Source organism: Schistocerca nitens, chromosome 1 (assembly GCF_023898315.1).
Source record: "Schistocerca nitens isolate TAMUIC-IGC-003100 chromosome 1, iqSchNite1.1, whole genome shotgun sequence".
Taxonomy (NCBI): domain Eukaryota; kingdom Metazoa; phylum Arthropoda; class Insecta; order Orthoptera; family Acrididae; genus Schistocerca; species Schistocerca nitens.
The window spans coordinates 1095608759-1095680847 of NC_064614.1; the positions used below are offsets into that span (position 1 = coordinate 1095608759).

The 72089-nt window shown below is 43.9% G+C and overlaps 1 protein-coding gene and 1 pseudogene across 1 annotated transcript; both read left to right on the plus strand.

Annotated features, from left to right (window-relative positions):
* The first annotated feature begins 23307 nt into the window (after window positions 1-23307).
* Window positions 23308-23425, plus strand: LOC126204846 (5S ribosomal RNA; annotated as a pseudogene).
* Window positions 23426-44324: 20899 nt separating this feature from the next.
* On the plus strand, window positions 44325-45272 carry LOC126238345 (WD repeat-containing protein 82-like). The gene has a single exon (XM_049947784.1). The coding sequence runs from the start codon at window positions 44325-44327 to the stop codon at window positions 45270-45272; it is 948 nt and encodes a 315-aa protein (XP_049803741.1).
* Window positions 45273-72089: the final 26817 nt, after the last annotated feature.

Here is a 72089-nt window from a genome sequence, read left to right on the forward strand (position 1 = left end):
CGACGTTATCATCTGTTGTTGTTGTGGTGGGCTGTCCAGAGCGAGGTTCTCCATTGGGATCGTCTCACCCATCTTGGAAGAGCTTGTACCACTTGTAAACATATTTTTTACTTAGAGCAGCAGACTCACCGTGTGACACTGTCAACATTTCAAGTGTTTTAGAGCACTTGATTCCATTTTTCACACAAAATTTGATGCAAATTCTTAGCTCCATTTTTATAATAATCAAAAATCGCCGAGCGCACTAAAACACGTCTAACCTTTCTCTCTGTCAAACACAAACGAAGTATGCTGTACACTTGAAATTTTGAACATATGTTCGGGACATGTGTACCACCAGAAAAAAAATATCGGTAATCGAGTGTACGTTGCCTGCGCAATTTGAAAAGTCGCCTTACTTTTTCAACAGCCCTCGTACATAAGGAACAGCAGAGGTACTGTAAGACTACCATGGGGAACGCCAGGAATCACTTATGTCTTACTCGACGACTTTCCATCAATTTTTACGAGCTGTGACCTCTCTGACAGGAAATCACGAATCCAGTCTCATAACTGGACGATATTCCGTAAGCAGGCAATTTCACTACAAGCCGCTTATGTGGTAGTGTCAAAAGCCTTCTCGAAATCTAGAATTTCGGAATCAATTTGAAATCCCTTGTCAATAGCAACCAACACTTAGTGTGAGTAATGAGCTACTTGGGTTTCACAAGAACGATGTTTTCTAAATCCGTGTTGACTGTGTGTCAATAGACCGTTCTCTTCGAGGTAATTCATAATATTGGGACACAGTATGTTCCAGAATCCTCCTGCGTATGGAGGTTAATGATATGGGCCTGTAATTTAGTGAACTACTCCTTTTACCTTTTTTGAATATTGGTGTGACCTGTGCAGCTTTCCAGTCTTTGGGTACGGGTCTTTCGTCGAACGAACGGCTGTATGTGATTGTTAAGTATGGAGCTATTGCATCGGCATACTCTGAGAGGACCCTAACTGGTATACAGCCTGGACCGTAAGTAATATTTTTTTATTAAGTGATTTAAGTTGTTTCACTACGCCGAGGATAGCCACTTCTAAGTTACTCATGTTGGCAGATGTTCTTGATTCGAATTCTGAAATATTTACTTCGTCTAATTTGGTGAAGGAAATTCGGAAGGTTTTGTTTAGTAACCCTGCCTCGACAACAGTGCCGTCGATAGTATTTCTATTGCTATCGCGCAGAGAAGACATTGAGTGTGTCTTGCCGCTAGCATACTTTACATACGACCAGAATCTGTTTGGATTTCGCCGGCCGCGGTGGTCTAGCGGTTCTAGGCGCGCAGTCCGGAGCCGTGCGACTGCTACGGTCGCAGGTTCGAATCCTGCCTCGGGCATGGATGTGTGTGATGTCCTTAGGTTAGTTAGGTTTAAGTAGTTCTAAGTTCTAGGGGACTGATGACCACAGCAGTTGAGTCCCATAGTGCTCAGAGCCATCTGAACCATTTTTTTGTTTGGATTTTCTGCCAGCTTAGAGACAAACTTTCGTCGTGGAAACTATTATAAGCATCTTGCATTTAAGTCCGTGCTAAATTTCTAGCTTCTGTAAACGATCGTCAATCTTAAAGATTTTGCATTCGTTTGAATCTGGCATGGGTTTTTCGTTATTTCTGCAGCAGTGTTCTGACCCGTTTTGTTTACCGAGGGGAAAGAGCTCGGTCGTTTGTTAATTTATTTGGTATAAATCTAGAGGGTTTATACAAGGGCAATGTACTTGAGGACAATATTATGGAAATGGAAGAGGATGTAGATGAAGACGAAATGGGAGATAAGATACTGCGTGAAGAGTTTGACAGAGCACTGAAAGATCTGAGTCGAAACAAAGTCCCGTGAATAGACAACATTCCATAGGCCTACTGATGGCCTTGGGAGAGCCAGTCCTGACAAAACTTTACCATCTGGTGAGCAAGATAGGCGAAATACCCTCAGACTTCAAGAAGAATATAATAATTCCAATCCCAAAGAAAGCAGGTGTTGACAGATGTGAAAATTACCGAACTATCAGTTTAATAAGTCACAGCTGCAAAATACTAACGCGAATTCTTTACAGACGAATGGAAAAACTGGTAGAAGCGGACCTCGGGGAAGATCAGTTTGGATTCCGTAGAAATGTTGGAACACGTGAGGCAATACTAACCTTACGACTTATCTTAGAAGAAAGATTAAGAAAAGGCAAACCTACGTTTCTAGCATTTGTAGACTTAGAGAAAGCTTTTGACAATGTTAACTAGAATACTCTCTTTCAAATTCGGAAGGTGGCAGGGGTAAAATACAGGGAGCGAAAGGCTATTTACAATTTGTACAGAAACCAGATGGCAGTTATTAGAGTCGAGGAGCATGAAAGGGAAGCAGTGGTTGGGAAAGAAGTGAGACAGGGTTGTAGCCTCTCCCCGATGTTATTCAATCTGTATATTGAGCAAGCAGTAAAGGAAACAAAAGAAAAATTCGGAGTAGGTATTAAAATTCTTGGAGAAGAAGTAAAAACTTTGAGGTTCGACGATGACATTGTAATTCTGTCAGAGACAGCAAAGGACTTGGAAGAGCAGTTGAACGGAATGGACAGTGTCTTGAAAGGAGGATATAAGATGAACATCAACAAAAGCAAAACGAGGATAATGGAATGTAGTCAAATTAAATCGGGTGATTCTGAGGGAATTAGATTAGGAAATGAGACACTTAAAGTAGTAAAGGAGTTTTGCTATTTAGGGAGTAAAATAACTGATGATAGTCGAAGTAGAGAGGATATAAAATGTAGACTGGCAATGGCAAGGAAATCGTTTCTGAAGAAGAAAAATTTGTTAACATCGAGTATAGATTTAAGTGTCAGGAAGTCGTTTCTGAAAGTATTTGTATGGAGTGTAGCCATGTACGGAAGTGAAACATGGACGATAAATAGTTCGGACAGGAGGAGAATAGAAGCTTTCGAAATGTGGTGCTACAGAAGAATGCTGAAGATTAGATGGGTAGATCACATAACTAATGAGGAGGTACTGAATGGAATTGGGGAGAAGAGGAGTTTGTGGCACAACTTGACGAGAAGAAGGGACCGGTTGGTAGGACATGTTCTGAGGCATCAAGGGATCACAAATTTAGCATTGGAGGGCAGCGTGGAGGGTAAAAATCGTAGAGGGAGTCCAAGAGATGAATACACTAAGCAGATTCAGAAGGATGTAGGTTGCAGTAGGTACTGGGAGATGAAGAAGCTTGCACAGGATAGAGTAGCATGGAGAGCTGCATCAAACCAGTCTCAGGACTGAAGACCACAACAACAACAACAAATCTATCAATAGCTGTCGGCCACTATTTACAACCCCATTACTACAGCTAAATGTCTGGAAGATACGGGAGGTAATTAAGATACTTTAGTTATCACACTGAAAAAATAAAGTTGGGGAATTATGTATTTATTTACTTCCAAGTACACGTCTGCAATCCTGGTACACACTGAAATCTCTGCAGCACAGTACCGCAGCACGACGCTAGAAAAACCAAAACAAAATAGCGCAATCCCTGATGTAGTCGGGTATCGTGTGGTAATTCGTTTGCTGCGTTTTAAGGAGAACAGCCCTGCAGTAATGCATGCTGATTTGCTGGAAGAATACCGCAACAATGCATACTCAAATGGCACTGTGGTTAGGTGGCACGGAGCTTTCCATTGTGGTCAAACATGTCTGAATAATGAACGAAGTAACGTAAGATCTGTCTGTGAAGAACCTGGAATCACAAGAGCACTGGAAGACTGGCGTACCATAATCGAGGCGGTCGTGTAAACAGCGAATGTCAGATGGTTCAAATGGCTCTGAGCACTATGGGACTTCACATCTGTGGTCAGCAGTCCCCTAGAACTTAGAACTACTTAAACCTAACTAACCTAAGGACATCACACACATCCATGCCCGAGGCAGGATTCTAACCTGCGACCGTAGCGGTCGCGCGGTTCCAGACTGTAGCGCCTAGAACCGCTCGGCCACTCCGGCCGGCGAGCGAATGTCAGTCACGGACCAGTTCTCAACATCTTGCAGGACATTTCAAACATTCGTTGTGATGTGTGGGTGCTAGACGTGGCTAATGGAATCAGACATCTACGAAAAGATAACACATTAATAAGTTTATTTAAAGTATATAAATTAATAATCGATATATACATAACTCTGTATAGTTGTAGGTTCTTCTGTGGTGCTCAGTTATACGCACACTAAGACAAATAACCAAGCACCACGAAAGAATTATCCGAATGGGATGGTAACCGGTAGATGGGATGTACATGACCGACAAACAAATTATTACAATTAAAGAAAAACTGGATGATTTATTCAAGGGAAACAACTTCGCAAATTAAGGAAGTTGCTCCACATCTGGCCCATATGCAAGGAGTTACTCGGCCTATCAATGATTGATTGACTTGTTGTATGCCCTCGTGAGGGATATCGTGCCAAATGCTGCCAACTGGAGCGTTACATCGTCAAAATTCCGAGCTCATTGGAGGGTTCCGTCCTTAATGCTCCAAACGTTCTCAATTAGGGAGAGACCTGGTGATCTTGCTGACGAAGGTAGGGTTTGGCAAGAACGAAGACAAGCAGTAGAAACGAACGTCCTGTGCGGGCGCCATAACCCTGCTGAACGTTAGCCCAGGATGGCCCGCCATGAAAGCAACCAACGGGACGTAGAATGTCGTTGACGTACCCCTGTGCTGTAACAGTGCCGCAAGTGACGACCGATGGGGTGTACTCCTGGTAGTCGGGCCATATGGTGGGCGACAGTCGGGTTGGTGTCACAGCTGCCGGGTCATCTCTAGACGTGTCTTTTGCCTGGAATCTCATTGACGAATCTCGCTTAGAATTGTGCCCCGATGGCCACACTCATTCAGTGGTCCTCCAAAACAACTTCCTCCTCTCGCTCGATCATGTTGTCATACCGACTGGTACGAGGCCGAGATTGTTTTGGCTTGGCCTTCCTTGAACTGTTGCACCCACGAACGCACGTTAGACACATCCAAGACACCGTCACCACATGTCTCATCCAACTGGCGATGAATTTAAATCGGTATCAAACCACCCAAATGGACAAAACGAATAATTTCACGCTGTTCTTGTAATGGAAACGACGCCATTTTAAGTATTGAGAACACTCCTCATTCTAGGCGCTGCCGCTAGAGGTCTGCGTGCTGTACAGTGCTGCCATGTCTGTCAGGCATTCACACCGAGTGCACCCGTATTTTCTCTCAAAAACGCATGTTTCTGTTTCCGGTCCTGAGAAAAAAATCGGAGGTGCTATAATTTGGATACAACTCGTACTGTTTCTGAGGACATCCAGTGCATTGTTTTTCCATGATTCTTAGTAGTTCAAAAAATGGCTCTGAGCACTATGGGACTCAACTGCTGTGGTCATCAGTCCCCTAGAACTTAGAACTACTTAAACCTAACTAACCTAAGGACATCATACACATCCATGCCCGAGGCAGGATTCGAACCTGCGACCGTAGCAGTCGCACGGTTCCGGACTGCGCGCCTAGAACCGCGAGACCACCGCGGCCGGCGATTCTTAGTAGTTGACTTTGTTTAAAATCAGCTGTACATGGAAGCCGCGGACAGTGTGCTTGAAAATGATTAAACCGATTTCACATGAGTGTATCTACTGTATGAATGAAGATAGAAACTTTCGGTAAACTGTAATTTATGCTTCTAAACTAAAGGTTCGCTGTTCACGTAGATGCCAGTAGGGGTATACCTGGTGCAGTTATCTCGCTTGTTTGTGTATTACCCAGTGCGTTGGGTTGTTTCACACTTTGTGTGAAGATACCGAAAATTGTATTTTTTAAAAGTGAAGCACCACAGAACTGGCATGTAAGATCGTTTCTTAACAATGAGCTACCTCAATGATCGATTAGTCATTATGGATATCTCATGCACTATTAGCCTGCAAGGTTGCCAGATCTCACTGTTTGTCAATTTTTCTGGTGTTTGTGAAAGATTCCATCTATGTTGAAAGGAATATGTTATGGTACTCTTTCCCATCCCTCTCAGTTATCATGTCTAGCTATCTTATTAAAATGTCTCTTATATGTTTTTTTGTTATCTGATTAATTACCTGAAGAAAGAATGAGTTTGAGGAACTTTCTGTTTCATCTTGATATCAGCAGCCTCTCTCTTTACCTCACCTTCTCTTGAAAAATTACTGCAAAGAGTGGATGCGTGGCTGAGTGATTTTGAATGTACCGGTAATAGCGAGAGAAGTTTCGCTTGTTCAGAGTAAGATAGTATCAGTTTCACTCGGACTTTCCATAGATGTCCAGCAGTGCGTCTTGCTATCGTTTCAGATTTTTCCCCGTTTTTTACACCGAAGAGCAAAAGAAAGCAGTACACCTACCTAATATCGTGTAGGGCCCCCGCGAGCACGCAGAAATGCCGCAACACGACGTCGCATGGACTCAAATAATGTCTGAAGTAGCACTGGAGGAAATTCATAAATCTTGTAGGGTTGCCCATAAATCCGTAAGAGTACGATGGGGTGGAGATCTCTTCTGAACAGCACGTTGCAAGGCATCCCAGATATGCTCAATAATTGTCATGTCTGGAGTGTCTGGTGGCCAGCGGAAGTGTTTAAACTCAGAAGAGTGGTCTTGGAGCCAGCCTGTAGCAGTTATGAACGTGTGAGGAGTAGCGTTATCCTGCTGGAATTGCCCAACTCAGTCAGAACGTACAATGCACATGAATGGATGCAGGTTCAAATGGTTCAAATGGCTCTGAGCACTATGGGACTTAACATCTGAGGTCATCAGTCCCCTAGAATTTAGAACTACTTAAACCTAACTAACCTAAGGACATCACACACATCCATGCCCGAGGCAGGATTCGAACCTGCGACCGTAGCAGTCGCGCGGTTCCGGACTGCAGCGCCTAGAACCGTGTGGCCACCACGGTAGGCGGATGCAGGTGATCAGACAGAATGCGTGAGTACATGTCACCTGTCAGAATCGTATCCAGACGTATCAGGGGTCCCATATCACTCCAACTGCACACGCATCACACCATTATAGAGCCTCCACCAGTTTGAACAGTCCCCTGCTGCCATGTAGGGTTCATGGTTTCATGAAGTTGTCTCAATACCCGTGCATGTCCATCCGCTCCATACAATTTGAAACGAGACTCGCCCGAGCAGGCAACACGTTTCCACTCATCAACAGTGCAAAGTCCGGCAGGCGTAAAGCTCTGTGTCGTCCAGTCATCAAAGGTACACGAGTGGGCCTTCGGCTCCGAAAGCCCATGTCGATGATGTTACGTTCAATGGTTCGCACGCTGACACTTGTTGATGGCCCAGCATTAAAATCTACAGCAATTTGCGGAAGGGCTGCACTTCTGTCATGTTGAACGATTCTCTTCAGTCGTCGTTGGTCCCGTTCTTGAAGGATCTTTTTCCAGCAGCAGCGATGTCGGAGATTTGATGTTCTACCGGATTCCTGATATTCGCGGTACACTCGTGAAATGGTCGTACGGGAAAATCTTCACTTCATCGCTACCTAGGAGATGCTGTCCCATCGCTCGTGCGTCGACTATAACACCACGTTCAAACTCACTTAAATCTTGGTAACATACCATTGCAGCAGTAATAACCGATCTAAGAACTGTGCCAGACTCTTGTCTTACATAGGTGTTGGCGACCGCAACGCCGTATCTGCCTGTTTACATATCTCTGTATTTGAATGCGCATGCCAATACCAGTTTCTTTGGTGCTTCAGTGCAGTTCGTGCCATTGGCTAGTTCTAGCAACGGAAATCTCCCCCACCATGCTAAAATGGTGATTCCGTCCGCTAACAAGCGAACGTTGGCGGTTTTTTTTAAGACGCAAGTGTATCTTGTTGCTAGCGCTGACTCTCAGGTGTCACATTTCTTCAAAATTTAGTTTCGATGTAACTTCAGGTTCTAAAGGCGCTACAGTCTGGAACCGCGCGGCCGCTACGGTCGCAGGTTCGAATCCTGCCTCGGGCTTGGATGTGTGTGATGTCCTTAGGTTAGTTAGGTTTAAGTAGTTCTAACTTCTAGGGGACTGATGACCTTAGAAGTTAAGTCCCATAGTGCTCAGAGCCATTTGAACCATTTTTTTTTTTTTTTTACTTCAGGTTGCTTTATGAAGATTAAATGTTGATTACAGCTAGGAAACAACTTCCTTGTCGCGACTACGTGCTCGGAAATGTTTTTGGTTTACATCGCAGTATTATTTGATTATTCTCTTCCACTGTATGGGCTTGTAATTGTATTTTGTTTGTAGCCCAGATCTGACTGCAGGCTTTCAGCACTTTTGTTTGTTAGCTGAGTGATTTTCCCTGACCGCAATTATTAATATGCAGCAGGTCGCGAGGCATTAAATTAATTGGAGTGAGTGACTGCAAAGAAATTTTCGTAATATATTCAGATTCGTATGACTTTAGTGACGATCTCTGGTGCTGTGTTCAAACCGTGAAAAGTTCTTAACAGTTCAGTAATTGCTCTCAGCAGTTTATTTAGTAGTATTCGTGTGTGTTATTTTTTTTATTTTGTCGCTGTTTCACAGCCATTTTTCCCGTATTATGAGCTGATCCAAATGTCGATCGATCACCATGTGCAACGAAAACCATGTTTTTTTTCTGTTGGACAGCAATTCCATTCGACAGAGCAAATTGTCCTGAATAAAACGAACTGCTGCATGTATGGAGGTGTTTTCAATACTCAGAACCTATCAAATTTAATAATTTTTTTTCCAGAAGGTCCTGAACTGAACTTCCGCCTAATGTTGCTTCCTCTCTTGCAGGTCATGAAGATTTCCTAGTCTGGGATCGTGGGCAGAAGCTTTCTGTAACTCCTTTCGTACGAGTGATTACGTGAGCTGTGGGACATAATTATTCTTCCGTTAGAGATTCTTGGCGTCCGTACGCTAATCCTCTTGTGGGATGTACCTGCTGATATTTATCCTCGAGTAGTAATTAACGACGCCCAACATGTGTTGAGAGACAATTCAAAATTCAAAAATCCATATCGTGTCAGGAGTGCGTGTATAGTAATCAAAATTTGACAGAAATAAACCTCCACTTACTCATATACATTGTTCTACCCCCCCCTCCCCCCACCCCCACCCCTATCTACCTTCCTTTATGGTTCTCCAAGAGATCATTAGTCAAAGCATTCAAAGTTTTGAAGAGGTTATTTTGTCAGACAGATTTTCAGAAAAAGTAGTACTGTTCCGATGTGCAATACAATAATCCCATTGTGTGAATCTTCACTGTACAGTCGTAGCAAAGCCTTAACGATATCCATTGCTCAGTTCAAAAAGACATATTCTTTCTAAACTTCTGGGCCTGATAACAAATTTTGCTACTGGGCTGCGCGACACTGCACACACAATGAGGGACAACCATACGAAAGAATATGAGTAATTACTCCCTTCCTTTTTGAGATATTAGTTTACTTACATAAATCCATGCAATACGCCAAAAAGAGATAATTTAAAAGATTAAAGTAGCCGTCATAAGGAGGTAGATTTTGCCCCTCTTAATTAATAAAGCTCGTAGGAAGAAAGACGACACAGCTCTTTTAGTGTGCATCCCCTTTCAACGATTTCGGGTGAAGTGCAGCCGCTAATAGGAACAACAGGGAATGCATTACGCCAAGGCACACTCGCAAGAGTATGGGACTAGTTAACTATCGTCTGCATGTTTCTTCTGCGTCCGGTGGAGGCACATTGAACATTTGTGGAAGGTAAACGAAAACTTTGACCCTACGTGTAGCTGTAAAAGGTACCCAAGATATTCGAGTCTGTGTAGGAGAGATACTCCTCTGAAATCGGATGATTTTTTGAAGATAAAAACTTTTTAGTCGAATGCTTAAGTTTAAATTAATCCTTACTTTCTATGTCCATTCATGCAGAAGATTTTGTTTTGTGAAATCTGCTAAATCTTTTCGAAGCGCCCTCCGTAATCGACATCCTGTTAGCATATAGCAGAAACGTAAATGCATAAAATTACGTAATAAAGAGTAGCTTAAGGTTTAATGCTCCAACGACACGAAGTGATTAGAGACAAACCACCTGTGACGAGGCACTTTGTAAAGGAAATGGCCCAGAACCATCGTAAAAGTATTACCCCTTTATTTTTCTTAAACGATTTAGAGAACACTATAGTGAGAAACGTTACCTATCAAATCATAATGACATACAAAGTCTCGATATTGTTTATATATACTTTATTAGTTCCTTTACCACCAGCGAGGTCATTAGTCGCATCGGATTAGTGAAGGATGGGGAAGGAAATCGGGCGCGCGCTTTCACAGGAACCACCCCGGTATTTGCCTAAAGTGAGTTAGGGAAATCGCCGAAAACCTAAATCAGAATGGCCGGACGCGGGTTTGAACCGTCGTCCACCCGAATGCGAGTTCAGTGTGCTAACCACTGCGCTTTCCCGCTCGGTCTGCTTCAGTGTTTAATTGATTTTGCTCTACTCTAGCAAAGATAATATTAAGCATTATTTGCAGCGATGACACCTTGCGTAAAATGCTTCTCGCAGACACCTCTTTGACAAGTAAAGAAACAAAACGAGTCCCTAACATATGCAGCAGCCTGCTTGGTGACAACATACGTTACGTCTTACGTAAACAAGCCAGTGAGAGAAAATAGAGTTCCCAATGGAACAAGATGACCTTTCTCGTTTTCCGGGGACAAGGCCGTCACTGCGAAGAATATCGCAAGCAGTTTGCTCTGATATTCTGTGCGCCGTCGCTGTTTGCAGAGCCCGTTGAAACAACAGTTGCACGCACGTTCCCTTTAAGACTCGCCACGGTGAAGCTGCATCTACAATCTGTGAAGAACTTTGAACGTATTTTTTTCTACAAGGCTAATTGTGGTACCAGACCGACGGAATGAGTATGATCTACAACCGCATTCATATTCTTCAAACCACTGTGAGCAACATGGCGGAGGAATCTCCCATTTTACCACTTCCTGTTCCATCTTGACGAGGGAGAATAATTGCTCAAATACCGCTGTGTACACTGTAGTTTGTTTAAGGTTATGTTAGCAGCCCCACGGGAGCGATACGTAGACGGCTGAGACTAACTGAAAAACCCGACTGTACACGGGTTTCATTTTACCAATTTTCTATTAGGTTCAAAATGGTTCAAATGGCTCTGAGCACTATGGGACTCAACAGCTTAGGTCATAAGTCCCCTAGAACTTAGAACTACTTAAACCTAACTAACCTAAGGACATCACACACACCCATGCCCGAGGCAGGATTCGAACCTGCGACCGTAGCAGTCCCGCGGTTCCGGACTGCAGCGCCAGAACCGCTAGACCACCGCGGCCGGCAATTTTCTATTAGGAACGGAAACAGAAAATGAACTGTTTGTAGTGTAACATCGACAAAATTTCATTTCCAAGTGTTCATGAAAACCTCTTTGAAACTATGAAACAGTTGTACAAATGTATAAGTACAGTATCGAAGTTTTTTGTAAACGTCTCCATGGCAACGCCTTTTCATGGGTCTATAGATGGCTATTGTTCTCGCTTGTAGCCATTTGCGCTTCGCAGTTGAAAGATGTTAAAAGCGCTGCCATATATCAGGGATTTCTTCATCTGGCTTGACTGCAGGAGTATCTTAGTACTAAAGAATAAATGTACTTGTATAAAAACTTACGCATGATGCGACAGTTTTTCATGAATCTCAGTGTTTAAGACGTCGTATCTTTTGAATATGTGTCGTACAATGGTATATTTGCGTAGGTACATTCAGCAGCATATGTGGATATTGTCTGCAAAAGATATTGCGAATATAGTCAGTAGCAAAGAAGTAATAAATTTAAACGTCATATACAATGCGGCAGTTTTCCACGCAGCTCAGTGTTTATGATATCATATCGCCTGATCAATGCGTGATACCATGATATTATTTTGTAGGTGCATTTAGCTGCGTATGTGCTTAGTGTCTGCGAAATTTATTGCGAAGAGAGTTAGCAATAAAGAAGTTATAAATTTAAACGTCATGCGTGATGCGGCAGTTTTTCACGCATGTCATTTTTTATGACGTCATACCTCCTGAATTGTGACAGGTAGGTAGTTCTTAAAGCCACGGCGATTGTTGGCTGACCGTAACAGATATGTGTACCTAGTTTGGTTGAAATCGATCCAATGATTTAGGAGGGAATGTGGAACATACGTAGATATTTACAAAATGAATGAATTCCTCACTTAATAATGTTTCTTAAACCTTTGTAAATATGCTTTCACGGCGTCGCTTGTGTCTATCTTCAAGCGTCTGCCTGTACCATGTGACAATTGCTGCTGTCCTTTTTTGTGTGCACACGTTCAATATTCTCTGTTACGCCTGTTTGGTGTGGGTCCCACACACTTGCGCAATGTTACAGGATAATTATCACACCCGCTTGTTCAGAGAAGCTATAGAACAGATATACATCAACACGAGAATAGCTTCAACAATAAAGAAGAAAGCCTCAAGGTAAAAGGATCGTGGCTTCCCGTGCTGCAGCGAACGACCGTCGCAGGTGGCGAGAGAACCGCAACGGAAATGACCGCGGAGAAGCTCTTGGACGTTGGCGCGCCAGGTACACTACTAGCCATTAAAATTGCTACACCAAGAAGAAATGCAGATGATAAACGGGTATTCATTGGACAAATATATTATACTAGAACTGAGATGTGATTACATTTTCACGCAATTTGGGTGCATAGATCCTGAGAAATCAGTAGGTAGAACAACCGTCTCTGGACGTAATAACGGCCTTGATACGCCTGGACATTGAGACAAACAGAGCTAGGACGGCGTGTACAGGTACAGCTGCCCATGAAGCTTCAACACGATACCACAGCTCATCAAGAGTAGTGACTGGCGTATTGTGACGAGCCAGTTGCTCGGCCACCATTGACCAGACGTTTTCAGTTTGTGAGACATCTGGAGAGTGTGCTGGCCAGGGCAGCAGTCGAACATTTTCTGTATCCAGAAAGGCCCGTACAGGACCTGCAACATGCGGTCGTGCGTTATCCTGCTGAAATGTAGGGATTCGCAGGGATCGAATGAAGGGTAGAGCCACGGGTCGCAACACATCTGAAATGTAACGTCCACTGTTCAAAGTGCCGTCAGTGCGAACAAGAGTTGACCGAGACGTGTAACCAATGGCAGCCCATACCAGCACTCCGGGCGATACGCCAGTATGGCGATGACGAATATACGCTTCCAATGTGCATTCACCGCGATGTCGCCAAACACGCATGCGACCATCATGATGCTGTAAACACAACCTGGATTCATACGAAAAAATGACGTTTTGCCATTCGTGCACCCAGGTTCGTCGTTGAGTACACCATCGCAGGCGATCCTGTCTGTGATGCAGCGTCAAGGGTAACCGCAGCCATAGTCTCCGAGCTGATAGTCCATGCTGCTGCAAACGTCGTCGAACTGTCCGTGCAGATGGTTGTTGTCTTGCAAACGTTCCCATCTGTTGACTCAGGGATCGAGACGCGGCCACGATCCGTTACAGCCATGCGGATAAGATGCCTGTCACTCGACTGCTAGTGGTACGAGGCCGTTGGGATCCAGCACGGCGTTCCGTATTACCCTCCTCAACCCACCGATTCCATATTCTGGTAACAGTCATTGGATCTTGACCAACGCGAGCAGCAGTGTCGCGATACGATAAACCGCAATAGCGATAGGCTACAATCCGACCTTTATCAAAGTCAGAAACGTGATGATAGGCATTTCTCCTCACTACACGAGGCATCACAACAACGTTTCACCAGGCAACGCCGGTCAATTGCTGTTTGTGTATGACAAATCGGTTGGAAACTTTCCTCATGTCAGCACGTTGTAGGTGTCGCCACCGGCGCCAGCCTCGTGTGAATGCTCTGAGAAGCTAATCATTTGCATATCACACCATCTTCTTCCTGTCGGTTAAATTCCGCGTCTGTAGCATATCATCTTCGTGGTGTAGCAATTTTAATGGCCAGTAGTATAGTTTGCGGCCGCGAGCATGGCTCCTGTCCACCACCAGCAATGGAGGGTGAAGATATGACAATGCCTGCCACTCGTGCTGGCGAAACGCTAGAAAAATTATCAGACGAACGTCGGCCGAAGAACCGGAGACTGAAGCCAACAGACAGTTTGCATTACAGGATAGGTCATAAGAGTGTTTTGTAAACAACCTCTTTTGTAGGCTGACTGCATTTTACCATTATCCTTGCAGTGAACCACAACCAGACATTTGCTTTACCTATTACTTGGTCTATGCGACCATTCTATTTCACATCCCTACAAATTCTTACACCAAGCTATTTGTACGAATTGACCAGTTAAATAAAATCGGGTTCAAAACTTGACCAAGTGACCAGACTAAAAATACTTCTAGTCAGAAGCGGATTTGTAAGAGCGATCAAAAAGTTCCCATTTGAGGGCGTTGCTGTAGCGTATATGCAACATGTGCGCGCAGTAAATGCGAAAATGTGACGTATGGCGAAGTTATTTCCAAATGTGTCCAAACAGTACCAACGTGCTGTTATTCTTTTCTTGACTGCCGAATGACAACGCCGAAAGACATCAGTCAGAGAATGAGGAATGGAGCATCATGTCTGTCGACAACCACCGTTGTTTAATGGTGCGCCAAGTTCCGTGCTGATCGCTTTTCGACACAAGACGACAGTCGATCCGGGAGGCCAGTCTCAACTCTAAAACTCAAGTGGGAGACATTCGATCCCCGCCCTATAGCCCTGATCTCTCCCCATGCGAATATCACGCCTTCGGTCCCTTAAAAAAGTCGCGAAGAGTCGACAATTGCTGTCGGACGAGGATGTGCAGCAGGCAGTTAACAGACATTTTCACGCAGCAGGAAACGATGTCTCACCAAATGGGTATCTTCAATCTGGTGCGTTGATGGGATCAGTGCCTCAGTGTTCACGCCGGATTTGCCTCATTGGCATACATATTCTGGACTGTACGGTCTTCAAAAGGAAACATTTTGATCGCCCCTCATAAATCGCTATTCAACCCATCACTGACCATACTGGCACCGAAACGTAATGTGACGGAGAGATGGCCGATATACTGAACTGACTATTCCGCCATTGTTTTATCGCGGAAGAGCGTGGTACTGTCCTTCCTTTCAATCATCACACGAACGCCGAGCTGGCAGGCATTGAGATAAGTGATCGCGGAGTAGAAAATCAACTAATACTGCTCGGTAGTGGGAAGGCATTTGGACTGCATGAGATACCTGTGATGTTCTACAAAGATTATACGAAAGAGCTTGTTACCGCTCTAATAGGAGTATATCGTAAGTCGCTGGAACAACGAAGGGAATCAAAGAAACCAGGTTATTGCCGTTTTGAAGAAGGATCGTCGGACAGACGCGCAAAGTCATAGGACTATATCGTCGAAGTCAATATGTTGTAGAATTATTGGTCACGTTCTGTGCTCATGCAGTATGGCATTTCTGGAGAACGAAAATCGCCTCTATAAAAACAAACATGCGTTCCGTAAACAGAGATTTTGCGGAACACAGCTCACTCTGTTCGTCCATGAAAACCAGTGTGCGGTAGACTATGGAGCCCAGATTGATCCCGTGTCCCTCGTCTTCTAGAAGCCGTCCGATACTGGTCCGCTGTCGTTCAGTGAGAAAAATATTGGATTGCCGATTATTGCACTACATTTGTGACTGAATTTCCTGGCTTTCTAAGAAATAGAATCCAATATGTTGCTCCGATCGGGATAAAATCTATGGATGTAGAGGTGATTATAATGGGCACTCCAATGAAAACGAGACGAGCATGGCGCGAACGTTGGTAACGCAGGTAGGTGCGTGTACAGAAGTGCACCCTACTCGGAATCAAGAAGCAACAGCACGAACATTCACCGCTGTGTCATTTGTCTTCAGAAGCGCTCGGCGTGTGGTCAGCGACTCGCGTGTGCTTCCGATTTCACCATGGGGGCCGGGAAGGAGGAATAACGAGGTGTAGTGCGGTTTTTCGCTGCGGTAGGAGTGTCATATAGTGAAATTCACGTCCGTTTGTCTGCTGCGTATGGCGAACACAGTATTACACGTGCGCATTTATATGGGTGGAATAAAAGATTTCGAGAAGTTTGGGTATGTAAGTAGGCTGTTTAGGTTTTTTTATTGGTAACTCCACGTAGCGTTCTGTATGAAAATCACTGGCTGTGCTGTGTGCAGTCTGTGGCAGGTTTGCATTGTTGTTGGCTATTGTAGTGTTGGGCAGTTACATGTTAACAGCGCGTAGAGTTGCGCAGTTGGAGGTGAGCCGCCAGCAGTGGTGGATGTGGGGAGAGAGATGGCGGAGTTTTGAGAGCGGATGATCTGGACGTGTGTCCATCAGAGACAGTAAATTTGTAAGTACATTGACTTCTACAGAACTTCGCTTATGGACGACGATATTACGACACTTGGCACATTTTTACCGTCAAGTAATGACAGAGATTATCTTACAACAAGACGCACAGTTTAGCGCTGCAGTACACGTATTTAAGTGATTAATTTTGTATTTAAAACATTTATTTTTAAAGATTTTTGAATTACAATGATACAAAGGTTTTCCGTGACACATTTCATTCGATTGCTGTAATCTGTAACACCTGAGGGTATAATTACATTAATCCTCAGGGGGGGTACACACTTACTTTGTGTACCATGTGTTTGGCAAGCACAAGGAGCCCTAGCTAATATGGTATTTGCTTATACAACTTTACACATCGGTACCATAGTTCTCTAATATATAAATTACACAGCTATCCGATCATATAACTGAGAGAGAGAAACACGTTTTATTACTACATCAGTGACAGATGTTAACGCAGTTACACATTTGGATAACTTCACACTTACGAAATTGTATTTTGTCTGTACTTTGTGAACCGTTCATATTTTTTTGGAACCATTGTGATATTATGAGAGCTTTGAATGATGTATTTGGTATGGGATCATGATTTTTAAAGTACGTTTGAGGTAGATGACACTATTGAAATGAGCAGAGAATTTTTTTTAGGTTTTGAAATTATTGGAGCAAGCTACGACGTTTTTGAGATTTGACTGAGGTGTTATGATGTTATTTTTACGACGACAATGTGTATTATGCTGTTGAGGTATGTTTATGATCAATAAGCTGATACTATATGAGGAATTTGATTATGCTACATATTTATTATGATGAAATATTGAAGAAGTGTCTACGAATATGTATATGTGTAATATGGTAAGGAATAATGAGTAGTGGTTGGGGACTCTGATTTGTGAAACAGGATGTTGGAAACCAAGAATCGTACTTTAAGAGTTATGAAATGTGTGTAAATGCTTGAATGTATCACAATGATGGCGAAAATTTTTGAACACTTATATTTATAGGATTTTGTTTCTACACATTTGTAACGCAAATTCTCGACCTGTGAAATTTTTTATATGAGACTGTCACTGTAGTGCAAACTGCTGCCGGCCGCGGTGGTCTAGCGGTTCTGGCGCTGCAGTCCGGAACCGCGGGAATGCTACGGTCGCAGGTTCGAATCCTGCCTCGGGCATGGGTGTGTGTGATGTCGTTAGGTTAGTTAGGTTTAAGTAGTTCTAAGTTCTAGGGGACTTATGACCTAAGATGTTGAGTCCCATAGTGCTCAGAGCCATTTGAACCATTTTGCAAACTGCTGTCATAAATATTTTGGTAAGAAAGCCAAGTGACCTTGACATAATGCATTGTGAGCGGCCAGCTGTGCCAGCCGCCTGCAGAAAAAGCCATTAGGTGGAGAAAAAAGAGGTCATTAACCTCACTATTGACATTCCTTTGTAAAAAGCATCGCAAATATGACACGCTATTACTTGTAAACATATGATTATACTGTGGAGCACGTGCTCTGTGCTACTTACTGAAATGCTTGTGAATTCATGGGAAATATTCTTACATCAGCACACCTGATTATCACAAGTGTCTTTCTATGAGAGTTGAGAGAATTTCTACTGACTTATGAAATGCCACATGGCTATTGAATGATGTTTTTAAGCTTTGGTTTACATAGTTGCTTATTTCATTTGATATCTGGTTTCCAGCTGTGTTGCAGCATTGGTTTTATAAAATAAAATTAAATGCATTTGCTAATTGAACACTTTCTGTCAACAGATCTATTAAATAATAATTTTATGATCCACATTCTTCGAAAAAGGAGCACTTAGAAAGGAAAGAACAATAAGAAGGGATTAATAACAGTAACTGTATACATAATTTTCTTTTCAACTACTTGGTAATTTTTTTGGTAGAATAACTTGTTGTGGTGCACCACTTTAATCACATAGACATTAAGATGTGAATAGACGTTTCCCTTATCTGCATTGTTGTCTTTAGTGTACTATTTTTTCTGCTTATGGGTTTGTCATGTTTAGATATAAGTTATTGCACTTGCTGCTGCTGTTTGCCAGGCGTAGTGTAGAGTATTTTACAATGAGAAATATTTATTTAACAGGGTTAGATAGGACTTTTTGGGAATAATGATGAACAAAGGGAGATCTCCAAGAAGTAAAGAAAGTTTTATTTGCAAAATACTGCAGTAAAACAAACCCTGTCCTTTCCTTTTGTTGTATTCCGCTATGTTTTTGTGTACACTTGTGTATTCGTGTTTTTCCTGTCTTTATGTGTTTATCTGATAAGAGTTATGTTGTAGAATATTTCTAATAATGTGTTATTTACTTTGTAAAGATGTTTAGACATTATTTATTCTGTTTTGTTTTAATGCTCATGTGTGAAGTTGACGTTTCGAAAGTTATTCAGACCTTTTATGTATTTATGTATGTCATAATTCCTGTAACACTGATGTATATGTTTATTTCTATTCTTTTGTAAGGCCCCTATTCCTACAAATGTTATCTGTATTGTTATGTTCTTTAATGATGTAGTACCTTTGTAATTGTATTCTTATGTTGTAAATTTATAATTGTATAGACACCAGTTCTTCAAATTAAGTTACATTTCACTGCACACGTTTCTGTTGGTCATAGTATATGCAAAATAGTTAGTGCTTGCACGTGTGTTAATAATTCAGCAAGAGACTGGAAAAAAGCATTGCTGGTTCTAAGGACAATTCCAAAAACTTTGTGAGTGCACAAGTGGTAGTTTATGGACTTGCTATATTATCCGCAAGACTCTTCGATGGTGATTGTGCACCTGCACAGTCACAACAGATGACTGCTGGCCGTCTCTACAAGGACTGCAGTGGGTCTGCACCTCTGGTGGCCCACCAATACCGTAATCTCTACCAGTACTACAGTGGGTCTGCTCTGTGATGACCTACTTACCAATATTCTTCAAAACTTCGACTGACTCTGCTGTGAGTTTGCTCTGTTGTGGCCCATTACCTGTCCGCATGTCAAGAGTCAGCACTGTCTTTCCGTTGGAAGGACAACACTACTTCTTCAAGACTGCATGGAAATCCACTACTTTCGTGTGCATTTTCTTTTACTGCTCAGACTTTGAAAAAAAAAAAACACTGCAATTTTACTGTGATGAATGATCAGGACTGTCTTTATGGACTGTGAGGAAATTTTAGTTTTTGACCAACATTGTATCAATAAGTGTGTGCATTTGATATCTTTGTTATTGTAATTATGAAAAATTTTATCAAATCATTATTGGGCACTGCCCAAAACAATTTGTAAAATTTTTTGGGGGGAGCATGGGGGCTATGTAAGTAGGCTGTTTAGGTTTTTTTATTGGTAACGCCACGTAGCGCTCTGTATGAAAATCACTGGCTGTGCTGTGTGCAGTCTGTGGCTGGTTTGCATTGTTGTTGGCTATTGTAGTGTTGGGCAGTTACATGTTAACAGCGCGTAGCGTTGCGCAGTTGGAGGTGAGTCGCCAGCAGTGGTGGATGTGGGGAGAGAGATGGCGGAGTTTTGAGAGCGGATGATCTGGATGTGTGTCCATCAGAGACAGTAAATTTGTAAGACTGGATGTCATGAACTTATATATATATATATATATATATATATATATATATATATATATATATATATATATATATATATATAATGACTTTTGAACACTATTAAGGTAAATACATTGTTTGTTCTCTATTAAAATCTTTCATTTGCTAACTATGCCTATCAGTAGTTAGTCACTTCAGTAGTTAGACTCTCTTATTTAGCTGGCAGTATTGGCGCTCGCTGTATTGCAGTAGTTTGAGTAACGAAGATTTTTGTGAGGTAAGTGATTCATGAAAGGTATAGGTTATTGTTAGTCAGGGCCATTCTTTTGTAGGGATTATTAAAAGTCAGATTGCGTTGCGCTAAAAATATTGTGTGTCAGTTTAGTGTTGACCAGAATAGGTAAAGAGCGAAATGTCTGTGTACGTTCAGTTCTGCTCAGCTGTTTGAAAATCAAATAACGTAAGAGGTTTAAACAGCATAGTAATTCATAAATTTTTCCAAGGGGACGTTTCAGGTGTAATTGAAAGACAGTAGTCGGCGGGACAGGCTCATCGTGTCATTAGCATTATTTTCACTGCTCCGGAGGATGGCGGGAGATATTCGGTTCATGTTGGGAATCAATCATGGTACTGCTCACGCCATCATGACAAAGCACCAGATGTTCCTGAAAATCTGTGCACAGGGGGTTCCCCACAGCTTGACGGAGGAGCGGAAGTTGAGCAGAATGTCGACATCAATGCAGCAACTGGAACGGAATCACGATGAAGAATATCGTTTCCTGTCCTGTATTGTCGCGGGAGATGAAACACGGTGTCATATTTTGCGTCAGAGAGCAAGCGTCTTACCCAATAATGAAAGCACATGGATTCACTCCCACCGAAAAGTCGTAAGCCGTGCACGCCAGCTCCGGGAAAGTCATGATGGCCTTTTTCTTTGATTTTAAGGGCCCGCTGCTCATTAACACTCTGCAATATGGTGCCACAATTAACTCACGGCAGTACTGGACAGGATACACCACAAAAACTGAAGCTCTCCATCAACACCAAACACCCAGAAATGTTGACGAACGGCCTCATTCTGTTGCAGTAAATTCCCTCCAACATGTTGCCAAGGTGGTTTCGACTACGCTGCGTAAGTTAACCTGGGGAGCCCTTATACATCCTTCATACAGTACCAATCTCTGTGGCTGTATAGATTTTTTAAGGAAATGTTTACATTTTCGGTAGCATTCCCCTCTTAAGTACAGTCCAGGCGAGATCACCTGCAGTGAGAGCCTAAAATAAATACCGAGTGAGTGCACAATGATTACTTACAATTATGGCCCTGACTAAAAAGTTCTGCATCTGACTACTTTCAATGAAAGTTCGTGCCCACATGCGAAATATAAAAGTGTCAATTGTCTAAGAATCATTATGAGTTCCAAAGAGTAACTGTCTTACAGCCTTCGTAACCATTTTCTAGTAAAATGAACTGTTTCGGACAATATTAACCGATAAATTAAAGTCACAGTTCTGATTCAACAGACAACCACGTCGAGCTACGTACAAGGGCAAGTCAATTATTATCCGCAAAGAAGTTATAAAATTTTATTGTTATTAAATAGGAAACTTAAAAGCACATCATTTTTCGACGTAGTCACCTTGCGTTTCAACGCACTTGGTCCATCGTTGTACAAGATTCTTAATGCTCTCATAAAAGAAGGTTCTCGGTTGAGCTGCGAGCCAGGAATGCACCGCATCTTTCACTACTTCGTCCGAGGCAAATCGACGGCTCCTTAATGCCTGTCTGAGTGGAGCAAACAAGTGATAATCAGAAGGGACAAGATCGGGACTATATGGAGGATCATCCAGTACTTCAAATTTGAGTTTCTGGAGCGTTTCAGCAGTGTGGGCAGCAGTATGCGGACGGGCACTGTCGTGCAACAACACAACACCTTTTGACAGCAGTCCTCGGCGTTTGCTTCGAATCGCAGCCTTTAGCCTGGCAGTATGCATCTCACTGTAAGGTACACTGTTTATTGATGTGTCCCTTTCCCCGCAATGTTCCAATACTGGACCTTGTGCGTCCCAAAAAACGGTAAGCATCAGTTTTCCTGCGGACGGTTGGGTCTTGAACTTTTTCTTGCACGACGAATTTGGATGTTAATGGAAGAGAATCATTTCACGTGAACGCTCAATGGTTTCTTCATTTATGGCGGTAAACGGTCGTCCACATCCTTCGTCGTGCGTAACACTTGTGCAACCATTTCGGAATTTTTCAATCCATTCGTAGACACTCCGTTGTGGCAAAACACTGTTCCCGTACTGTACCGAAAGTCTTCGATGAATTTAGGCCTCTAATACGCCTTCAGACCACAAAAAACGGATCACTGAACGTTGCTCATCTTTGGTGCAAATAGACAACGGAGCAGCCATGATTAACAGCACGGCAGCGATAACGAAACTAACCTAGAAGCTTGAAAATTGCAGAGATATAACAACAAATAAACAAAGCATGCGTCATCAACGTAAAACGACATTACTACCAAAATAAACAAAAATATAACTAAGTTGCGGATAGTAATTGACTTACCCTCGTAGAAAAGTCAATAAACTGATGTAGGTCAGGTTCGATGTACTGTCCATAAAACAGTATAAGCAATGCGCCTCGCATGTTCCTAGCTATCTTTTAAATAATTCAAGTAAGTCAAAACCAACAACAATTTAATCAAAATTGGCCTAGCGCAAAATGAGTGATCCACATAAATCTATCGAGAATACAATACACCGATTGACTGTACGTAATTATATTCTTCTTTATGTTTCTTGTTCAGCAGCAATGGCATCCCGACATTCTTTGGATCCAGTACTGTTGCTCTGCTGCCTTTGGTCGCACAGCTGGGTGGCAGGTAATTTCTTCTTCGTCAGTACTGCGTAGCTCGTTGGAGTAAACAGCTTTCTGAAGCAATTTTTCGCCAACATTAGCACAAATACATTCCCCACTTACAGTTCGCCAGGCCGCTCAGCAACATTGATCGATGAAATATGCTACCTTTACACTGAACACTAGGATTAATACGTATTACGTACTGTCGGTCGTAGCAGGTGAACCGACAATGATCTAGTGGGTAACGCCGGAAGGTCGGTGAGGCGTTTTGCTTACGATGCTGTTGCGTAGATCAACAGTTTTCAATCTAGGGGTAATTACCCCTCCCCCCCCCTCCCGAGGGGTAAAATGTAATGTTCTGAGGGGTAAAAACAAAAGGGCTCCATTGTGTTTCGGTCACGAAACTAAGTTATTTTTAACAAATTATTAATATTATAACTATTTTGTAAGAGTGTAATATTGACTGGCCAACGGACTTGTCGCAGTGGTAACACCGGTTCCCGTCAGATCACCGAAGAGAAGCACTGCCGGGCTAGGCTAGCACTCGGATGGGTGACCATCTGGTCTGCCGAGCGCTGTTGGCAAGCAGCGTGCACTCAGCACTTGTGAGGCAAACTGAGGAGCTACTTGTTGAGAAGTAGCGGCTCCGGTCTCGTAAACTGTCATACGGCGGGAGAGCGGTGTGTTGACCACATGCTCCGTCATATCCGCATCCAGTGACGCCTGTGGGCTGAGGATGACACGGCTCCCTTCATGGCCTGTTCGGGCGGAGTTTAGTAACATTGATTACGTAAGTTAGCGATAATTACTTTTTTTTTCAAAAGCTACCATTAACGTATGACACAATGTTGTGGGGCTACAGCTTGTGAAACAAATGTATGAACATCTTGCTCTCATAGTCCACCCACAAGAAACATACTTTGTACTTTGTTAGTGCTGCATTCTGGGCCGAGCTGCCGGAGTTGGAGGACACGTGTGCTTGAGATGTGCTTGCTTGTGTGATTGAATGGTGTATATTTCTCTTACTTGTCCTGACAAAGGCTGTGACCGAAAGGTTATGTTTAAGCGTCTTTTAATTGTGCCTGTCGGCAACTTAACGTGTCATCTTTACGCTATGTAGCAATATACCTTTCCCTACATTGTTGATATTCCAACCTAGAGTTCCCATTATTATTAAATTAATCAAATGATAATTAAATGGACACCCTAGCTGCAAACAGGCGTTGATGTACTTCATTGGGGACATGTTGAAAATGTGTGCCCCGACCGGGACTCGAACCCGGGATCTCCTGCGTACATGGCAGACGCTCTATCCATCTGAGCCACCGAGGACACAGATGAATAGCGCGACTGCAGGGACTTATCCCTTGCACACTCCCCGTGAGATCCACATTCCCAACATGTCAACACCACTACGTTCGCAGTGCGCCTGATAGATGTTTGCCCATCATACTCATTACTCGTACGGGACTTGGTAGATCAATCTGCTACGAGTAATGAGTATGATAGGCAAACATCTATCAGGCGCACTGCGAACGTAGTGGTGTTGACATGTTGGGAATGTGGATCTCACGGGGAGCGTGCAAGGGATAAGTCCCTGCAGTCGCGCTATTCATCTGTGTCCTCGGTGGCTCAGATGGATAGAGCGTCTGCCATGTACGCAGGAGATCCCGGGTTCGAGTCCCGGTCGGGGCACACATTTTCAACATGTCCCCAATGAAGTACATCAACGCCTGTTTGCAGCTAGGGTGTCCATTTAATTATCATTTCATTTCTAGCAAGCTGCATGGTCATCCACAGTAACTGTTCTTTCGGGAACAGATACTACCGTCATATATAATTAAATTAATCCATATTTGCCAACGTAAATGGCACTGCTGAAAATCATTATTTTCTGTGTGGTAGGCTGTGTGATTTAAGCTAAGTCCAAGCAAATGGTCCGTTATTCATTACAGTAGCATGCTGAGGTGGTTTTAGTCCAGAATGAAACACGTGGCAGCGGTCGAGAGGCTACAGAGGGTACATGGATTCACAGATATACACTCCTGGAAATTGAAATAAGAACACCGTGAATTCATTGTCTCAGAAAGGGGAAACTTTATTGACACATTCCTGGGGTCAGATACATCACATGATCACACTGACAGAACCACAGGCACATAGACACAGGCAACAGAGCATGCACAATGTCGGCACTAGTACAGTGTATATCCACCTTTCGCAGCAATGCAGGCTGCTATTCTCCCATGGAGACGATCGTAGAGATGCTGGATGTAGTCCTGTAGAACGGCTTGCCATGCCATTTCCACCTGGCGCCTCAGTTGGACCAGCGTTCGTGCTGGACGTGCAGACCGCGTGAGACGACGCTTCATCCAGTCCCAAACATGCTCAATGGGGGACAGATCCGGAGATCTTGCTGGCCAGGGTAGTTGACTTACACCTTCTAGAGCACGTTGGGTGGCACGGGATACATGCGGACGTGCATTGTCCTGTTGGAACAGCAAGTTCCCTTGCCGGTCTAGGAATGGTAGAACGATGGGTTCGATGACGGTTTGGATGTACCGTGCACTATTCAGTGTCCCATCGACGATCACCAGTGGTGTACGGCCAGTGTAGGAGATCGCTCCCCACACCATGATGCCGGGTGTTGGCCCTGTGTGCCTCGGTCGTATGCAGTCCTGATTGTGGCGCTCACCTGCACGGCGCCAAACACGCATACGACCATCATTGGCACCAAGGCAGAAGCGACTCTCATCGCTGAAGACGACACGTCTCCATTCGTCCCTCCATTCACGCCTGTCGCGACACCACTGGAGGCGGGCTGCACGATGTTGGGGCGTGAGCGGAAGACGGCCTAACGGTGTGCGGGACCGTAGCCCAGCTTCATGGAGACGGTTGCGAATGGTCCTCGCCGATACCCCAGGAGCAACAGTGTCCCTAATTTGCTGGGAAGTGGCGGTGCGGTCCCCTACGGCACTGCGTAGGATCCTACGGTCTTGGCGTGCATCCGTGCGTCGCTGCGGTCCGGTCCCAGGTCGACGGGCACGTGCACCTTCCGCCGACCACTGGCGACAACATCGATGTACTGTGGAGACCTCACGCCCCACGTGTTGAGCAATTCGGCGGTACGTCCACCCGGCCTCCCGCATGCCCACTATTCGCCCTCGCTCAAAGTCCGTCAACTGCACATACTGTTCACGTCCACGCTGTCGCGGCATGCTACCAGTGTTAAAGACCGCGATGGAGCTCCGTATGCCACGGCAAACTGGCTGACACTGACGGCGGCGGTGCACAAATGCTGCGCAGCTAGCGCCATTCGACGGCCAACACCGCGGTTCCTGGTGTGTCCGCTGTGCCGTGCGTGTGATCATTGCTTGTACAGCCCTCTCGCAGTGTCCGGAGCAAGTATGGTGGGTCTGACACACCGGTGTCAATGTGTTCTTTTCTCCATTTCCAGGAGTGTACTTACCCGATCATCACCCAAATCACGAAAACTTTGTATACACTTTTCGGCGTTTGTACGTGGGGCGTTTGAAAAATCCGTGTAAAGTCCGACAGATGGCACCACCGGCTCTTATCGAGGACATGTTTAGTTAGTAGCATCTTTGGAAAGAACGCACACCAAGTTTCAGCCATATTGGTCTATTTCTTTGTGTTTGGCATTCGTGTGAATCAAGGAAGTCGAGTGATTGTCAAAAAATGGACGAAAAAGAATTTCGTGTGGTGATTAAACATTGCTTTACGAAAGGCAAAACGCCTCAGGAAACAAAAGAGAAGTTTGATAAACACTACGGTGACTCTGCACCTTCGATTAGAACAGTTTATAAGTGGTTTCAAAATGTTCGGAGTGGCCATATGGGCACAAGTGATGCTGAACGTTCTGGACGCCCTGTGGAGTTACGACTCCAGAAATCATTGATAAAATCCATGATATGGTGGTGGGTGACAGAAGAGTTAAGGTGCGTGAAATTGCTAGTGCTGTGGGCATCTCGAATGAACGGGTACATAATATTTTGCATAAACATTTGGACATGAGAAAGCTATCCACAAGATGGGTTCCCCGATTGCTCACGCTTGACCAAAAACGGAATTGTGTGAAGTGTTGCAAGGATGATTTGCAGCTGTTCAGGAAAAATCCGTAGGACTTCAAGCGTCGTTTCGTCACTGTGGATGAAACATGGATATATTACTGTACTCCTGAGACCAAAGAACTATCTAAACAATGGGTTACCAAGGGAGAATCTGCACCAAAAAAGGCGAAGACCATTCCTTCGGCCGGAAAGGTTATGGCGACTGTCTTTTGGTATTCGCGAGGGATAATCCTCATCGACTATCTGGAAAAGGGTACAACTATTACAGGTGCATACTATTCATCGTTATTGAACCGTTTGAAAACCGAGCTGCAAAAAAAACGCCGTCGATTGGGCCGTAAAAAAGTCCTTTTCCATCACAACAATGCATCAGCACACACCTCAGCAGTTGTAGTCGCAAAATTAATGGAAATAGGATTCCAACTCGTTTCACATGCGCCCTATTCTCCAGACTTGGCTCCCTCAGACTACTATTTGTTCCCCAATTTGAAGAAATGGCTGGCGCGACACAGATTTTATTCAAACGAGGAGGTGATTGCAGCAAGTAATAGCTATTTTGCACACTTGGACAACTCCTATTATTCGGAGGGGATCAACAAATTAGAACAGCATTGGACGAATTGTATAAGTCTAGAAGGAGACTATGTCGAAAAATAAAAAAGGTTTACCCCAAACACGTAAGTAGTTTCTATTTATGCACGGACTTTTGAAACGCCCCTCGTATGAGCATGGGCTACCCCAATACAAGTTTCCGACACGTGGCCCGCCAGCATGCAACAAGCCAAGTGACGGCGTTGCGTACCCTTCATGAAAACGGACACTGTTCTTACCGCCTACAACCTGTGCAACTGATATCCATCCACGAGAAACGCTTTGACGCTAGTGACAATACACCATCGTCATAATGGGATCTCTGCCTGTTTTTTACCGGTGGAGCGACCATGTGCTTTAGCAGTACGACAGGTAATGCAGTTGATGCATGTTGGAGCACCAGCACTCTTCCGTACCCTTGTCCATCAACACCTCATCATCATCTTCCCCAGGAGACAGACAGGACGAGGTTGCCTCTAGGTCTAGCCACCTCGATCGCTGGAATTAAGCTCTCTTGGTTTTTAATTTTGGAGGGATCTGAAAAATGTTGTGTGTGCTGAACCAGTTGTGACGCGCAGACTATTGAACGGCGTATGCCTGTAGCTTCTGATGCTGTTCTGCTACAGTCTGGAACATTCGAAAGAGTGGGGCAATCTATGGTGCGAGGTATGATTGCTTGCGTGGCATCCGACAGAGGTAACTTTGAGCATCTTTCTTAACATGGAAGGAACGAATGACATTTAATTTGTAGTGTAGTGTATCAGTACTAATCGCTTTATTGCAAATTAATCGGTCTTCTCCAGACACATATTAATGTGAACTTTTTTGTTCCTTTTGCCGTCAGATGTTTGTACCCTTACTTAATATGCACATTCTATGTACCCAGTAACTCCGCAATCTTAGCAGCGTGATTTATCAAAGATAGTGCCGTGACTGGCCCATGACTGAATAGTTTACAACTGCATGTTCGTTTGGCACTGAGCACGGAGTGATTGTTGAGGAGTGCCAGTGCACTAACTACAGGGGCCACGTAAAAGGGAAATACCTGAGGAATAGAATACAAAATACGCCAAGAACAGACAAAAACTGAATCTTTCAACAGTGCAGATTTCCCGTTGTGCATAAGTTAAAGCTTCCAGACTACGCTTCAGCCTCTCTGGATAGGTGAAACCATAAAGCCATTCTGGATATGTGAACACACAAAACGAGCGGCCCTATGAAACTTCCTGGCAGATTAAAACTGTGTGCCGGACCGAGACTCGAATTCGGGACCTTTGCCTTCGCGGGCAAGTGCTCTACCATCTAAGCTACCCAAGCACGAGTCACGCTCGGTCCTCGCAGCTTTACTTCCGCCAGTACCTCGTCTCCTACCTTCCAAACTTTACAGAAGCTCTCCTGCGAACCTTGCAAGACTAGCACTCCTCAAAGAAAGGATGTTGTGGAGACATGGCTTAGCCACAGCCTGGGGGGTGTTTCCAGAGTGAGATTTTCACTCTGCAGCGGAGTGTGCGCTGATATGAAACTTCCTGGCAGACCGAGTCTCGGACCGGCACACAGTTTTAATCTGCCAGGAAGTTTCATATCAGCGCACACTCCGCTGCAGAGTGAAAATGTCATTCTGGAAGCGTCCCTATGCATCAGAGAATCCTCGTCAGTACTTTCAACATGAGTTGTATCTTGTTATGATTAGTATCTGGTGCTGAACCAGGTCTACGACGCTATAGTTTTCACAGAAATTGTGTAGATACCGAACGTAGTAAGATTTTTAGGAAACCTATATAGGCCTGATGGCCACTATACTGGGTTTATCATGGTGCACTTATCTCGAGACGTTTCATATTACGACATTCTGCGCAGCAGCTACGCTATTACGTTTGTCGGTATCTTGAACTCCAACTGCCAGTTCCTTGACCTATCTGCTGAGCCTCATATCATCTGTTTCGCTGTAGGTTTTACAGCACTGTATAGAATGGCACGTATCAGTTGCTGTTTGTGCTAGTTAATTCGAACAGTTTCAACAGATGTATGCTTATTGTTTACAGGTACTTTTTAGTGGTCCCCGTTTGTTACTCAACGCTCTAACAGGTTGAAGGAGTGTTCTCGTTTATCCCTCATGCTCAAGTAAGCACTTGTACTGATTGTCAACAAGGGCTACTGTATGTGTTTTCGATCGATATTTTATGGCGTAACTGGATGCCTACTCGAAACTACATCTACATATTTAGCTGCCGGCCGCTATGGCCGAGCGGTTCTGGGCTCTTCAGTCTGGAACCGCGCTGCTGCTACGGTCGCAGATTCGAATCCTGCCTCGGCCATGAATGTGTGTGATGTGCTTAGGTTAGTTTAAGTAGTTCTAAGTCTAGGGTACTGATGACCTCAGATGTTAAGTGCCATAATGCTTAAAGCCATTTGAACCATTTGAACATATTTAGCTGTTCTGTCTTGCCGGTAGTGCTCCTCTGGACATCAGACTGAAAATGACGGCAAAAAAGAGAAAACAGAGTCATTAACCCCGACGCCGCTGTACTCCCAGCTACTAGCACATCAACGGCTTAAACCTAGCAAAAGTTTCTGTGTACCACACAGAGCTTGACCTTTACACCACAACGCACAAGACTGCTTCTGTGGAAAGAAAGAACCGTGCCCCTCATGACTGCCCAACACCTACAGAAGGACCCCTTCCGCGCAACACTGTAGAGTGAACGACCCGGAAATCTCACAACAGAACGCTCTCTGATGTTGCGAGGTCCAAAGTAAACATGTGGACATACAGACACCGTGTGACTGGACATCTGCATACTGCCACTCATCTCTTGCAGTGTGAGCTGCATTCAGCTACGTGCACTATGAAGGATCTACCCACGACTAACCCAGTTAGCTCCGGAGTGGGAAGGAGCGCCTTGGTCCCCGGCAGACTTGTGTCGAGGTCCGGTGAGCCGGCCAGTCTGTGGATGGCTTTTAGGCGGTTTTCCATCTGCCTCGGCGAATGCGGGCGGCGCCTCAGCTACACTATGTCGGCGATTGCTGCGCAAACAAGTTCTCCACGTATGAGTACACCACCATTACTCTACCACGCAAACATAGGGGTTACACTGGTCTGATGTGAGACGTTCCCAGGGGGGGTCCACCGGGAGCCGAACCGCACAATAACCCTGGGTTCGGTGTGGGGCGGCGGAGGGGTGAAGTGGACTGCGGTAGTCGTCGTGGTGTTGTGGACCACTGCGGCTGCGGCGGGGACGGAGCCGCTCCGTCGTTTATAGGTCCCCGTTTAACAAACAATACAATACAATACAATACAAATCCAGTTTGCAGTTGACGCGGCCAACTTTTGATCAAAGACAGCAGAATCCAAAAGAGTAACAAATATATGAATAATGTAATCTTCTTGAGATCTGAAAAAGAATTATAAAAATTACAGTGTAATCGATATAAAAAGAGGTTCTAATACTCGTATTACATACCATCTACATACAGAGACCACTGTGCCACTGTAGTGCACTGGTGTGAGACGTTCCCTGGGGGGGTCCACCGGGAGCCGAACCGCACAATAACCCTGTGTTATGTGTGGGGTGGCGGAGGGGTGAAGTGTAGTCCTGGACATATTTCTGAACAACTGTAACACAAGTAAAAACGGTTATGGAAAATCCAACGTCAAAATTATAAAATATAAGATACCCAAGGTGAACGTAACTCGTTGAAGATGCTCCACTGTAGCGTTATACGTTATACAATGTACAAACATCGTCGACAGAACTGACTGTCGTCCTTTGATACAGAGCCGAGAGGAGGTTCTGAACCAGAGATTCAGACAGTTCGGCGACCGTGTAGGCTACAGATTCCTCGATTTGTGCCGTGGGTGGTGGATTTTCAGGTTCCGCGTAATACGCCACTGGTTCAATACATACAGGAAGCGGCTACACTGTAGCGGAGGCTGTGTGGAGAGAACTGGGTGGTTTTCTGGGTTAGAGGGTCTCGGGAAAGAGCAAAAACGGTTTCAGTCTGCAACAGTTCAGGTCTAACGTCGGACAAGGGTTGAGGTAGGAGATTCAAAATGGTTCAAATGGCTCTAAGCAGTATGGGACTTCACATCTGACGTCATCACTCCCCTAGACTTAGAACTACTTAAACCTAACTAACCTAAGGACATCACACACATCCATGCCCGAAGCAGGATTCGAACCTGCGACCGCAGCAGCAGCGCGGTTCCGGACTGAAGCGCCTAGAACCACTCGGCCACCGGCGCCGGCCGACGTAGGAGCCATAGGTATTATAGTAATAAACTGTCGTAGCAGTGTTGGGAAAGAAATAGAGCTCCAGACACTAGTGGAGAGCGCTGAAGCACAAATCGTTATAGGTATTGAAAGCTGGCTGAAACTGAGAATAAAGTCAGCCGAAATTATTGCAAAGAACCTAACGGTGTGTCGAAAGAATAGATCAAATACTGTTGGTGGTGATGTATTTGTTGCTGTTATAAGTAGCCTTTCTTGTACCAAAATTGAAGTATATAGCTCCTGCGAGCTAGAATGGATAAGGATTGTATTTGACAACCAGAACAAATTCACGAGCGGCGTTCAATAAGTAAACTAACCCACTTTTTTTTCTCGGCCGATTTCGCTTGAAAAAATGTTGAATTTGCCGTGGGACATAGTCGAATATTCCTACTTCAGCTCCTAAGTTTCATGATGTTTCAGTAGGTGGCAGCATTATACGTAGCCTTCAAACTGGCATCTATAATGGAGGTGCGATTCAAGCAGATAACTATCATTGAGTTTCTTTTGGCGGAAAACCAGTGTATCGCTGGTATTCACAGGCGCTTGCAGAAAGTCTATGGAGACCTGGCAGTGAACAAAAGTACGGTGAGTCGTTGAGCGAGGCGTCTGTCATCACAGCAACAAGGTCGCGCAAACCCGTCCTATCTCCAGCGTACCGCTCGGCCGCATACGGTTGTGATACCCTCAGGAAAATGGAGAAATGACTACAATGTGTTCGTCGCCAGAGAAATTCAAATGAACTTCTCTTTCTCCATAAGAATGGAAGACCTCACACAAGTCTGCGCACCGGAGAGAAACTCACAAAATTTCATTAGATTGTTCTTCCTCATCCACTCTACAGCCCGGACCTCGTACCTTCCGACTTCCATCTGTTTAGCCCAATGAAGGATGCACTCTGCGAAAAGCAGCACATAGATGATGGGGAGATTACTGATGCAGCAAGATGTTTGCTCATATGTCGACCAGTAGAGCGGGAGAATGAAATCTTCACTCTACAGTGGAGTGTGCAATGATATGAAACTTCCTGCTAGATTAAAATTGTGTGCCAGACAGAACTAGCACTCCTGGAAGAAAGTATACTACGGAGACATGGCTTAGCCACAACCTGGGGAAAGTTTCCAGAACGAAATTTCTTATCAGCACACGATCCCCTGCAGAGTGAAAATTTCATTCTGGGAACATCCCCCAGACTGTGGCAAAGGCATGTCTCCACAATATCCTTTCTTCTAGGAGTGCTAGTCTTCCAGATTTTGTAGGAAAGCTTCTGCGAAGTTTACAAGGTAGGAGAATACGTACTGGCGCAAATAAGGCTATGGGGACGGTTTGTGAGTCGTGCATGGATATCTCAGTCGGTTGACCACTTCCTGTAAAAGGCAAAGGTCCTGAGTTCGAGTCTTGGTATGGCACACAGTTCTAATCTGCCAGGAAGTTTCAGTAGAGTCGTACCATGCAGGTGTAGAGCCCCTCCCAGCAGTGTGGCGTAAGAGCGTCTCACTGAATGGAGATTGTATTGAAAAACAGGGTTTTGTAGCCAAAAGAGTGGGGAATAATATGGTGTATCGGAATCCTGAAAAGAAAACTGCTTTAACGTAAAAAAAAGTATAGCATTATTTATCGAACGCCTCTCGCAATTAGTTCCTTTTACCGACCTCCAGACTTAGATGATACAGTCGCTGAACAGTTCAAAGAAGACTTGAATCTCATTTCAAATAGACACCTCCCCATTCATACAATTATACTTGGTGGCGACTGGATTTGTTGGCGAAATTACACGTTTAATGTCGGTGGTAGGCATGAAGCATCGTCTGAAATCGTAGTAAATGCGTTCTCCGAAAATTATTTTGAACAGTTATTTCAGGAGCCCACTCAACGTACGGGGCGTTCAAAAAGTCTCTCCGCAGTGCCGTATGATTGTTAGCCGCGCGTGCCGTATGATTGATTGTTCGCTTGCCTGGGCTACTTCCCTTCAAATGGACTCCCCCAACATTCCTCTGTTTCGTTTATCTCAGCCATCGTCAGTAGTATCGTTGGTGAGTGTCGTTACGAGTTGACGTGAACGTTTACTTCCTTTCTTCGTTTGTTTCGTTTTTGTCACTGTTAAAATGCTAACCATTGAAGAACGTGTTTTTAGTCGAACAAGTGTTCAAAGCTGGCGGTAAATACACAGTTTCAGTTTCAGTTTTCCCGGAGACAACACTCCCACATCGCGATACTGTGCGAGATTTGACTAACAAATTTCGAAGTACGGGTTCAGTGACAGATGCACCGAGAAGCGGTCGTCCTATCGTTTTGTCTGAGGATAAACTACTCGATATTTCCGATAAAACGTCCATGATTCCGAACAAGTTAGTAAGAAAACACGCCCAGGAAATCGATGTTAGTGTCGGAACGGCCCATACAGTTGTAAGGAAAAAATTAGAACTTTTCCCATACACGGTCGTGCAAGAACTGAAAAATACTGATCATGGAAAGAGATTGCATTATTGTCAATGGTTCAAAAATTTCGTTCAACAAAATGGAAGGGATATTCTTAATGAAACGTTTTTCACTGACGAGGTGTGGTGTCATGTATCCGGGTACATGTATTTCACTGAGTTTCATTTCGGTATATTCACTGCGGCATACGCCACGCGCGGCTAACAATCATACGGCACTGCGGAGTGACTTTTTGAACACCCCGTATAAATGGTTGAAAACATTCTCGACCTCTAAGCAACAAAGAACCCCAAGCAAATAGGAAACATTATGCCGAATACAGGGATTAGTGACCATAAGAACGCTGTAGCGAGACTGAATACCACAACACGCAAAAACACCAAAAATAAACGCAAAATAAATCGATTCAGAAAGGCAAATAAAAATTCGTCTGATGTCTTCCTAAGAGACAGCTTCCATTCCTTTCGAACAAACTATATGAGGGTAGACCATATGCGGCTTCAATTCAAAGAAATAGTATCGACAATAATTGAGTGATTTATACCAAATATATTAGCAAGAGACGGAACTAACCCACCATGGTACACAAAAGAAGCAAGAACGCTGTTGCAGAAACAATGAAGAAATCATCCCAAATGTAGAAGAAAGTAAAATCTCTAAGATTATCAAAGTATTGCAGAAGCTCGAAATTTAGGGCGATCTTCAATACAAGGTGCTTTTAATAGTTTCCATAACGAAAGTCTGTCACGAAATCAGAGAAAATCCAAAGAGATTTTGGTTATATGTGAAGTACTTCAGCGGAAAGACACAATCAACACTTCGCGGCAGAGGAGGAAATTTTACCGATGATAGTCCCACCAAAGTGGAGTTACTAAATGGAATTTTCCAAAAGTTCTTCACGAAAGAAGACGAAGTAAATATTCCTGATTTAGAATCAAGAACGGCTGGCTACATGAGTAACTTAGAAATCCTCGGTGAATAAAAGCATCTTAAATCACTTAAAAAAGGGATGTCCGCCGGTTCAGATTCTATGTCAATTACATTCCTTTCAGAGTACGCCGATGTAATAGCTTCGTACTTAACAATCACATACAACCGCTCGCTGGACTAAAGATCGGTTCGTGAAGTTGCACAGGTCGCACCAGTATTCAAGAAAGGAAGTAGGAATAATCCGATGAATCAGAGACCCAGATCATTGACGCTGATTTGCAGTAGGATTTTGGAAAATATAATGTGTTCGAACATTATGAATAACCTCGAGTAAAACGATCTGTTGACACACAGTCAGCATTTTCAGAAAATATCTTCTTGTGAAACACAAATAGATCTTTATTCTCACTATGGAATGAGTGCTGTCGAGAGGGAATCTCAAATTGATTCTATATTTCTAGATTTTCGGAAGGCTTTTATATCGTCTCTCACAAGCGGCTTATAATCAAGCTGTGTGCCTGTGGTGTATCGTCGCGTGCGACTGTAGTCGTGATTTCTGTTGGGAAGATGACAGTTCGTAGCAGCTGACGAAACGCCGTCGTGTAAAACAGAAGTGATATCTGGCATTCCCCAAGGAAGAGTCATAGGCCCTCTGCTGTTCCTGATCTCTATAAACGATTTAGAAGACAATCTGAGCAGTTATTTTAGACTATTTGCAGATGATATCGTCAGTTACCGTCTAGTAAGGTCATCAGCGGGTTGAAACCAATAGCAAAATGATTGAGACAATATATATGTATGGAGCGAAAAGTGTCAATTGACCCTGAATAGTGAAAACTGTGAGATTATCTGCGTAAGTACGAAAAGAAATCCGTTAAATTTCAGCCATGGGGTCCCTACCTGATTGGACTGAGAGAGGACAGCGAAAAAGTTCAAAGAAGGGCAGCTCGTTTTGTACTATCCCGAAATAGAGGAGAGAGTGTCATGGGTATGATACGGGAGTTGGGGGCGGTAATCATTTAAACAAAGGCGTTTTTCGTTGCGGAGAGATTTTTCCTCGAAATTTCAGTCTCCAACGTTCTCCTTCGAATGCGCAAATATTTTGTTGGCGTCGACCTTCATAGGGTGAAATGGTTTTTGTAATAAAATAAGAGAAATCTGATCTCTCACGGAAAGTTATGAGTGTTCATTTCTTCTGCGCTTTTAGAGACCGGAACGGTATAGAAACTGTAGAAATGCTACGAAGATACCTATGCCAGGCACGTAATTGTAAATTGCAGTGTAGTCATATAGATGTAGATGTAGCGCATAAAGTCAAAACCATAGCCTTCGTGACGTTAATGTTTGTGGGGTAACGCACCGACATTAGCGGCACACCTTTCCCGACACGACACGCCAACAAATTGTACCTTAAAACACTTTTTTCTGAGAGTATATTCTTTTCATGCCCCCCCCCCCCCCGCCCCAATCTCTTCTGATGTGTACATTTATTTACTTGTCGCGAGCACTGTTCACGATACGCAAATAAATGGAGAGATCTGAAGGTGGATTGACAGGTATCTTGAAACGTCATCATGGCAAAATAACGCCAATACAAGCAACCAATTGCAGATAACACAATATGAATTCCTACCAGTTTCAACAGTTGCAGTGTTGTAATTGCATCCACGATGGACAAGAATGATTTACTGATGTTAATACGAAAAAGAACAGAAAAACAAAATACAGTAATGAGATAGGTAATCCCAGTTGACAATCAATTAGGAGTAAAGGCACAAGGGAATTAAAGGCATTAGCTGCCAGTGAGTATTGATGTATATGAAAGGGGAAAGCTGAAAATTTATGCCGGACTGGGATTCGAACCCATCTCAGCTGCTTACTAGGCAGATGTGCTGACCACTACACAAATTCTGACTCGGCAGGAAGCCGCGATAAGTGAGGCTAATGAGCAAGAGCATTACATCAGTAGTGTATGGTATAAGTTGACAATTTGGGTCTGCGAAAGGCGTGCTAGGGTATTCCGTGCGGTTATAGTGACCCGTATGTCCGGATAGTGTAGTGGTCGGCGCATCTGCCCAGAAGACCTGGGCTCGAGTCCCAGTCTGGCACATATTCCCAACTTGCCCCATTGATATAGATCACCGCCCACTGACAGCTTAAGTCTTTAACTGCCTTGTGTCTTGATCACAGCAGCTACAGGACACGTCCGAAAGGACAGACACCACATATATACATCTGCCTTGCAAGCAGGAGACCTGGATTTGAATCCTGGTCTGGTGCAAATTTTCAACTTGTCGCATTGATATAAATCGATGGCCACTTACAGCTAATGCCTTTAATTCCTTTGTATCTTGATTCATAGTAGCTGCAGGATCAACATGGTGTCTGTTCTTTTGGACATGTCGAAAACAACGAGCCCCACATATATAATTAGGAGTAACTTTGCGAATTGCTTTCGTGGGCCGGATTGAAACAAATCGTGGTCCGGATCCGGCCCGGGGCCCGCTGGTTGCCCACCCTTGGCTTGAAGGTTCATGTAATGTGTTAGGTGAATAGCTGAGCTGAGTCATCCTCTGTATTATCATAGATCATTAACACACCGTATCTGGTAAAGTCAGCCAAAACCCGATAAACAAGACTACCACAAGCATTTAATATGTAACTGTTCAAGTGACATCAGAGAATGTAGACTCTAAAGGACCTGAAATAGTAAATGTATTTACTATGCTGACTGCTGACAGTGGTAATCCAGCAATTGTCAATATTAAGACACGTAAACGAATCCAACTTCTACTGGATTGGACTATACTCAACAACTTCTCATTATGTCATCTTTAACTGTGACGTAATGGACTCAGGGAACCAATCGAGAATAACAACCGCTATACAAACATTTAAGAAATCATCAATAGAAAATCTTGCTTGCATCATTCCTACATTTGTGATAACTGGTATTTAGTAGTTAGAAATTAAAAAAAGAAAGACACTTATCATTGTTTCTGGAAATTAAGCCCCTAAGGGTGTGCAACAGGTGATTAAAATTTTTAAGAAAACATTTCGTTACATTAAAAAAAGTTAAAGCTAATATTATGAAAATTGGTATTTCACTTATCGGTTGCTGCACCACGTAAACGTTCATTTCTCGATGTTATACTTTAAGATACCCAGCTGAACGCCTCGCGTGTTACTTATAGCACACTTCAGTGGTTGTTGTGCTCGTCAGTCCGAATACCGGTATGTTGCAGCTCTCAACGCTAGTCTAGATCCGGAACGATGTTTCCACAACTGGAGGTATAGCGTCATCTCAGTCAGAGCCCGAAGTTGCTCCGACTGAGCAATAGGGAATGAGGAAGGTCCGGAAGAAGCGTGGTCCCTTCGAATCCTACATATCGGTTAGACATTTGTTGAGATAATTGTTGATACGCTACAGATGTTGATAATCAGTTTTAACTTTCATGAATAGTCTTTTTTGGCCTCATAAAATAGCGAACAGCGTGTTATCGTAGTCTTATTAACCACTGAGATGAAGGTACGAAATAGGTTTTTTTCGACTGAAATTACGCAATGTTTCTTTCTATATTAGCAGTTCTAGATGACTTCTGCTACTCTTTATGCATGCTCAGCTAGTTCTTCATTAACAAAAATAAATGTGCACCTAAACATTTACAAGTTAATAATGCTACAGTAGTAACTATTTTATAAATATTAAATAGCCTTCATGTGTCTTGCTATACCTGGTCCTCACCAACTTGGGTTCCATTGAATGCCATTCAAATTTTCATAAGAGCAATATACCATTGCTTTGAGTATCTCTAGTCTTTGAGACGCATTGAATTCCTAAGAGCAGCATAAAATCTCGGGTCGACATAAACGAGTCATAGTAATCACCAGGAAGAACTAATTTTAAATATATTTTTACTATCCTAAGAAATTGTTTCATCGCTGAGTTAAATATACACACATAGATGTATGTATTCTCTGTTCCTGTAACTTGGATATTTTACATACAATTATACTTACAGTTATTAATGTAAATGTAAGAGCCAGAGCATGAACGTATGTGCTCAAGTGCACGATATATACTCACCAGCTCTGCAGTGAATACACTATGTGTGTGTGTGTGTGTGTGTGTGTTGGGGCGCTCAACGTCGAGGTCATCAGCGCCATTAATGCACATTGTTATATTTGCCCCTCGTCATTCTAATAATCTTTGTGGTATCATGTTAAATGATAGCGGGTGTCAGATTTTGGCGTAGGACCGTCAACACAAAATATATATACTGCCTGACAAAAAAAGTGAAACACCCAAAAGAAATGGCCGGATGTCTTGTACACATCATCGGCAGCTATGTAAATTATTATAGCAAAGCATGAGCTGTGAGAGGGAGAACTGCCACAAGAGTGTATGCCTTGTTGATGTTTAGTGTTGCTATCAGGCTTGGTAGGATATCTCAGGGATGTAATCATCTGGGTATGTTGAGTGATCATTGTGAAGGGTGCCTAAATGCCACGTACTTGTGTGAGACAGCGTTGTCAGTACCTGAGAGATTTTGAAAGAGCCTTGCTCTTGGATGGGTCACCGTTTGGGGCTGTCGAGTTCTTTTGGTAAGTGGGGTGCACTCAGGCCTTGTAAGGCCAATTGAGGAGCTTCTTGATTGTGAAGTACCGGCACAATCACGATTTTTTTTTTTTTAAATTCATATGTGGGAGCATTCGGATGTGACAACGGCCCAATGACGGAGATCATGGGAACGTGAGGGCAGGTATACCCATCGTCAAGGTTCGACTTGACTACTTCTACCAACACAACGGAGGATCAGGTGCTGTTAACACAACACGAGCAGCTGCGTTTGCAGAGGTGCTGTAATCGGAAAGCATGGATTGTTGACGAATGCCGTCGGACTTTGTTCAGTGATGATTTGCAGTTCTGCATGATGACGATCTTAGGCGAGTATAACTGGGCAAAGGCCGCGTTATTCCAATATCATGAAGAGGCATAGCTGTGCTACTCCTGAAGTCGTGGTGTGCAGAGCCATCGGGTACGACTTCAGGTCACGGCTGGTAGTGACTGAGGGAACTCTGACAGCGCAACGCTACGTCAGAGACATCCTGCATCCTCAAGTGTTACCTCTCATGCGGCAGTACTGTGGTGCTATGTTTCAAGAAAATGGTCGGATACATATGGCACGTGTCTCAATCCACTGTCTACGTGCTATTGAGGAACTCCCGTGAGTAGCAAGATATCCAGATCTGTCCCCGACAGTACGTGTGTGGTATCACAGTGTCAGTACCTAGGACGTCAACATCAACAACAGCTATTACAACAGTTGTGGGCCAGCTTGCCTAAGGAAATGATACATCGGCTGTTGACACCCTTCCCGACCAAAGCAGTGCAAGCATCCAGGCCAAAGAGGGTGGCTATTCGTAAATATGACTCGATTTTGTAATAACTGCAATAAGTCTGTGAAGTCTCACTTCGTTTCCTGTCCCCATTCTTGCAGTGTGTGTGATAAGAACTTCCTCGCCGCTCTTTCAAAAAATTGTCATAAATCCGGTATGTGTTTCAACACAACAAAAAAATATTTATTTTTCGATTACATACTCAGTTGAAGCACTTTTGCACGAGTAACCTGCAAATCTATACAAACTTCAAAGTATCTGCTTCTCTCTATGACAAAGTTTACTCTAGCACGCATTTTTCTTCAAATTGCGTTTACTCGTCGCCTCCTACGACAGTGCTGTAGGTAACTCCAGGCAGCACACTCGCCGGAAGCTCTGATTTAGTCACGAGCTAACCATATCCTCTAGCTAGTATAAATTATGTGTGTCCTTTGGTAGTCAGATCTGGAAGCTGGAGACATCTGCAGAGATTGAATAAGAGTCCCTAACCGTTCTTTCCACCAACCTGTCGTCTTCTAAAGTTTTGTCCCCACCGCAGAAGACAGCTCGTCGGTCGTGGGATCTTCTTCGGCGGAGGCTGCTATACTGCCAACTTGAACCTGTAATTGTGCTTTTCATTGGATGCCACTTGCCCAGGTTAGTCTTCGTATCTACAGAGGGCAAGATCTGTAGTACTGACAATGATGGGATGCGACACTTCTCATTACTGTATCCTGTTTTGTTATATTTCAAATAATCACAAATTTTATACTGTCTTCTACAACACTCGACATATCTTTCTTAATACAAATGTTGACGGTGTTGAGACGGCAACCAGCCACAAATTCATTTTAAGTTCCTTTATTTAAAAGGTACAGTTTCCGGTTTCGAATTATTACGATTCATCGTCAGACGGCTTTCATGCTTTCATTACAACATGTGCTGCGTTTTTTACTGATTAGTTATCGTGAAATGTTGGTTTGGAGTACTTGTTTTCATAGTTTTCGTGCAGCAGACAACGTTTGTAGTTTTCACCGCATTCACATCATTGCACACATAAACTTGCATATTGAGCACTTCAGATTTGTCACGGAATGCATTTTCATCACATTTCTATCGTTGCACACGTAAATTTGTATCATTGAGCACTTCAGCTTAGTCACAGAACAGACTTCTAACATGCACCGCATGTTTTGATAGATACATAGTGTTTACAAACATATGAGTGTCAAAGATGCTTCTGAAATAAATTCACTCCTGGAAATGGAAAAAAGAACACATTGACACCGGTGTGTCAGACCCACCATACTTGCTCCGGACACTGCGAGAGGGCTGTACAAGCAATGATCACACGCACGGCACAGCGGACACACCAGGAACCGCGGTGTTGGCCGTCGAATGGCGCTAGCTGCGCAGCATTTGTGCACCGCCGCCGTCAGTGTCAGCCAGTTTGCCGTGGCATACGGAGCTCCATCGCAGTCTTTAACACTGGTAGCATGCCGCGACAGCGTGGACGTGAACCGTATGTGCAGTTGACGGACTTTGAGCGAGGGCGTATAGTGGGCATGCGGGAGGCCGGGTGGACGTACCGCCGAATTGCTCAACACGTGGGGCGTGAGGTCTCCACAGTACATCGATGTTGTCGCCAGTGGTCGGCGGTAGGTGCACGTGCCCGTCGACCTGGGACCGGACCGCAGCGACGCACGGATGCACGCCAAGACCGTAGGATCCTACGCAGTGCCGTAGGGGACCGCACCGCCACTTCCCAGCAAATTAGGGACACTGTTGCTCCTGGGGTATCGGCGAGGACCATTCGCAACCGTCTCCATGAAGCTGGGCTACGGTCCCGCACACCGTTAGGCCGTCTTCCGCTCACGCCCCAACATCGTGCAGCCCGCCTCCAGTGGTGTCGCGACAGGCGTGAATGGAGGGACGAATGGAGACGTGTCGTCTTCAGCGATGAGAGTCGCTTCTGCCTTGGTGCCAATGATGGTCGTATGCGTGTTTGGCGCCGTGCAGGTGAGCGCCACAATCAGGACTGCATACGACCGAGGCACACAGGGCCAACACCCGGCATCATGGTGTGGGGAGCGATCTCCTACACTGGCCGTACACCACTGGTGATCGTCGAGGGGACACTGAATAGTGCACGGTACATCCAAACCGTCATCGAACCCATCGTTCTACCATTCCTAGACCGGCAAGGGAACTTGCTGTTCCAACAGGACAATGCACGTCCGCATGTATCCCGTGCCACCCAACGTGCTCTAGAAGGTGTAAGTCAACTACCCTGGCCAGCAAGATCTCCGGATCTGTCCCCCATTGAGCATGTTTGGGACTGGATGAAGCGTCGTCTCACGCGGTCTGCACGTCCAGCACGAACGCTGGTCCAACTGAGGCGCCAGGTGGAAATGGCATGACAAGCCGTTCCACAGGACTACATCCAGCATCTCTACGATCGTCTCCATGGGAGAATAGCAGCCTGCATTGCTGCGAAAGGTGGATATACACTGTACTAGTGCCGACATTGTGCATGCTCTGTTGCCTGTGTCTATGTGCCTGTGGTTCTGTCAGTGTGATCATGTGATGTATCTGACCCCAGGAATGTGTCAATAAAGTTTCCCCTTCCTGGGACAATGAATTCACGGTGTTCTTATTTCAATTTCCAGGAGTGTAGTTAAACGCACATGTTTAACTTGACGATGATTTATATCAGAATATTTTATCGATCTGAAGATGGCTATAAGCCAAACTGGTCATAAAGTGTAAAGAAATCTATGTGAACAAGACGGACTTCTGAAAATAAAAGTGCCGTTGTATGAGTATCTGCAGACAAACAGTGTATTTCGAGAATGAACTTTCACTCGCAATGGAGCTTGTGCTGTTATGAAACTTCCTAGCTCGTTAAGGACCGACTGTATTACACAGAAAATGATCTCAGATCAATCTGGACTCCAAAATCTGCGGTGAATAAACGCATGTATAAACGTTAATCTCAGACAATATCGCTGTGAGCTAGTGTAATCTTTGACTGGCGAAATTCCAGTTCACAACCTGGTGATATTACATAACAACGCTTTTGTTTTGCGCAAATATGCGTTGCAAAAGCATAAGTTGCTATTAACACGAATGTTTCCAGCAAATACGTCAAAATGCCACTCTCACACTGGTTAAGCTCGAAATATTTATTTTGATCTGCAAGGTTAGGTTAGGGAAATCATCGGCTATGTAAGTAATGGGTGGAGGTAATAACTGATCTCGTAACAATTCTTGGAGACGACTCGTAATTAATGTGGTTAGTTTAATCATTATCGACTGTTAGTGGCTAAGCGAGAGAGGAAATTTCGAGGTATTTGCAGTGAAAAGGTAAGTACGTGAAATATGACAGCAGCCAATAACGATTGAACATCTTTGACAAATTTCTAAGTTCGAACAGCAGTAACTATATAATTCGTCTAAAATTTTTGGCTACAAAACAAGTGGTTGAACTAATATAACAACTACACGTAAACTGATGAAGAAAACTAGTAGAAAGTCTATTAAGTCTGTCAGCAATTACCAGGCGGTTGCTCAGCAATAATACAGAATCCGTATTTTTGTTAACAGTTGACAGTGGTGTTATTTACGTACGACGGTGAAGTGAGGATAGGTGTTTTTATGAATACTGATTTCTCTGGTCGGCGTTTTTTCTTTGTTATCTCACAGTTGTGCTGCGGTGAAACTACGAAGGGCGTTTGTTGGATTGTGCATATATTGTTTAATATTCAGCTAAACTTGCTCTAAACATGAAGTTAGTTGACCACGTTGTTCGAAGTTTTAAGGTAGCGAAAGTATTCCGAGAGAATACGGATAAGATAAGTAGCATTGACTTTTCATCGAGTGGAGACACATTGATTTCCTGCAGTGAGGATGATCAAATTGTGATATATGATTGTGAGAAGGGGACGCAGGTGAGAACAGTGAACAGCAAGAAATATGGAGTTGATCTCATTCATTTTACGCATGCTAAAAACACAGCAATTCACAGTTCCACTAAAGTAGATGATACTATACGATATTTATCCCTTCATGACAATAAGTACATTCGTTACTTTCCGGGACATACGAAGAAAGTTGTCTCGCTATGCATATCACCTGTGGAAGATACTTTTCTCTCAGGTTCGTTGGACAAAACATTGCGGTTGTGGGATCTTAGGTCACCGAACTGCCAAGGACTTATGCATCTGTCAGGAAGACCAGTTGCAGCATACGATCCTGAAGGACTCATCTTTGCAGCTGGAATAAACTCTGAACACATTAAACTGTACGATTTAAGATCATTCGATAAAGGACCATTCATAACTTTTAAACTAAGTCAAGAAAAGGAGTGTGACTGGACTGGACTAAAATTTAGTCGTGATGGGAAAACAATTTTGATATCTACAAATGGGTCAGTTATCCGACTGATTGATGCCTTCTACGGGACGCCGTTACAGACGTTTACCGGTCATTTAAACAACAAAGGAATACCCATAGAAGCGTCTTACAGTCCAGACTCGCAATTTATCTTCAGTGGTTCGACGGATGGCAGAGTTCATGTGTGGAACACAGATACTGGGTATAAAGTTTGTGTCCTTAATGCAGATCACCCGGCTCCTGTCCAGTGCGTGCAATTCAACCCGAAGTACATGATGCTTGCTTCTGCGTGCACAAATATGGCATTTTGGCTTCCAACAATCGATGAAAATTCTTGAATTTGTTGTGCATAGTGCCTGTAAAAGATAACGACGTATGTATTAGGTGAAATTTGACTCGAGTACCCGGATACTTTAGAAGGGAAAGCTTTAGTAAAGTATGTCGAAATATTTTTGACAGTAAAATGACGACGCTTTTCTGTGACGAAGACTTTTAGTGTTTAATTCCAGGGTAATTTTGTGTGAATCGAGGATAAATATTTCTTAAGATTGTTATATGTATAAGTACGAAATTTTACATATGGCTTAATGTTGTTATGGTATTTTAAATTTGGAAATACTTTCATATACTTAATAGGTGGTACTCTATACACACCAGTAGCTGTGTTCATGTAGGACTCCCTGTCAGTTTTAATGATGGCACGTTACTTAGCACAGGTTTCCTGGTACATGAATTTATGTACTCTGCTCGTAGATGTGGTTTTTCAATCCTAGTACTAAATAGAGTACCACATTTAAACTGTGCTTCCAGATTACTTTCTAAGACTTGCACCTTTCAGAGCAGATGTAAAGATTTCATATGAAACATGAACCAGAGTGCAGGATAAAACTATGATGCGAAACTACGTCTACACAGTGTGTTCTTGTCATGACTTAAGTTTGTGTCTAGTGGTGGCCAAATATGGAGTGCATTGATGAATCTTAGAACAGGTGCAATATTATCTCAGAGTGGTATAATTATCCTCAAGCTGTTTTAGAGAGAAATGATATGATGTGCTGACTGCAAGATGCCACTTTGTGTCTGAGTGTGTGTGCTGTGCTCTTTTTAAATTCACAGTGCCCGTTTTGTAACTTTAAATGGAAAGCGCTATGACAGTTGTTAGCCTATTAATCAGCATACAATAACGAAAACTCATTTGATTATCTAAGTAATGGCTTACATCAAGCAATTAGGCCTATCTCCAGGCAAATACAAATTTTGGTGAGTAATTTGTGACTTCTCCTTGACTAATCTCTACATGTTAAGTGACTGAGGACGCTAACTAGCAAGCAGTTATGGCAGATGGCGAGCCAAATGGCTGAGGATGCTAGTTACCAAGCAGTTGTGGGAAGTGGTCAGCCACTCATTAATTTCAGACTTCTTTTCCCATGTCAGCTGTAGCAAAATGGTCAGACACAAATCAAAATTCAAATGAATATTTTTGTGTCTGAATCAGTTCTTCCATACTTGTGTTGCTTCATTAACAACAAATTCATTAGAAAAATGCTGCCATATTGTAGTACAGGATCTCTTTCCTTTCAGATTTATTTGTGTTGTAAATAGAAACTTAAAATATTTTATTATTCTGTTGTCAAATGTTTCAGAAAGCGTTGTGAACATTCAATGGTCCTGTGTATAAGATTTACATTTTGCTATGTTGCAGTGGCACTGTTTATATGAATTATTAAAATAATTGATACAGATTCTGCAGTGTCCACATTCAAGGAATGATTGACACAGATTCTGTAGTGTCCACATTCAAGGAAAAACTAAGTTATAACACACAAATTTTTAAAACAATGTGATATGTCTTTCACCTCATAAGTACAAAGCCTTAACCCCAAAGTTTGTAATACGTGCTTTCTGTTTATGTTGTAATTTTGTCTGTAATTTTGATGACACAGGAAAGTGGCATGATTCACATTTACTGTACCCAGAAGACAGTACCACAGTATGAATCTGTGTTGTACAAGATCTATTACAAGTGCACCATTGGAAATGTGTCTGTAGTTGTTACATTGCCATTACCACAGTGTCAACTTTCATTGCTTCAGATTTCTTTCTGTCACTGAGAGTTTCATTATTGTAAATTTTTTAAAGATCTAAATAACTTTTGATAACCATCTTAGTATTCCCCTCCCTGCCTTCCACCCCCCCCCCCCCCACACACACATACAAAAATCAAGGTTCGTTAGCTGTCTCTTGTGTTGAACTTTTATTACATTCTCTCTTTTTCGCAAGTTCTTGTCAAACCGTTTTGAACACGTCAAACATTAATTGTAGATTTAGATGCTAGCTAGTGTGAAGTTAGTGCCTTAAAATTTTTTTATACATGAAAATACATGTATTGCTGCTTTACAATCCTCTTCTCATTACTGGCTGTTTTGTGTATGGCAGAGATACAAAGAAGAGCCAACTGTTTTTCTCTATATTCGTTATTTCATAGCCTTTGTACGTGTCATATAGTAAGTAAACATATAGATTATAATTTCATTTCATCAAACTTGTTGAAATGATCACAAAATACGTGAAGCCTTTAGGGCCATGATGTTTTCTTCCACTATGATTTATTTTTTCTACGTTAGTGCTATGTACTGTGTACATTCATGTATATCAGTTCTCTGTTGTTGCTTTTTTAAGGTAGTGGGTGACAGGAAATCTGTGTCCTCCTTGTCATTTCTTTATGTTGAAACTGTCTGAAAATGGTTAGAGAACTGAGCCAGTTCCACTTTGTGTGCATAACATGAGAAGTAAAGTTTTTACCATGGTGTCTGCGTATTGGACGAATTGTGTAGGGCAACATTTGGGTTATTTAGACCTCTTTAGAGTTAATTGAATATTTGTTAATATAAACAGCTCAGTGAAATAAAGATACACTTGTTGGGCCTAATAAATCGATGACAATTACAAATCTAATTCCAGTCACAAGGATATTTTCTGACAATCATACTAAACTTAATGGAGAGGATGAGCAATTGTTAAAAATTCAGTAATAAAATAATGCACTAAACTCTCTCTCTTTGTGTGTGTGTGTGTGTGTGTGTGTGCATGTGTGTGTGCATGTATTTGTGTTTGTTTTCTAGCTGTGTATAATACTTCAATAGCACTGACTTATTTGATCTACTAGCTAGATATGTTAGATGGTTTCTGTAAAAACAAAAATATTCTGAGTTGTCTACGTTCTTCATCCCTGTTGTCTATTATTCAGTTTTTGTCAGTACTGAGAAAAATAAATTAAGAAATTCTTGTACTGGAACAAAGTAATGTTGTCTTTTATAGAAAGTGCAAATATGAGACTTTTAGCTGTGATGTGATGAAATATTTGCATTTATAGTGTACTCTAACTAATGTGAAGTATATGTATCATTATTAATGCGAATATAATTTTTCCAAGAATAGTTGTGTATCTGTGGAAAATTGTAAAATTATCCCTAGTTTTGGTGGCAGTAATTCATGTTTCATGAATATAACATTTAGGTAATGTGGTGCTTATGTCCAATATTTTTATGTCCACCACTCTCTATATTTATGTTATACAGATTTGCACTTTGAAAGTGATATATTTGCCAGAAATGATACCACAAGTGTAATTTACATATTGTAGCTTTTATATTTTCTTCTCTTGTTTCCCGTTTTGTGCCACAGTACCATCCATTTTTTTTGTTGCAATAGGGTCTTAGTTTGAGTTGTTAGAGTAGATACTCATTAATAAGACGTGTTCGTATTTAACTGAGTCTGTTCATTCCTGTTCATTGTTTCTAATGCTTCTTGACAGAACTGTGTGTAAGGATACACAGAATTATCCACATTTAACATTGATGTCTATAACTATACTGTTATAGATTCACATTTAGTTTAGGGTAGAAGTAGCAGTGGTGACATGATTCAGCAAGGACCACAGGGTTATTTAAATATCTCAGTCATCCTTAAATCGCATATTTTAATTATATAAAACATGTATATCATTTGGCAAATTAAATAATTTTACTGTCCATAATTTTATAATTTGCACATACTCATAACTGTACATTGTATGTTCTTCCATTATTAAATTTATAGAACACATGTTATTTTGCAAATTTGTGTACAGTGGATGTAAAATATTACAAACATAGTGCTGTTCTGCTTAGGTGTTGGTGGCATTTGCTACTGCTTTATTTAAATAGAAACAGCTACAAAACTGAAATAAATTCACAAAAGTCAGTTTGAAAACATGATTTTCATTGCATTTCTTTTAGTTTGTCTTTATTTTCTCTATTTACCTTCAGTGTTCCCATTCTTATGTCACTTTCCACAAGCATGCTCTATAGTTTTATTTTATATTCGCGCTCAGGGGGCTATAATCTTGATGTTTCAATAGAGAACAATTTTTTGGGGGGGGTGTAACAGAATCCTGGCTTGCCTGTTGTATATCTGCCTGTAATCAGAGGTCACTTTCAATTAAAACTGCGCGATATATTGCTGTCACAGTTCACTTTTACTATCGTTTTTCCCAGTTCAACATTCTCTCCTTCGTCTCCATTTCCAGTGTCATTACCCACATGAAAAATATGTTTATTTGGAGTTAGAGACATCTCTTCATTTATCATTTACTGATGTGAATGAACTGCAACCTTCAGTGTTATTTAAATCTCTATCAGAACAAAAAATGAACAACATCATAACGAATAAATTTGTAAGCTGCTATTTATGCAGCAAATTTGTTTCAAAAAATTTATCTGAGCGTATTAAAATGCATATAAACCACATCCCACAACTTCGGGCTGACAACGTGCTTCGTCATCGTAGGGGCTGGAAATAGGAATAAAGTGTGTCTGCAGGGCTGCAACTAACTTCTGTCCATTTTCTGCAAAAACAGGCCTGACGATACTCCTGACTCCAATTTTAAGCATTTCAATGAAAAATGTTGACGCTGTTTTTCCTCCATTTCACACAGCACATATAACTACGAAAAGATGAAATGTAATAACTGTAGAGGGCATCTTAACATTACACCTTGTCATGCACGAATGCTTTCTCGCTCCTGTTCGTATATTATCAAGACACTTTTCCAGTCACAGTTAGCTTCTATGTTCAGAGAATTAAAGTCAACAGTAACTTCTTTCCACATTTTTTTTCTTGGTTGTAGTAAATCGTGTCAGTGTTTTGTTTTTCCATCCGTTGTCTTTATATTGACCTAATGCGATTTTCAGAAAAAATCTTTTCATCTGGGGAAAAGTCTGAAGATCACATCTTTTTTCTGGCTACTTCCATCTTTTCAACACGACAACTTCGATAATAGATACTGTGTATTTACGAAGTGGAATTAATATCTGAGGTCGAAGTGCAATTCTTCTTCTTTTGGATTTGCAGCTCTTGCATTTCTTCCGTGTTTGCACTTAAAATTATTGGATTCAGATTTCGCCTTTTATATAAAACATAGTTTTTTCTTGTTACCCAAACATGTTTCAGCGCCTCTGTGTCATCATCAGTGGGTTTTGTTTATTGGACAATTGTAAAAGTGAACACATTTTAGGTTGTAACAGCTCTAACAAAATGAACTGAACCTAAAGACCGTTTTTATTCGTTACTGTTGTTACCGTGACTATACATGATGTGGTCTTACAGGACTATATGTATGCTGTCCTGCACTGATAGCTTGTCATTTGCAAACCAAACAATGTAAATGTGAATTTTATGAGTTTTATATTTGGCTCAAAGGTGCTACAACCCTCCTCTGCAACAATGAAAAAGTGTGGTGACATTACCCTCAGTTTTGGCGACGCTTTAAACAGCAAGGTGTCGACACATGCGAGAAAAAAGGTCACAGCTCAGATGGTCATGTGAGGTGGAAGATAAATAAATGATGTCACATTGGCACAAAATTTCACCACAATTTTGCCCATTGCACTATGGGCCTGTCACACGATGGAAGGGCGTCACACCCCCTCTTATGAAAACTTGACCATATTTTGAAGCCTATGTGATGGAGGTCAGAAACGCGACGCCCAGCTTTGAAATCACGCAGTTTTCTTATGGGTGGCTGAGAAAAATATTTGGAACACACTTCCGCTCAGAATCAACAGGAAAATGGCTCGGGGGACAAGACAATGGGCATCAATGAAACCACGCCTTCCTTTGGGGCATTGATTTCCACAAATTTGGTAGTCGAAAACGACAGTTTGCAGTGCTATGAGGAGCAAGTTGATGTTCTTGTCACCTTTGACGCTGCTGACACACCTCGGATGATTCAAGCCCTAAGGATATTCTGAGCCTGCAGCTCCTTTCATTGTGATCACACCACTTTAGAATTTAGTGTGGCTGCAGTGTTTGCTCAGGTGTACAGGGTGGAACGACTAGGGACCATTCAAAAGCACTCGATGAAATGTGAATGTGATCCATTAACAGTAAAGGGTGCTTGTGTTTTTTCAGCCTTTCTGTTGCGCACACTGATGTAAGGGGAGGGGGATGCATGCGACACAAGCATGAATAAAATGACAAAGGGTTCCTCTGAGGTTCCTCCAGTTTGGCAACACTGTCGACGCCACCCGCACACCTTGAAGGATTCCTAGGTGCCTGGTGGTATGCATCCCCTTGACACCCTTCGGCTAACGCCCAAACCTCCAGGTGCCAGACACTCAGATCGGTACAAAATTGTTGAGGCTTTCGTGGCCACTTGTTGACAAACTGCCTATTGGCTTCTGTCTCGGGTTCTTCGGCCGACGTTCATCTAATGATTTTTCTGACGTTTCGCCAGCACGAGTGGCTGGCATTGTCAAAGCTTCACCCTCCATTGCCGGTGGTGAACTGGAGCCGTGCTTTATAAAGGATGGGGCCCCTCCACGCCCGCACCAACGTGGTGACCAACACAAAAGTTTTACTGTCACCTCCGTAAGCATGTTAGTTTTGAATCAGGCGTCACAGGATGCAGGCTGTGATGTTATCCATGCGTCTGAGTAGGACTACTCATTAACATGGTCCATCAGGAGATAGTAGTGGTCGAAAACGATCGAAGGGTAGCGGTTTTAAGAGCAGAGGAAAAAAAGTGCCAAGGCCAGCGCCAAGGGAAAAAAACCTCTGCGACAGTAGGACGGGTGGTAAGGGCAGTAGCGGCTTGCTAGCTGCGACAGAGCATGCAAGGTGAGGGGGGTTAGCGTGAGGTATCGTGCAACGTTACCTATGTACTGCGTGGTTGTTAGCTGGGGCAGTCCGGTGCTGCGGCTGGGCTCGCTTGTAGTCTCCTGGGCCGGCCGCAGTGGCTTACTCCCTGTAACATAAAAATTCGGCGCGGCAGGGCGGCGACGCTTCTGCGATGCCTATTGGCTCCTCGACCCCTTGCGGGGCCCGGTCCCGTAGCAGTCGGCGTCGCCAGCGGCTCCTCTGCGGCGGCGGTTGTCTTCTTCTTCTTTGCGCCTCTCACCCGCGCTGCTGCTGGAACAAGAGCTGGGATAGGCGCACGAACGTCCTTCTGCGAGGTCGCAGGAGTGTTCGCAGGTACGACTGCGCTGAGGCCTTGGGCGAAAACTGCTCGCAGTTGCCTCAAGGCCTCTTCCTTCTCTGCAGCCACGGCGGCTGCGAAGGCAGCCCTCTCCGCCGCCATGACGGCTTTGAGGGCTGCTGTGGCCTCCTTCACGGCGGTGCCGAGTTCGAGGTCACATCTCTTCGCAGGAAGGCGAGCTGCGTCCTGGCTGCTCGTTTCCGAGCGGCCGTCCCTGCCCCTGGCAGGTGGATCTGCTGCTGCGCCGTCCCTCAGCTGCGCCGGGCTGTTCTGCGCCCTACGCCGTTTCCGGCGTCGTCTTCTCTTCTGCTGCTGCGTCGGTGCGGCCGCGGCCGCTTCGCCGCCCCCGGCACGGCTGCGGCTTGAGAAAGCCGAACAGCCGCGCCAACTGGCGACGTGCGGGCCGCCACACCGGACACATGTCGGCAGAGCGTTGCTGCCGCGGTCGCAGGCGCGGCTGTCGTGCTCACCTGAGCACTTGCACCGCGCCGCGTTGCGGCAATACTTCGCTACATGGCCCTCGCCCTGGCACCTGAAGCACTGGGGCTGAGGATCCATGGCGGTCGGGAGAGCCTCCGTCGTAACCGGGAAGCCCAGCAACTTCCGCAAGTCGAAGATGTCACTCCCGCCGTCGACCGTTTGCACGGCCACGGCATAGAGCGGCGCCCTCTTCCTGTTGGTTCGGTTGTGCAACCTTGCGGCTGCACTACCAAACCCGGCTCGCAGCAGCCCTTCCCGGACCGCTGCCTCATCACAGCACCAAGGCAACCCCCTGAGGAGTGCCTTAGTCGTCTTCATCCTTCCTACGGAAGGTGCCTTCTCACGCGCCGGCGGCGCGTCGACGATGTGGTCGGCCACTGCGACCTTGATCGCCCTGTGGTCGGCCACGTTTGCGGCTCGAACGCAGATCAGCGAGTCTGTATCGACAGACTCGTAGACCACCTCGTTCCGAGCGCAGCTCGTCATGGTGTCGAACAGCGCTGTCCACCCGCCTTTGCACTTGACGTACAAAGGGAGGACAGGCCGCGACTCGTCTTCTCGGGAGTTCCTTGCACGGTCGGCAGACTCGGTGAGTTGCACAACCGAAGGACCCTTCGTAGCGGCAGCCACCGGGCCCCAGCCGAGGACGTCGGAGGCTGAGGCCGGCTAAGCGTGTTGCTGCGTACGAGACAGACTCATGTAGATGCTACGGGACTCTTGGGTGCAGTTATAATTTAGTTATCTTCGTGAGAACTCCCAGATAGCACACCACACACAAACATTAAGTATAATCAGATGCAGGAGAAGTATAATAAGAATTTAAACAAAAAATAAAAAAAAGAATAGGACGGAAAACGGGGATCAGCACGTACTTCATGCTGTACCTGTGTAACGTCACGCGTTTTCAGGGCAAAAAAAGCCTTTATCAAAGAATATGAATTTTTAAAACAATATGCGGATTTTGCTTATGGTATTTGCTTCACAGATGCTGATGTTGTAGAACCGTTATAGTTGGTACAACAACAGTATCTCTGATAATGTTCAAAGTAATAAAGCTATTACAAAATTGTTAAGGCTTTCGTGGCCACTTGTTGACAAACTGCCTATTGCCTTCTGTCTCGGGTTCTTCGGCCGACGTTCATCTAATGATTTTTCTGACGTTAAGGACTCAGGACATTTCATTGAGAAGCTGAAGAAACTGAAACTTGCACCAAACGACATTCTGGTCAGCTTTGATGTTGTTTCGCTATTTACGAAAGTGCCACTCAGTGACGCTCTGGAGCACATCGGTTCCATTTTCCCGCAAGACATCAGAAAGCTCTTCCATGCATGTCTCACCACGAGCTATTTCACGTGGAATGGCGATTTCTACGAACAGCTGGAAGGCGTCGCCATGGGTAGTCCCCTCAGTCCAGTGGTGGCCAACTTCTTCATGGAACAATTCGAAGCACAGGCACTGGACTCGGCGACTTGCAAACCTAAGGTGTGGTACAGGTACGTCGATGATACTTTCGTGGTGTGGAGCCATGGTGAAGAACAGCTCGGTGATTTCCTAAGACACTTCAACAGCCTCCATGCCAACATAACATTTACCGTGGAAGTAGAAAAGGACAAGAAACTGCCATTTCTAGATGTGCTGGTCACAAGGGACGGCGAAAACCTGAGACACAGCGTGTATCGAAAACCGACTCACACGGACCGATACCTGCAGAAACTGTCAAACCACCACCCGAGCCAGAAAAGGGGCATGATTAGTACGCTCGTAACGAGAGCAGGACGAATATGTGAGCCGCAACACCTCAAAAGAGAAATGCAACACCTGGAAACAGTCCTGAGGAGCAATGGGTACTCCACAAATTATATTAGAAGTGTAACTGAGCCAAACACTCGGCGAAGTAAGGAACCAGAAAAAGAAATGTCGGGTACGGCCTTTCTGCCATACATTCCCAGAGTGACGGACAGAATCGGACGTATATTGCGCAAACATGGCGTAAAGACGATCTTCAAACCGACAAGGAAGATCAAAGAGTGTCTTAGATCGGCGAAGGAGAAAAGAGACCCACTTGCAATGTCGGGAATATACCGCATACCATGCACATGCGGAAAAGTTTATGTCGGGATGACTGGACGATCCATTAACACCAGGATCAAGGAGCATAAGCGACATTGCAGGTTGGGGCAGGTGGAGAAATCGGCCGTGGCAGAACACGCACTGAATGAGACCGACCACGTAATAAAATTCGCCGACACGGAAGTTCTGGCTGTAGAGAACCACTATCACACGCGCTTGTTCAGAGAAGCTGTAGAAATACAAAAACACGCGAACAGTTTGAACAAGAAAGAGGAAAGCCTTAAGGTCAACGGATCCTGGCTTCCCGTACTGCAGCGAACGACCGTCGCAGGTAGCAAGAGGAGAACCGCACCGGAAATGACCGCGGAGAAGCCCTCCGACGTTGGCGCGCCAGGTACATATAGTCTGCGCCCGCGAGCTCGGCTCCAGTTCACCACCGGCAATGGAGGGTGAAGCTTTGACAATGCCAGCCACTCGTGCTGGCGAAACGTCAGAAAAATCATTAGATGAACGTCGGCCGAAGTACCCGAGACAGAAGCCAATAGGCAGTTTGTCACTCAGATCGGTGCCAAACGCTATGTGTCGATAGAGTATCAAACAAAACACCGATTTCGTTTGTGCTGTGTGCTGTCGTCCAGTAGAAGATGCGTAAACGGTAATTAAAAGTAGTACCAGAACTACAGAGCAAAGGCAAACCATATCTGTAGAGGCTGAATGCGAAGGTCTGTGGGAGGTGAGCTGGTAGAGCGTCAGATTGTTGTGCTAAAGGTCTCGAGCTCAAAACCTAATGATGTAGATTTTATTTAAACAGATTACACATGAAAGTTATATGGGGGAACATTTTTCTGCTACGTAAAAGGACGTTCCAGAGTTCACAGCAATGTTCTTTTGGCAGTCTGCTTTTGCTTCATTAGCTGAAAGTTTTTTTTTTTTTTTTTTTGGGTCATCAGTCTACTGACGGGTTTGATGCGGCCCGCCACGAATTCCTTTCCTGTGCTAACCTCTTCATCTCAGAGTAGCACTTGCAACCTACGTCCTCAATTATTTGTTTGACGTATTCCAATCTCTGTCTTCCTCTACAGTTTTTGCCCTCTACAGCTCCCTCTAGTACCATGGAAGTCATTCCCTCATGTCTTAGCAGATGTCCTATCATCCTGTCCCTTCTCCTTATCAGTGTTTTCCACATATTCCTTTCCTCTCCGATTCTGCGTAGAAGCTCCTCATTCCTTACCTTATCAGTCCACCTAATTTCCAACATTCATCTATAGCACCACATCTCAAATGCTTCGATTCTCTTCTGTTCCGGTTTTCCCACAGTCCATGTTTCACTACCATACAATGCTGTACTCCAGACGTACATCCTCAGAAATTTCTTCCTCAAATTAAGGCCGGTATTTGATATTAGTAGACTTCTCTTGACCAGAAATACCTTTTTTGTCATAGCGAGTCTGCTTTTGATGTCCTTGCTCCGTCCGTCATTGGTTATTTTACTGCCTAGGTAGCAGAATTCCTTAACTTCATTGACGTCGTGACCATCAATCCTGATGTTAAGTTTCTCGCTGTTCTCATTTCTATTACTTCTCATTACCTTCGTCTTTCTCCGATTTACTCTCAAACCATACTGTGTACTCATTAGACTGTTCATTCCGTTCAGCAGATCATTTAATTCTTCTTCACTTTCACTCAGGATAGCAATGTCATCAGCGAATCGTATCATTGATATCCTTTCACCTTGTATTTTAATTCCACTCTTGAATGTTTCTTTTATTTCCATCATTGCTTCCTCGATGTACAGATTGAAGAGTAGGGGCGAAAGGCTACAGCCTTGTCTTACACCCTTCTTAATAGGAGCACTTCGTTCTTGATCGTCCACTCTTATTATTCCCTCTTGGTTGTTGTACATATTGTAGATGACCCGTCTCTCCCTATAGCTTACCCCTACTTTTTTCAGAATCTCGAACAGCTTGCACCATTTTATATTGTCGAACGCTTTTTCCAGGTCGACAAATCCTATGAAAGTGTCTTGATTTTTCTTTAGCCTTGCTTCCATTATTAGCCGTAACGTCAGAATTGCCTCTCTCGTCCCTTTACTTTTCCTAAAGCCAAACTGATCGTCACCTGGTGCATTCTCAATTTTCTTTTCCATTCTTCTGTATATTATTCTTGTAAGCAGCTTCGATGCATGAGCTGTTAAGCTGATTGTGCTATAATTCTCGCACTTGTCAGCTCTTGCCGTCTTCGGAATTGTGTGGATGATGCTTTTCCGAAAGTCAGATGGTATGTCGCCAGACTCACATATTCTACACACCAACGTGAATAGTTGTTTTGTTGCCACTTCCCCAAATGATTTTAGAAATTCTGATGGAATGTTATCTATCCCTTCTGCCTTATTTGACCGTAAGTCCTCCAAAGCTCTTTTAAATTCCGATTCTAATACTGGATCCCCTATCTCTTCTAAATCGACTCCTGTTTCTTCTTCTATCACATCAGACAAATCTTCACCCTCATAGAGGCTTTCAATGTATTCTTTCCACCTATCTGCTCCTATCCTAGCTGAAAGTAGCGAACCTGTAATTTACATTTGTATAGGTAACATCACATCAATCTACACAAATGTACTCTATAGGTTTGCTACTTTCAACTAATGAAGCGAAAGCAGACTGCCACAAAAACATTGCTACAAACACTGAAACGTCCTTTTACAGGGCAGAAAAATGTTCTCTCATGTAACAATTTCATGTGTAATCTGTTTAAAAAAACCGCCATCAATGGGCTTCGAACTCGTGATCTTCAGTTCGACGATCTGACGCTATTCCAACCTTTTTTTTTTTGTATTTGGTCGTAGCGGACGTCACATGACAACTGTTGAAGTTCGTTGTTGATTCCTTCACTCAGTTCTTTATTACAGATAGCAGATAGCTCTCTGACCAAACACGCTGAGCTACCAAGCTGAATAGCCAACTCACCTACCAGAGATCTGCACATTCGGAGATCACAGATTGGTTTCCCTATACTCCATAGTTCTGGTGTTACTTTTAATTACCGTTTACGTATCTTCTACTGGACGACAGCACACAGCACGAACTAAATCAGTGTTTTGGTTGATACTCCATCGACACACAATGTTTGGTACCGATCTGAGTGTCTGACATTTGAAGGTTTGGGTGTGAGTGGCACTACAATGCTACTCTAGCGCCTATTTGCGAGCATGCGGAATGTGAGAAGTGCTCAACTGAGGGGGGAGGGGGGGGGGTGGCAGAGGGACCCTTTGCCATTTTATTCACGTGTGTCAATGACGCCGCAGGAGGGTGCAAAACCGGAGGGCTGAAAAAGCATATGGAATCTGCAAAAAAAATATTGTGAACAATTTTTTGTTGATATGGCTGTATGTTGCAGCACACTCACACTGTGCATACTCAATGGTGGGGAGATGTGACCTTCAACACGCGCCAGTCGCCTGCAAGCATTCATTCACGCGTAATAGTTTTTTCGAGGAACCCTGTCGAGTGAGTTGGAGCAAGCACAAAATGCAGCGAACATGACTGAACAGCAGTATGCCATCAAATTTTATGCTCCCACAGGGGGTATTTGTCCACAATGGGGCTCCAACCTTTGCAGCATCTTTTCCCTTCTATGCTACATGTCTCTCCTTTCTCCCACCCGTTGAGGAACATGTCTGGGGTGTTATTGGGAATGTTCCGCATTGTCCATCGCTGACATAAGAACAGTCTCACCTCTTTTTCTCATTCCATTTACCTTTCTTTGTTTCCCTTCTCCTCTCGTTCCTCCACTTCGGTGTTTGAGGTTCCTCTTTTTCTTCTTTCTCCCTGTGCACTCCTGACGGTCAGCCCACGTGTCTGACGCATAACAGATGACTGGGTATCGCGTAATTCCCAGCCCTGGATCGAAAGGTAGGGTTTGCACATACCCCCTGGTACAGGCCAGGCCCAGGGAGGGATGATTGCCTGAGCTGCTACCTCCCCTGATTGCCAATTGTTCCCTTCGTCAGGTGTTCAGGAGGTGTGACCTGAAGTGTGAACAATCACCTAAGGTGGGTGTGTACCCTTGTGAAGGGTGGCTGGCAGCTTTGCTCCTCCCTGGCGACCTTCGAAGAACAAGAATTCCCCAGTTGTGATGACCATGTGGAATATCTCACAAATGTTATACTTACTGCTGTGAAACGTTCCATTCCTCGCACTTCCTCTTTACCACGCTGTGTCCCAGTCCCTTGGTGGACTGAGGCATGCCGCGATGCAATTCGCGCGTGGAGACGTGCTCTCTGCGTTTGTAACCATCATCCTACAATGGCAAACTGCTTTCATTATAAACAGGTGTGTGTAAAGTGTCATCGTATTTTTTGAGATAGCAAAAAAGCTAGCTGGATTTCATTCACTAGTTCTTTTAACAATTCCATTCCTTCCACTGTCGTGTGGGCCAACCTCCTACGGCTCCCTGGGACCAAGATGCTTTCCCCAATGGCCTGACAGTAGCAGACAATGTCGTCGTGGGCCCTGTTGCTATCTCCAACACCTTGGGCCGCCATTCTGCGGAAATTTCGAGCTCTTCCCACTATCATCCTGCCTCCCTCCATCGGAAATGAGCAGAGGAGGCTCGGGTGATACCCTTCTCTTCTCAGAATCGGATTGGTACAATGCCGCCTTTACTATGAGAGATCTCGATCATGTCCTCAGTTCATACCGATCCTCTGCCCCAGGGCCAGACACTGTCCACATTCAGATGTTGCAGCACCTTTCTCTTGTGGGCAAGCACCTTCTGCTTCATACATACAACCGCATATGGGCAGAGGGCACGTTTGCCAGATATTGGCACTAAGCCACCGTCATACCCATAACTAAGCCCAGAAAGGACAAAAACCTTCCATCTAGCTACCGCCCCATCTCTCTCACCAACTGTGTTTGCAAGGAGGAACATATGATTCGCGCCCGACTGGTACGGTGGCTCGAGTCTCGCAATTTACTAACGACTGCACAGTGTGGATTTCGAGTGCGCAGTTGACCATCTCGTTACTTTGTCCACCCATGTCATGAATGGTAATCTGCGGAAATCCCAGACTGTGGCTGTGTTTTCCGATTTGGGGAAGGTCTACAATACCTGCTGGAGAACTGGTATCCTCCATACTCTTTACACCTGGGGCTTCCGTGGCCACCTGTCCCATTTCCTTCAGGAATTTTGTGAAGACCACATTTTCAATTTTCGTGTTGGTTCTGCCTTGTCGGACACCTTTATCCAGGAAACTGGTGTGCCTCATCTCTGGTTCCATTTTTGTTGACGATTTTGCCATCTGTTGCAGTTCTCCACAGGCCTGTCTCAATGAGTGGTGTCTTCAGCGATATCTTGATCGTCTCTGCTCCTGTATGAATTTCTAGCGGCGCAATTGGTTTCTCCCACCATCTTTACATCTTGGGTCTATTGCTCTTCCGTTCGTTAAAACTACGAAATTCCTGGAGTTCATGCTTGATAGGAAACTCTCTTAGTCCTCCCATGTGCCTTACCTGCCAGCCCACCGTACGTGGTCCCTCAATGTCCTACGTGTTCTCAATGATACTTCCTGGGGTGCAGATCAAACCACCCTCCTCCGTTTGTACCGGTTCCTTGTCCATTTGACTATGGGTGCTTTGTTAATGTGTCTGCATGACCGTCCCTCTTACGCCATCTCAACACTATCCATCATCGTGGCATCTGTTTTGCCACTGGGGCCTTTTACACTAACCCAGGTGAGAGTCTGTTTGCTGAAGCCGCTGAACTACCACTGTCCTACCGCTGTGACTTTGTCCTCAGCAGGTATGCATGCCGTTTGTCTGACATGTGTGGCCACCCATCCTACGCCTCCTTCTTAGAAGATTCCTTTGATCGTCAGTATAGGGCATGTCCTTCTGCTCTGTTACCTCCTGGAGTCCGCTGTAGGCACTTGCTATGGTGGCTTAACTTCACACTACCTGCAACTTTCCCAGTGGGTATGAACCCTTCAGCACCTTGGCTTCGTAAAGTGGCCCACGTTAACCTTGGTCTTCATTCGCTTACTAAGGACGCTACTCCAGCCTCGCTCTGTCGCCTTCACTTTCACGATCTTCGCATGGAAACTCTCGACAGCACCTTAGTGTACACTGATGGCTCTTATATTGACCATGGTGTCGGCTGATCCTTTGTCGATCGGAAAAATCTGGTACGGAGACGTTGGCCATGATTCGCAAAGTTTTCTAGTATGAAACTGTAGTTTTTAAGTGGCACAAGCTCTTCAAAGATGGCCGAAGGACTGTGGAGGACAAGCCCCACACTGGAAGGCCATTGATCTGAAGAACCGATGACAACGTGAAATGTGTGTGTGTGTGAAGTGCTGAATTCAGACTGTCGGTTAAGTTTATGCAAGGTTGGAGATGCAATTGGCATTGATAAGATGACTGTGCACACCATTAGCACCGAAGATTTGGTGATGCGGAAGATCTGCCCTAAACTTGTCCTGAATGGGTTGACAGATGACCAAAAGCAGAGGCGACTCTCTGCTTGCGAAGAATTTCTACAATGCGTTGAAGAAGACCCCGGCTTTCTGGACACCAGAATCATGGGAAACTAAACTTGGATATTCCAATACGAACTATAAACAAAGCGGCAAAGTTCGCAGTGCCACACTGCTACATCAGCTCGTCCAAACAGGATCGAATGTGCAAATTCAGACCGAAGGCCATGCCATCATTTTCTTCTATTCCAAGGGTATTATCCACCTGAAGCGCAGACAGTGAATATTGATTTTACATAGAAGTGCTAAGAGGACTGAAGAGAAGGCTCAACGGGATGAGGCCAGCCATCGCGTCACGGCAGCACTGCCCCAGTCTTACTTGCTCCAAGGTCACTGACGACGTGACGACAAACGGCATCGCGGCGATTCCCCAACACCCTTACAGTTCCGACTTTGCACCAGCAGACTATTTTCTATTCCAAAAAGTGAAATCCTCCCTCAAAGGACACCACCATGGGACCCTAAGTGTCATCAAAGAAGATTGCACACATGCCCTTGAGGACCTTCTGGAATCCGCTTACCTGGGAGCCTTTGGGTCGTGGAAAAGCCGTTGGGAAACGTGTGTCGTCGCTCAAGGGCTGTGCTTTGAAGAAGTTTGAGGCTTTGTAGAAATATCTCAAACAAATCTATTTTCCGAAATTTTTCACAATATTCTTTATAAAAATGAGTGGGAATCAACGCCCTAAGCAAAGGGGTGGTATGATTCGAGCTCTTTATGCCACGCCCTGACGGCTTTTCGTTTCTGTTCTAAGAAGCGGTGTGTGTGAATTATTTTTCCTCTGCCACCCATAAGAAAACTGCTTGATTTCAATGCTGGGCGTCCGAGTTCGGACCTCAACTGCCGAGGCGTCAAAGAAGGGATGAAATGTGGGTAAGAGGGGGTGCGCCACCTTCCCATCATGTGAAATGTCCATTGTGTCTTTAGACAGATTTGTGGTGAAATTTGGTGTCAATGTCACATCATTAACTCACCTTACACCGCACATGAACTTCTGAGTTCACGCCTTTTTTCGCATATGTCGACGTCTTGCTGTCTGAGATGTTGCCGAGGCCGAGGGGGACATTGCATGGCGCCACGCTTTTGCGCCGTTACAGAGGAAGGTTGTTGTTACCTTTTGAGGCAAATTTCAAACTTCTGCGTCGCAATGGGAGATAATTACGGGGCTTCGAAAAAGCGACAATTTAATTGTGTTGCACACTGCAGATCAGCACTGAAACCTGTTCGGTGGATTCAAGTTTAGTTTAACACAATAGAGCGAATTCCTAAACAGAGTTAAATTTCCCAGTTAAGATAAAAATTGATCCCCAGTCAGCGATGTCTATATAATCGACCCTAAATCTGTGTGCCCTGCTGGGACTCGTACCTGGGACCTTTGCCGTCAGTGGTTAAGGGTGCTACAACAGACTGCGCTGTACAAGCACACCGCATGACCCCTCCTCACTGTTTCATTTTCATTAGTATCTCTGCAAAGGGTCTAGGTTCGCGTCCCTTCCTGGTATACAGTTTCAATCTACCAGAAAGTTTCAGTTTATTTATTCTGGTACTGTGTGTATGCAACTCCTGAGCCGGCCGGTGTGGCCGAGCGGTTGTAGGCGCGTCAGTCTGGAACCGCGCGGCCGCTACGGTCGCAGGTTCGAATCCTGCCTCAGGCATGGATGTGTATGATGTCCTTAGGTTAGTTAGGTGTAAGTAGTTCTAAGTTCTAGGGGAGTGATGACCTTAGAAGTTAAGCCCCATAGTGCTCAGAGCCATTTGAATTTCTAACTCCTGAAATTCACTTCCTGTCACAACACACATGTCGTCTTTTTTCGTTAAACCATCATGGTATAGAGTGAGGGTATGTTTCTTGTCTGTTTCTTGCTTACAATCATTCGATGTCTGCATGCACGCCCCACAAGGATTTTTAACTTTGGCACTGATGCTGTAAACTAACAAAAGGGCCAAGAAACAGTGTCACAGATAAAATTCGTGTGATACGTGCAGACAGGCAAGACATCTGTTTGTAAGCGAGAAGCAGAAGTTTGAAGTGGATAACATGCATAGTGTATGGTGACAGACAACTCATTTTACCATTTGCATACACAGTTACTGTGAATGATGTATTCATATCAATCAGTGTGAATTATACATTGCCATTTAATGCAGATTCTACTAGTTTAATGTAAATAACGAAACGCGACTCAGCAATGCTGACATTGTTATTAATGTATATGCGCATAATGAGCAACTACAAAACTGATTTACGTTACCCTAGTCCTAGTTTCATTATCGACACTCGTCTTTTTGCGCGCTTTTATGCAAGATATCTTTCACAGTATTAATCGCACAATTCACAAACGGAGTCTTCATTTGGCTGGTGGAATCACTTGTTTTGGTTTAACTTGTGGAGAAAACCATGAGTTGCGATCGTTTCACAGCATGTCGGAGTCCGCATTTCGCCTGTATCCATTCTTCCGTTGTTGTGGCACCGGTTGAGTAGAAGGCTTTCCCGTTAGAACTGTGTTTTTCTATGAGTATTTGCCGTGTGCTTTCGTGGTCCTTGGTGTTTGGCAGGAGCATCTGCATTCTAATGTCATCTATTTCTATGAAGAAAGTTTCTTTCGTTAAGATGTAAGCCAGTCTTGAAGGCTCTGTCTTTCCGTTGCTCAGGATTCGTTTGATATAACGGGATTTGACTTTCTCCAATGTTACGAGGTCATTGACTTTTAGTATTTCCCAGATTGTATGAATTCCATGAGTTACTATTGGTGCTATGGCCGTTTTAAACAGTGTCATTGCCCTTTTTATTGAGAGTTTCTGAAGCTGTTGAATGTTTTGCTCTTTCATTACATGGGTATTGAATGACGCCAGAGCTGCTTGCAGAGTAACTCAAGAGATATTTGTATTTTGCTACCACTTCCAGAGGTTTATTTTGAAGGGCAGGTATGTCTTTTGGCGTGACTCTACCACCTTCTCTAAAAATCATCTGTTTGATTTTGCTGTGGTTTATTTGTAGGTCGCCGCGCGGGATTAGCCGAGCCGTCAAAGGCGCTGCAGTCATGGACTGTGAAGCTGGTTCCAGCGGAGGTCCGAGTCCTCCCTCGGGAATGGATGTGTGTGTTTGTCCTTAGGATAATTTAGGTTAAGTACTGTGTAAGCTTAGGGACTGATGACCTTAGCAGTTAAGTCCCATAAGATTTCACACACATTTGAACCTATTTGTAGGTCACTCTCTAGGATCCATAATATAAGTCTGATTAGCACATTTTGTAGCACTTCTTTATTTTCTGAACGTATTACCACTTTGTCCGCATAAAGTATGAGCGTTGCTGAGCTGTCCATAATGAGAAGTGTGGCGTCTGCTGTCATCATGTTGAACAGAGTCGGACTGATCGGGTTTCTTTGTAGTACTCCATTTGTTTGTGTTAAATTCTGCTGACATTGAAGTCTTACAGTAGGATAATGTTTATTGGACGACCAATGCCATTGGCCGGTGGTCTCCGCCGAAAGGAAGGTAGCGAGGAAGAACTGTCCACCTGCTCCTTCCTCGCCGTTCGCAAGCATTCTTTTCAGCTGCCTACACCAGGGTGATCAAAAATACGGCCTGGGCCGCATCTGACTCACGAAGGGATTGTGTTAACGGCCGGCGCTTGATCGAAATTTCTTTGAAAGATAGATAGATATTCAGCAATCACAGGCCCTGCAGACCACGCGCTGCTTCCACAAACTGCCTCCATCCTTTGTGCGCGGTTCCACCAAGTGTCTTCAATTCCCAGGGCTGCTAGGTCCTTCGCCAGGTCGTCCATCCAGCGCTGTCTTGGTCGTCCAATGGGGCGTTCGGTGTTTGGTTTACCCGCTTGTGCCATCTTCGCCTGTCTTCCATCTGGCATACGGGCTACATGGCCCACCCATTGTATTCTTTTGCTCTTTATCTTCTGTAGGATAGTTGGTTCTCGCATCAGATCGTAGATATCCTCGTTTTTCCACCTCCTCCATTCTCCGTTACCTAAAACTGGTCCCCATATCTTCCTCACTACTCTTCTTTCAAATATTAATAGTTTGTCCCTTTCTCGCTTAGTCATGCTCCATGTTTCTGAACCGTACATTACTGCTCGGCATATCAATGTGTTGTAGATTTTCATCTTAGTGTTCACTGAGATCGATTTAGAGCCGAGCGTCTCTCTGAGGGAATGCATGCATTTCGTTTCCACTGCTATTCTATCCTTGATGTCCATTTTTATGTTGTTGTCCGTGGTAAACCAAGATCCCAAGTATTTGAACTGGTCTAATCTCTTGAACCTCTTGCCATCTATCTCAAGAAATTCTAACTGTTCTTGTCTTCTTCCTAATTGCATGAACTCTGCTTTGTCTCGATTCACTTTGAGCCCTACCTTCTGTGCATTATTGTCCGTTTTCTGGTACATTTCTTTCAATTCGTGCTTTGATTATTTCTTTGAAAGTAGCACGTGATTATTCCCACTCGTTCATCTAAGGAACGTCGCTTTCATTAGATCATAAATAACAGAGATGCCACCAGGAACCCTCTGCCTGCAGCTGACTGTGACATTCCGGTCTTGTTTGCTGTGTTATTGTTTCAAGTTTTCTTTCTTTCGAATAATTGGTATTTATCAACCTTCTTTTCTTAGAGGACAGAGACTGAAATATTTCTGAATGAGAAAAATAATCTTTGGAAGTCTTGTCGGACAAAGGATGACTATAGATACTAGCTTTCTTGGCTGATGTTGCTCTTCATTTGAATGAATTGAATGAAAACCTTAGAGGGGAGCACAGCATTATTTGCGATCTTTGGACAAACGTTAAAGCTTTCAGATAAAAACTGTTACTTCATGAAGACAGACAGCCATGGTGTACGTCATTTGAAAAACCAGCCATGTTTATCAGTTGCAAAATACAAAGACCGTTGCGATGTTGCCATTTCTCGCTCAACAGCACAGGAAAAGAGAAAGAGAGAGAGAGATGGTTTCTGTGACTATAATTCTCTAGTTAAAATACACCATGAACGACTAGAGATAGGACGTTCACATTCACAGGGCACGTACATTAGAATGTTCTGCAGAAATGATAAGCATTTGAACTACGTCAGCCAGCGTGTTCAAGGTCGACATCGATACCTCGGCGCAACACTACCTACCGGTAAAATACGCCTGCGGCTCTCGTTGTCTCTATAACCCGAAAGGTAATGGACGAGTATGACTTTGAACTCGTTCCGGGAGAGGGGTGCAGGATGCCTCGCAGACGTACGCGCGGACCGTACCGTCAAATCAGTGAGTTTCAAGAGGGCGCATTATTGGCACGCGAGAAAAATATCCATCCATCCGGGTCACTTACTCAGTTTGCTTCAACAAGCGCTTGTACTGTCGGTCCATCAATTCATCTGAGAGGGAATCGCATAGAGGACGCTACTGCCAGGAATTCTAGAGTATTATTCCGGTTCTTGGAATCCGTATCAAGTAGATACGACAACAGATACCCACTGGTTTCGGAAGATCGACGATGGGATCATAAAAGGTCTTCATGACCTGTACAAAAGTGTAACAGAAATAGTCGGGGAACTTAAATGGGAATCGTTGGCAGGAAGACGACGTAGAGCTCGTGAAACCCTATTGTGTAAATCTGGAGAACAATGGAACAGAACAGAAAATGAATAATAAAGGATCGATGTTCCATCCGTCATGCACTGTACAGTGGCCTGCGCAGTATTTGTGTAGGTGTAGATAATGTTACGCCGTCCGGATAGACGTTCGCGTTAAAGCGCCGTTTCCGCGACAGGGAGATGCGCCAGCTCCGGATCGAATCCGCCCGGCTGGTTAAGGCCGAGGGCTGGGGTACCGGCCAGCCTGGATGTAGTTTTTAGGAGGTTTCCCACATCCCACTAAGCGACTGCCGGGCTGGTACCTAAGTCCCGCCTCAGTTACACGATTGGCAAACACTTAGGAAACTGTCGTTCACTGCTCACTTTCACATGCATAACAGAGCCCGCAGACATCTGAGGTATACGTTAGGGATGGGAAAAACCCATACCGGTATTTTTGTTATGAGTAATCGGCATTTTTCGGTGTTTGTTTGATCTCGGTTGTAACAGACGTTTTTATGTTTTTTACTAATAAACGGATAAAAAGCCGAAATGTAATTAGCCATAGCAGCAGTGCTAAAATTTTTCGTTCTTTTTTAAATTAACCTTGCTTTTTTTTAAAAAAAAGTAATTTTTATTCGTAAAATTAGAATTGGTTTGAAATATTCTGCTATAATAGAAAATTGGACAGGGATCAGTGCCATTTTAGTAACAATGCCGACAGAAACGAACAACAAACACATGGCATAAGAATTGGAACAGCACTGCTGAGACAATGTTCCCGTTGCCGTGTGTCGTGGCTCAAAGTACCCATGTACGTGCAGTGTGCAAGACCCACCTGGTGTATGCGGGGGTTTCTCGCTGTCATCGCTGGACATCCGTTGCACTGCAGAATGGTACCCACCCTTGTCTATTAAATATCTTTACGAAGTGGCGTAGTAATGAAGTACAATGCTTCATTTGCTTTAAAATATTAAAGATTTTCCTACAATTTATATAAAATTATAAAAGAGAAAAGAAATTGTGGTAATAGTACTAAATGAAAAATTTAACAACAAATCATTCATAGTACGTATACAGTAAAAATAGAAAGTAGATGATCTTCTGCCTGTGTCTACGTAATATGCCTTCACGTGCTTGTAGCCAGTGACACGAACAAGTCAACACGAAATACTGAGTTCTTCAAGCTCAGTTTTCACTCTTTAGCAATGACCATTCGTAATTACCAAATAGTGGTATGATCTCCAAGTGCAACATGAATTTTGAGCAGGAATTCAAAAAACTACAATCGGAGTAGTAGAACACTGGTGATTTTTTGTACTAATCAACCACTTATCACTCTGCGAGAAAAATAGCGAACGCTGGACGAACTGTTTTCTTTTACTTGTCTGTTTAATAATTTGGTCTCATGTTTCTTGAAACTGAGAGTGTCAAAATATTCAATCTTCCTATTTTTACGCTTATTGCAGGAAATAAAAGACATAAAAAACTGAAAACCAGTTGTTTCAGTCATTCCTGATATACGTATTTCGTTCCGGGAGAGGGGTGTAACGGAATGGAGACAGAAGGGGCATCCGGCCACCCATTAAATTAAACATGCGAAATCCGTTAATAACCACGGCGAATCGGCGTCGCTGCGGAACCATCCTCGTGAATCACTCTATTTATTAGTGAGAAACGTATCAAAATACGTACAATAGTTCCTGAAGTTATCCGTATGTACAGACAGAGAAACGCTGCGAGGATCGTTAATTATATATATACGTATTTCTCCATGTAACTGTTTGCGAAGTGGCTACTCATTGTGTTGGTGCTGAAACATGTGTTTCTGCGTGGAGCTCAATGCGACGTCAGTGATTGGAAACTTGATTCTTCCACACGCTTGCAACGGAACTTGGTGCTGGACAAGGACGTGCAGCTAGATGCCCTTGGCCGCGCATGAGCACTCGTGGAGGCCAGCATATTCGAGGAATTCCGTTTCCAGCAACGCGAGTACCTGTACTTCTGTTTCCTTTTCACGAAGGTGAGGTAATCGGCATGTCTTCGGAGAAATGCACTCTCCTCGTGACGTCAGTTCTTCTGTTAAATGTATGGTGATGCGTGGAAATTCCCTATTCCAAAATTAGATGCAATACGATTCCAGTCAACCTCATCGTTCAAGGCGCGGAGAAAGGCTAAAGTACAGGAGGGGAAGGGGGGGGGGATGGAGACTGGGCCTATAAGAACACACACGGTAAACTCCCGATCATCCGGGTTAATTCGAACCCGAGACTACACGGATAACCCAGAAATCCAGATGCTCCACATGTGCGAGACTGCAATTGCAGTAAAATAAACAAACCAAAGCCGAATCTCATACCTCGAAAACATTACATAAAAATGGCATAGTGCAAAGAATTACATGAAAATAGAAATCATTTCCCGAAACGCGTCGTGTAAAATATGAATAAAAGAAAATTGTGACTGGTAGCAGAAAAGTTATTTATAAGCAAACCAGTGTTTTCAGAGGCACAAGCTTTCAAAAAAACATTTATAATGCACAAAATCAAATCAAAGTACCAACGTTTCTAACGGAAACTGCTCGTGCTGTCTACTGTTAGTATTTGCAAAACATGCTATATGACACATTTGAAAGCACTCTGCATTACTTACGCGTCACTCGCCGAAAACAAAACTTATTTACAGAAATTGCACTGAAAATGCGCCGTATTTCCTCTCGTTTGCTTTTCCTCCACTGACGGAAAATAATCACCCATCTTTCCATTCATTATTCTCCCCTACCAACGGCTCTTGTATTTCTGGAGAATCGATGTATCGACACAGTCCAATGAATTTTGTCTTACATTCTACAATGAAGCGGCAGTTACAGAGATATGTAAACAGGCAGAACACGACGCTGCGGTCTGCAACATCTACATAAGAAAACAAGTGCTTGGCGCAGTTTTTAGATCGGATACTGCTGCTACAACGGCAGGTTCGCAAGATTTAACTGAGTTTGAACGTAATAGTCGGCGCACGACCATGGGACACAGCATCTCCGAGATAGCGATGGCTCAAATGGTTCAAATGGCTCTGAGCACTATGGGACTCAACATCTTAGGTCATAAGTCCCTTAGAACTTAGAACTACTTAAACCTAACTAACCTAAGGACATCACACACACCCATGCCCGAGGCAGGATTCGAACCTGCGACCGTAGCAGTTCCGCGGTTCCGGACTGCAGCGCCAGAACCGCTAGACCACCGCGGCCGGCAGATAGCGATGTATTGCGGATTTTGCCATACGATTATTTCACGAGCGTACAGTGAATATCAGGAATCCGGTAAACATCAAATCATTGACATCGCTGAGGCCGGAAAAAGATCGTGCATGAACGGGACTAACGATGACTGAAGAGCGTGACAGAAGTCCAACTCTTCCGCAAATTGTTGCAGATTTCAATGCTGGGCCATTAACAAGTGTCAGCGTATTAACCATTGATCGAATCATCGTCGATATGGGCTTTCGGAAACGAAGGCCCACTCGTGTACCCCTGATGACTGCACGACACAAAGCTTTACGCCTCGCCTAGGCCCGTCAACACCGACATTCGACTGTTGATGACTGGAAACATGTTAACTGGACGGACGGGTCTCGTTTCTAACTTTACCGAGCGGATGGACGTGTACGGGTATGGAGACAAGCTCATGAACCCATGGACCCTGCGTGTCAGCAAGGGACTGTTCCAACTGGTGGAGGATCTGTGATGGTGTGCAGTTGGAGTGATGTGGGACCCCAAATACGTCTAGATATGATTCTGACAGATGATACGTACGCAAGCATCCTGTTTGATCACCTGTATCCATTCAAGTCTATTGTGCATTCCGACGGACTTGGGCAATTCCAGCAGGACAGTGCGACACCTCACACGTCCAGAATTGCTACAGAGTGGTTCAAATGGTTCAAATGGCTCTGAGCACTATGGGACTTAACTTCTGAGGTCATCAGTCCTCTAGAACTTAGAACTACTTGAACCTAACTAACCTAAGGACACCACACACATCCATGCCCGAGGCAGGATTCGAACCGGCGACCGTAGCGGTCGCGCGGTTCCAGACTGTAGCGCCTAGAACCGCTCGGCTACAGAGTGCCTCCAAGAACATTCTTCTGAGTTTGAATACTTCCGCTGGCAACCAAACTCTCCAGACATGAACATTTTTGAGCATATCTGGGATGCCTTTCAACGTGCTCTTCAGAAGAGATCTCCGCCCCCTCGTATTCTTACGGATTTATGCATAGCCCTGAAGGATTCATGGTATCAATTCACTACTTCAGACACAATTCGAGTCCATGCCGCGTCACTTATGCGTGCTCGTGGCGGCGCTACGCGATATTAGACAGGTGTACCAGTTTCTTTGGCTGTTCAGTTATGTTACTGAACGGCTGAAAACCTAACTCGGTCTCAACTTCAAGTTGTCTATCTAACGGCTTCCAGAGGCAACAAAACATTTTATTTTCTGTATTTCATATAATTACTGACCAAATTTTAAAATTTAAAATGCTGTCACAATCCACTCATTAAGAGGTATAATCTTACGTTATAGCTTTAACACAATAAGTCCAGTATTAAATTATGTCTTGAGGTAGCTATTATAGGATGATTCAAAAGCAAAGAACACATTTCAATTTTTGCTATAGACGAACTGTGAAATATAGTAACACATTGTGCACGTCACTGGATAGAGGAAGCTTCAAAGTTTTATTTTCGCAAAGGCATTATACCGTACATTTAACATGAGCACCATGCGTTGCTCGAGAAACATAGAAACAGCGGTCTACTTCGTTCCACACACGAATCAACAGGTCTCTGTTTATTGAATCGAGGGCTGCAACAATTCAATATCTCAAAAAATGGTTCAAATGGCTCTGAGCACTATGGGACTCAACTGCTGAGGTCATTAGTCCCCTAGAACTTAGAACTAGTTAAACCTAACTAACCTA

Excerpts from the sequence above, each read along its gene's own strand:
- LOC126238345 (XM_049947784.1), top strand. The coding sequence starts at position 44,325 with ATGAAGTTAGTTGACCACGTTGTTCGAAGTTTTAAGGTAGCGAAAGTA.